Source organism: Eptesicus fuscus, chromosome 17 (genome assembly GCF_027574615.1).
Source record: "Eptesicus fuscus isolate TK198812 chromosome 17, DD_ASM_mEF_20220401, whole genome shotgun sequence".
Lineage (NCBI taxonomy): Eukaryota > Metazoa > Chordata > Mammalia > Chiroptera > Vespertilionidae > Eptesicus > Eptesicus fuscus.
The window spans coordinates 57,045,400-57,116,368 of record NC_072489.1 but is presented as its reverse complement, the minus strand read 5'-3'; the positions used below and the strand labels follow the sequence as shown (position 1 = coordinate 57,116,368).

The 70,969-nt window shown below is 52.3% G+C and overlaps 1 long non-coding RNA gene across 1 annotated transcript; it reads left to right on the top strand.

Moving 5' to 3' along the window:
* The first annotated feature begins 23,175 nt into the window (after positions 1-23,175).
* On the top strand, positions 23,176-57,584 carry LOC114232537 (uncharacterized). Its single transcript, XR_008558756.1, has 3 exons — positions 23,176-23,426; positions 24,151-24,204; positions 57,475-57,584. It is a non-coding gene; the product is annotated as an uncharacterized LOC114232537 (long non-coding RNA).
* Positions 57,585-70,969: the final 13,385 nt, after the last annotated feature.

Below are 70,969 nucleotides of genomic sequence, written 5' to 3'. Positions count from 1 at the left end.
GGGTGCCGCCAGGGTGCAGCGGCCATCGGCCTGGAAAGCAGGGCCAGGGTGGAGGAGCCACGGCTGAACTCTATCACCAGCAGAAGGTCTGGGCTCCTTTTAGGCCTCCAAACGCCCGCTCCTGGTCTCCCTGTCACCGGGAGGCAGGTGTGGATGGTGCAGAGCCCTGGTGCACCTTTGGAGGCCAAACCCCATGGAACAGCTGCTGGTGAAGCTCCTGGAGCCCTAACAACCGGCGTTTGGTAGGGTAAAGAGGCTGTGGTCATGGACTGATGTGCAGTTTCCAACCAGCCTGGTGTGACAGGTGGTGCCGGGAGGGGCCCAGGGTTTTCATTGCTATGCCTTGCACACCTGAGCGTGTGCAGTCTGATTTCCCGCTGGCTGGGTGCTCTTCACCCCCCCCCCCGCTTTTTTTTTTGTCTCCCTCTTTCAAACTAGTGTCTTGGCGGCATTGACAGTGATGGCTTCTGCCTATGGCAGTCTGGCTCTAGCCTATTCATGAGTCCTCGTGGGAGCTTACTTTCCCTGAGAACAGGGGTCAAGGGTCCCCAGGGTGGCCTCCCCAGGGCCATGTGGATGGGCCTGCAGGAAGATTCTCTTGCTCCCCCAGAATCCCTCCCCCGATGCTCCCATTCACGCCTCACCAGCTCAGTTCTGGGCAGTGGTTAATTTATCTTGTTCATGCCTCTCTTGGTGACAGTCTTTAATGAAGAGACATTCCAAGCATCTTCCCAACTTGTGAGTTTTGAGACAAGAATCACGGCTTTACAAAATCACTTGCAGAAACAAATGCTGAAGTGCAATTTACTTTGCTTAATGAAAAGAACCAAAACGCGTGGCCTCGCTGCTTGGCTGCCCACTTTCCGCAGACACGTGCCAGCCCGCACACGTCGCTAAGCCCAGAGCTTTCTAACCACGCCGGTCGGTGGATGACCGTGTCTGGAGAGGAGTCGACAGGCTGGTGTTGGAATTCCAGAGCCGGGAGTCCCAACTTCGCACCGAGTGGCTCACGGCCCCAGGTCAAATGCCTGTCAGTCCCTCGAGACCCACCACAGCGGTGCTCCTGGGCCTTCTGACCTGAATTAGAATTTCCCGCAGAGCCCACGGTGGTGTGGGACGTGAAACCCAGAGCCCAGGGAGTCGTCTGGCTTCTGGGTGACTCATCTAGATAGAGGACGCCTGGGCTGCACCTGTCTCTGTCTGGTGACTGTGACGCTGAGCCGGCCGGGCCATGTAACTGAGGGACACAGTGTCAGTTTAGCAGGGATCAGGGTCTAACCTCTGGGTGAGAAGGGGTGCCGAGCCCTGGATGTCCTACTGTCCATCTGCTTGGGGGCCTCCCTGAATCCAGTCCCTCTCGAGGATGAAGGCTTTGCCTGGTAACTTGATGGTTCAGTGGTTGCATTTGGTCTCCTGGCCGGCGGCTCTCTTCAGTATCGACTTCATTTTCTCAAGTTTCCATCCTGATTTTCCACAGACACGGTGTAGTGGGCTGCATCTGGGTGACGAGCTATTAGTTCTGGCTGCATCGGTCCCGTCCTCGTGGGCGGGAGGCCCAGTGCAGGGAAGGCCTCTGATTGGATTTCTATCTGTTGGGCATCCGCGTGAGGCCATTTTGGAAATGGAAACGCAGGACCCTCACGTCGGGCCCGTGGGATCCCGTCACGTTTCCCTTCCAGCTGCCTCGCAGGTACAAGCAGATGACGGCTCGGGTTCCATCTTTAGTTCACGTGGGTGCAGGCAGCATCTTGAGGTGGGCGAGCACGCGGGATTACCGGGGCGGCCCAAGGGTACCGCCATCCCCGGAAGACAGAACACAGCCCTCCGGCTTAAAAGGATGCTTTGCGGTCTGTGTTCCTGCGTTCTTTCCACTGCACGTCCCTTATCTGTGGGTGGCGTGTTGCCTTTGTTTCGATTAATTAGATGTGAACATGTTTTTCAGGATGTTTTCATAGAGAGCATGTGGGAGGGATGGCGAATCAGGGGCGGAGTGGCGTCCGGCCTGGCTACCGCGCAGCCGTGACCCGTGTCAGTCACTTCCCTGCCTGTGTCCTGCCTCCTCTTCTGTGAAGTGAGGGCCCCGATGAGATCGGCGCCGGGCACACTCCCCTCTGAGTCCTGACGCATCAGGTCTGTCAGGTCGAGAATTCCAACCCCAAAGCCTTTCAGAGCTTTGCTGACCTTCCAGGTTTTTTCTCTTGAGAAGAGAAAAAACACATAAAACACCTCCAACAAACCAAACCAAACACACACATTTCTAACGTGTTAATAAGCTCCCAAAGCCGGCCATTCGTCACTCTGATGGAAACCTTTTAAACGGCGTAACCGGGCTCCGCTTCTCTCGGCGCCTTAATGAAGTAGCGTGTGGGGCAGCCGTGATGAACGGCAGGCCCGCCGGGCCGGGACGCATCCGTCTTCAGGTGTCTGCCTGCGCTTTTGGCTGTAAATCTGCCTCCACTCTCCCTGCGGAGCGAGTTGGACAGGATGGTGGTGCTGCCCCAGGACCGGCAGTGACTGCCTCCTCATTTCATCCCAAATTAGCGGACGGTGAGAAGGCTCCCATCTTGCCTTACGTAAAGCTCACTGCAGGGTTCCCTTTGCTGAGCTGGCTTCCGGATGAAGTCTACAACCCTACAAATACATACTTAAACAACCTTAACGTATGGTTTCTCTAAAGACTCATGAGGTTCCGCACCTAGAGTCTGTATAAACAAAGCGCAGACTCGAAATGTGATGTTTTAATGAGATGAGAGGCACGGACTCATCGGCTTTTGGGGGCTTTATAGAAAGTCTATAAATACCGTCCCCCGAGTCCCACTTGGGAGACTTGGTGTTTGGGTCGTCCCTTTAAGCTGCGGTGTTAACTTCAGGGTAAGAGTTCCTGTTGAAATGATTCAGAAATGCATCCCTCCATCGCCTGGGCTGAGCGTCCTCGGACTACCTCCCCCTCTTGGATGTGAACAATACGTAACCCCTGTTTGAATTCCCAGCCCGAGAATATTGTTTCCAACACCACGGGTCAAAGAGTTGTTTTCAGTCCCTTAACAGGAAGCCGTAAAGGGAAAGATGTAGACATAATTGCGTGGCTTTGAGAAGAGTCCATGAAACGGCGCTGGTCCCCATGATACACGCAGGTTATGAGATGTAAGAATTATCCGCGCCAGTAAACACGAAGGGGCCGTCACTCACCACTGAGGTCGCATCCAGCCCCGAGTGCAGAATACAGTGAGCCAACGTGGGTGGCAATAAAAAGAGGGCTTTTTTTTTCTTCCATAAAAGTGACAAGGTGCCCAAGGGCATGACCTCCATGCCAGCCAGTCACCCCTGCTGGCTGCTTTTACCTCGCTCAGATGGATGTGTGTTTAGGAAAGGGGGAGGGTGCGGGGTGGGGCTGGAAACAGGGGACACAGAACATCTCTGCTGCTGGCACCACCGGGGCCTGGACGTAGGGTCCCGTACACAGTGCCCCGGGGTCCGCAGCAGCCTCCAGCTGCCTTGGAGATGCGGGTGTATGCCCACGGTGTCACACCCACTGAGGACCGGGGTGGCCCCTGAGCCCGGAGCCCCGATCGCCTCACAGTGTGGCCAGATGCAGGGTGAGGACTGGACAGACAGTGCCACTGGCGATCTTTTTAAATAAGCCTTCTTTTTAAACGTTTTTCTTTTTTTCACAAAAATCATAGAAGTAGTTCAAGTTCTCTGTGGAATTCAAGATAAGAATATACAGATAGTTGAAAAATGAATAAAGATCACCCTTATATCTAGCACCTCGGGCCAACATTAATGTTTTAATGTATATTCTTCCAGACTTTAAATATATGTGTATACTATACTTTTAAGATAACAGATTGCACTTTATATCATTTTCCCCCCTTTTAAATAGAACTATCATATACATAAAGTGCACTGATCTGAGCATACAGCTTGATACATTTTTGCACAGGAATGTACTCATGTACCTCCTCCCCGCCCCCCTCAAGGCTCACGTTACTCAGGGAGGCACCCCTAAAACCCTTCCTGGAGAGTGGCCAGACCTTTGTGCCGACTCATTCATCAGCTTTCCTAGGCCAGCGATCATACCTCTGGGCCCACCCGTTATACACCCATTTGTGAGATACCGGTATGTTTTTGTGTGTAAACATCACTCCTTCTTTACATATCCATTGTATGAATGAGCCACAACTTGTGACGGGTCCTTCTGCTTTTGGATGGTGGGTGCTTGCAGCTCTTGGTCACTGTGAACAGAGGTGCTATGTCCTTCCTGCACATGCATTTTGGACACACAACCTTGGCGTACCAGGCAGATGCTCTAACCCAGTGGTCGGCAAACCGCGGCTCGCGAGCCACATGCGGCTCTTTGGCCCCTTGAGGGTGGCTCTTCCACAAAATACCACGGCCTGGGCGAGTCTATTTTGAAGACGTGGCGTTAGAAGAAGTTTAAGTTTAAAAAATTTGGCTCTCAAAAGAAATTTCAATCGTTGTCCTGTTGATATTTGGCTCTGTTGACGAATGAGTTTGCCAACCACTGCTCTAACCAACTGAGCTACCCGGCCAGGGCTGCACATGTATTTTGGGAAATGTGTAAACTCATTTCTCTTGGCCTCACTCTGAGACTTTAAGAAAAACATGGCTTGGTCTTCAAGCGCACACATGGTTAGCTTTAACAGATGCCACTACATTTTTGGAGTGTCCTCACTCTTCCATATCCTCACAAATCCCTGTCTTTTACATTTTAGTCACCCTGGTGGGTGTGTAAAGGTTTTAAATTACGAATATAATGTGCATTTTTGCTGGTAAAGATCTCCTTTGGGCACCTTTTCATATGCTTATTAGCTACTTAAATATCCTCTTTTGTGATTTGCCTGTTCAAGTCTTTGACCATTTAAAAAAAAATCAGGTAGATTTTTTTATTACTGATTTGTGAAGACTTTTTCATATATTCCAGATGTGGGTTCATTTTTGGATGGTTGGTTTGCAAATTTTCACTCAGTGGTGATGTTTTTATGAACAGGAGTTCATAATGTTAATGTGTCCAATTTATCAAACTTTTTCTTTTCCGTTAATGCATTTTGTTACGTTAAGCAATATTTTCCAACTCAAGATGATGAGAATATGTCCCTGTGTTTTCTTTTTTAAATCTTATGGTTTACCTTTTGCATTTAGATTAATGATAAATCTTGAACTAATTTTTGGATATAGTTTGAGGTAGGATAAAAGCTTAGTTTGTGTTGTTTTTTTTCTCCATTTGGATATTTGGTTGCTTCATTTTCATGTCCTGAAGAGCTTGCCCGATCCCTGCTGAATCTAGGGGACTTTTTACATAAAGCAAGTGACTATGTATATGCACATCTGTTTCTGTATTTGCTGTTCTATATCATTGGCCTGTTTACCCATCATTTCAGAAATATCAAATTGCCCTGATTATTATGGCTTTAGAGCAAGCCTTTGTATCTGATCGTTTAAGTCGCCCAACTCTACTGTTCTTCCTAAAGACTGCCCCGCCTACTTTAGGTTCTTTGCATTTCCATGTAAAAATTTTAGACTTGACTCATCAATTTCCACAAAAACACCTGCTGGGCTTTTGATTGGGTTTGCATTCAACCAGGAGATCAATTTGAGAAGAACTGACATTTTCTAGATAATGATTTTTCTAATTCATTAACTAAGGGATATTTCTCCCTCTTCTTTATTTCAGTCATGTTTTATAGTTGTTCATGTAGAGGTCTTACACTTAAAAAATGCAATTTTTAAAAAATATATTTTTATTGTTTTTTTTTTACAGAGAGGAAGAGAGAGGGATAGAGAGTTAGAAACATCGATGAGAGAGAAACATCGATCAGCTGCCTCCTGCACACCCCCTACTGGGGATGTGCCCGCAACCAAGGTACATGCCCTTGACCGGAATCGAACCTGGGACCCTTCAGTCCGCAGGCCGACGCTCTATCCACTGAGCCAAACCGGTTTCGGCTAAAAAATGCAATTTTACTTAAAGATATTTGATATTTTTGATGCTATGTTAAACAGCATTTGACATTTTTTTTTTCTAATTTTTGTTGCTAGTATGTAGAAACAAACTGGACTCTTTCTATTGATAATGTTTCCAGTGACCTTCTAGATTCTCCCATTAATCCAAAGAGTGTACTTTGGATTTTCTATATATGCATTTATGTCATGGCGAGTCATGACATTTTTATTTATTTTGCATCTGTCTACCTACTTTCCTATCCCTTAATCCATCCACTCACCCACCCACCCATCCGTCTGGTCTCTTTACCTCAATGCTCTGACAGAAGCCCTTCAGCACAATATCTAATGATGATGTTGAAGTGATGATAATGGGCAGCCTGAACCCCGAGGGAAAATGTTCACTATTTCAATATCAACAACGCTACTAACAGTAGGGTTTTCTTTCCTGTCCTTCTTCTTCTTCCTTTTTTTTTTTTGTTAATCCTCTTGGAGGATATCTTTTCCCATTGATTTTTAGAGAGAGTGGAAAGGAGGGAGGGAGAGGGAGAGAGACCGAGAGAGAAACACCAAGGTAAGAGAGGCACATTGATTGGTTGCCTCCCACATGCACCCCGACGGGGACCAGGGATCGAACCTGCAACCCAGGTACGTGTCCTTAACTGAGAATCGAACCCACGACCCTTTTGTGCACGGGCCGGCACTCTAACCACTGAGCAACACTGTCCAGGGCTGTAGGGTGTTCCTTTTCCCCAATCAATACTCTTTATCATATGTAGGAGATCCTCTTTATTCCCAGTGTTTTGAGCATTTTAATCATGAATGGGTACTGGATGTTATCAAATGTTTTCCTTCATGTATGGAGCTGGTCCTATAGCTTTGTCCTTTCCTCTGTTAATGTAATGAATAACATTTATTGGTACTGAAGTATTAACTCACCCCTTGAATTCCTGGAGTAAACCCTCTCTGGTCATGATATCCTTTTACTCTGGATTTGAATCACTCATGTTTTGATTAGGATTTTTCATGTCTATGTTCAGGAAAGATGTTGGACTCTAATGTATCTTTTTCATTGTGTCTTTGTCATTTTTTGGTGTTAGGGTCATCTTGCACTCAGAAAATTAACTGGCAAGTATTCTCCTTTGTTCTCAGCTCTGAGCATGTTTTTTATCAGATGGATGTTATTATTATTACTATTTTAAATATGTTTTTATTGATTTTTAGAGAGAGGGGCAAGGAGAGGGATAGAGAGATAGACACATCAATGAGAGAGAAACATCATCGATTCACTGCCTCCTGCATACCCCTAGCTGGGGACCGAGCCCACAGCTTAGGGCTGTGCCCTGATTGGGAATTGAACCAGCAGCCTCCTGGTGCGTAGGCCGACACTCAGCCACTGAGACACATTGGCCGGGCAATTTTTAAAGATCTGGAAAAACTAAGCAGTGACTCTACCTGGGACCTAGTTTTCTTTATGAGAAGGTTTCTCACTGTTGATTCATTTTTTAAAACAGATACAGCACTATTTAACTTTTCCATATTTTTCATGCTAGTTTTTTAGGTTGTGTTCTTTAAAGAGTTTGTTCTTTTTATCTAAAGTTACAAATTCTGTGATGTCAAGTATTCCATGAGAGCCTTTATTCTCTTCTTCAAGTCTATAGGGACTTAGTAACACTTCCCTTTTCACTCATGATATTGGTAATTTTTCTTCCCCTTTTGCCTTACATGACTGGTATGGGATTTTAAATTTTATTAACATTTTTAAATAACCTGATTTGACTTTGATTCCCTATACGGTAAATCTGCTTTCTATTTCACTGCTTTCTGCTCTTGTCTTTGTTATTAATTTTCTTCAACTTCAATTGGCTAGTCTTCTAGATTCTTGAGATGAGAGTTTAGATAACGATGTCAATCATTTCTTTCTGTCTTCTTTCAATATATCATACATTTAGGGCTGTACATTCCCCTCTAAACACTATTTTAATGTCATCCCCTAATTCTTAATAGTCACATTTTCATCATCGTCCAGTTCAAAATATTTTCCTTTATAAATTAATCTTTACCCATGTGTTATTGTTGCTTAATTTCTAAACATTCATGTGCTTTCCTATTAATTTTCCGTTATTTATTTTTACTTTCGTTTCATCATTAGAGAAGAAGCTCTGTGTGCTTTCTATTATTGAAATTTGCTGAGACTTGTTTTATGGCCCCGAAGATTGATTTTTTTGGGGAAAAGTTCCATGTACACCTGTAGAGACTGTGTATTCTGTCACAGTGTGTCCATTGGTCTGTATGTGCCATTAGGCACAATTCATAAATAATCTTACTGAGTTTTGCTTGTTTAATTAGTATTCTTTCATTTCAGTCGGAAGACTGCCTTTCAGCACTTCTTGTAATGCAGGTGATAAGTTCCCTCAGCTTTTGTTAGTCTGGGAAAGTTTATCTTTCCTGTATAGTCAAACCTCGGTTCTCCAGTGTCTCCCATCCCGAACAATTCGGTTCTTGACCATGTTGTTCACAGAAAAAAACATCTTGGTTGCTGAACCAAACTTCGGTTTTTGACCTGACAACCCTCTGGTGCTGATACCTCAGCATGATAAAATCGGCAGTAAACAAGAGAGAATGCTTTTGTTGCTGGAGAAATCCATGATTAGCACAATTTTAAAACATAAAGAGGCCATCCAGGTGCTAATGTTGCTGAGGATGTGAAAGTGCTCACAAAACAACAATCACAGGAGACTGAATAGGTAGAAAAACTGTTGGAGATTGGATAAGCCAAAAGAAGTTAGCCAGTGATAACATTTTGGAGGCAATCGTATGTGAAAAAGTGAAGATACTGACCCCCCACAATGAGTGCTGAAAGTGATTCCTTAAGGCTAGTAGAGGGTGGTTCCATAAATTTAAGAAAAGAAGTGTTTGTTTATAGATTAAACAGTACATTAAACATGCACTGCAAATAAGAAAGGTTAAAACACAATCATTCGTGGGTCTGGAATGGATTAATTCAATTCACATACTTTCTAATGGGGATAAAATGATTTGGGTTTCAAACAAATCTCTTCTTGAACAGCCTCCTGGAACAATTTAGGTTTGAGAATCAAGGTGCTACTGTATCCCTGAATGATAACTTCGCTATGCAACATATTCTTGGCTGGCATTCCCTCCCCAGCAATTTGAATATACCATCCCACCCTGTCTTGGCCTGTAAGATTTCTTCTGAGAAATCTGCTAAGAGCCTTATTGGCATGGGGATGGGAGGTCCTTGCGTGTGATTTTTTTTTCTCTTGTAGCTTTAAAATTCTCTTTTTGTTTGCAGTTTTATTAGAATGTGGTTGGAGGAGGTATTTTTTGAGTTGAAATTTTTGAGGAGCCTATGAGATTTATGAACTTGGATGTTTAAATCTCTCTCCAGATTTAGGGAGGTTTTAGCCATTATTTTCGCTTAAATAAGCGTTCTGTCCCTTTCTCCCTCTTTCTCCTCCTGGGACTCCAAATGCACAGATGTTTCTTCTTAAGGGTATCCCAAAGTTCACATGGGCTTTCTTTACTCTTTTATTCTTTTTCTTTTCTTCTTCTCTGACTGGATAGTTTAAAATGATCTGTCTTAGAGGTCACAGATGCTTTCTTCTGTTTGATCCATTCTGAAGCCGATGCTCTCTCCTGAACTTTTCACTTCAGTCATTATATTTCTTCGCTCTGTAATTTGTTTGGTTATTTTTTAATGATTTTTATCTCTTAAATTTCTCATTTCAATCATTTGTTTTTCTGATTTTGTTGAATTGTCTTTCTGCGTTTTCTTGTAGCCTCCCAAGCTTCCTTAAAACAACCATTTTGAATTACTTATTGGGCAAATCACGGGTCTCCATTTCTTGGGGTTGGTGACTGGGAAGTTGTGCTCCTTGGGTGGTGACGTGTTTCCCGGATCTTCATTTCCTTGACATCTTTTGCGCCCGTCTTTTAATATGAAGCGGCAGCCGCCTCCTCTGTTCTTCAGTGACTGGCTGAGGGAGAGAAATGCCCTCTGCCAGCCCTGCGAGGGCTTCCGAGACCTTTCCCCTGGTGTGAATGATGCACACTCACGTTCCCTCTTGGCTGGTAATTCTTAAACGTGTATGACTTCTCTCGATCCTGCAAAGCCAGGCTGACGGCCTCCGGTTGGCTTTTCTGAGGTTGGCACTAAATGTTCACGTCCGTGCTGTGGCCTTGCTGTCACTGGCCTCAGCCTTGACGCCGCTCAGCCCTGAGCCTCCCCAGAACATCCTCTTTGGTCCCTTCCTCTGGCCGCCTGAGCGCCCTCCTCGGCTGGACAAGAGCCTTGGGGCTCCCCATGTACACGGTTGGCGGCCCCCAGATCCACGGCACATTGATCCCTGCGCACCTTCCCGGATGTACTGCAGCCGCATGCGCTTTCATCCGTGCACACCTTCCCGGATCGACGGCAGGTGGTCAGGGTGGTGGAGGCCACGTGTCCTGTGCCGAGGACCTGCCACACCCCCTGCAGAGAGCAGGTCCCTGGCTGTGTGTACCAGAGCGGTCTGCTCCTCAGAGGGCCACTGTGATGGGGTTCCCGAGCCCGTCTGCCCATCACAGGCCAGCCATAGCCTGTAACCCTCTGCTTCAGCAGCCTCTCCAGGCTCCGGGCTCCGTCTGCTTGGATTTTATTAGGTGTCTGTGTACTGCAAAGGGGACTCATTCGAATGAGTTATGTTTGCAAGGCTGACTCTAGAATCTGCAGTGCGGGCTGCCTCAGGGCCCGGCTTGGGGGAGAGGGGTGTCCTGTCATTTTGTAGGGGAGCCCCTCCCCTTCCTCTCATACTCGACTGGCCACTCACAGGCTTCCCCCCGCTTCCTGGAGCTCTGCATCCAGGGCCTTCATCATCAGAACCAGTCGACCGGAGGGAGCTCCAGGCCTGAGGGCTGGTCCCCGAACGGGGAGGGCCGCGCCTCCTCTTGGCAGGCAGTTTGCCTCCGCCCGAGGCTGTGGAAGGGTTCCCAGAGCCCAGGTCCCCAGGCAGCCAGTGTTGGCTCTCGCTCTGTGACGAGGCGGCAGCCAAACCTACTTGGACTTTTAAATTTAATTTAATTTTTCTCTTGCTTTGAAGCAGCTGCATTGGGTTCACCCCCAGCTGGAAGCTGTGTGTGCCGCGTGGGGCCTCGGGGTGTGCCGGGGAGCGGGGCTGGGACCCGGCAGGCTGCCAGGCCTTTGTTCTGAGTCGTGGGGAGCCAGGCTGCGCGGTCTCTAACCACCAGGGGCTGTCACTGGCCCTTGTGATGCCTCCACTTCAAAAGGCAGTGGGGTTTGTGGGAATCCACATGAAATGTGCTCCAAGTCAGGGCCTTGTTCTCTGAGAGCAACGCTCCCCTTTCCGGGGAGAGCAGGGCATCCCTGCCCCTGGGGCAGCCGTGAGAGCTGCTCAGGGATCCCCTGAGAGTGTCCTGACGCCATTACCGCTGCTCCGGTCCATTAGCGCCGGTGCTCGGCTGGCGCCCTGTCCTGACCTGACCCGCGGCCGCCAAGGCTGCTTCCCTCTGAGGGTCCGTCGGGCACCGTCGCGTCTTTGAAATCGCCTCCCTAGCCGGTTTGCCAGAGCTGAAGGGCTGGGTGGGGGCTCTGGGCTCTGGGCAGGGGGCGTGGAGGGGCCTCAGCTGCAGGGGGCGCTCCCGAGCTGACTCAGCCTGCAGGACGGATGACCTTGGACTGGACCTCCTCCGGGGGACGCAGAGCCAGGCTGTGCTGTTGACTGCTGCTCAGGCTCCGCACTCAAATGGACGGGCGTGGTCTTCCCAGCGCCGGGCCCTGTGCTGCTCTGTGGAATGTTCTCTGTGCCTTGTTTGCTGAGGGTCGGGAACTCAGGTCAATAAAGCCACAGTCAATGGATCAACAGACAGTTGCCGTGGGGACACCCCTGGTGCCTACAACCCCCACTCCCCTCTGATTTCAGCCCCAGCTGCTGCGGGCGGCCCTGGGACAGCTCGGCCCGCTGTGCTGGCCGCGTTTCACCTGGAGCAGGCGCTGCCCCTGGGGCCGCGCTGCAGCCTGGACTGTGGGGCAGGCGACTCCCAGCGCGGAGGGCACCTGCTGTCACCTGCCGCACACCGGCCCCCCAGGTGCGCAGCTTCGGGAAGGTGTGGGGACTCTCCCTGCTGGTGGGTCCCCTTCCCTGTCCTCCTCCCCAGCGGAGGATCCGTTTCCGAGTGCCCGTCTGCGTTTCCGCCTTCGGGGAGCCCAGCCTGAGACACTGGGTCAGGTAAACACCCAAGTGGGGGCTCCTGGGCGGCCTTGGAAACTCGGGCGCTGGAGGGAGCTTTCTGAGGCCACCGGGGGGAGCTCCAGGTTCAGCAGTGGTGGGGTGTCTGCACTGGAGGGGCAGGGCCCAGCTGACATGGTTGGCGTCGAGGTTTTGTTCCTGCAGCAGCACCCACCTCCCTGCTGCCCCACCCTGAGCCGAGACGCATGGCTCCTACCTCTTTCTGGAGAGAGGCCCTGGCAGGGGGCTGGGGGGAGAGCCCAAAAGGGGGGCCGGTCCCAGTGCCTGTGGTTTCCTGAGCCTCCCCCACCGCGGCCTCCTCTATGCCGTGGCCTGCAGCCCAGAGCACAGTTGCTGGGCTCCCCCTGCCATGTGGGTGGAAACAGAGGTCTGTTCCCAGGGTCTAAGTAATGAAAACTATCAAAGACGGCGACTCTTAAGAAGTCATCTTTGCACACCTCTGCCCGGGCCCATCCTGGGCACCTCGTTACGGCCGGGTTTCCAGCCAGGCCATGCGGCGTGACTGCAGCTGCGGTTCTCGCTGGGCCCTGGCTCCGGGCAGCTTTCTGTTTTCGCTGCTGCATGAAGCCCTGGTTTCCCCCTGAGCAGCTAATCCCGGAGCCCTGCGAGCTCCATACTCCCCTCTGCACGGGCCGCGCATGTGCCACGCGGCGTTTTTGTGCAGTGGCAGGAGACAAAGCCGTGGTAAATGCCAAAATGCGTGCAGAAATGCATTCGGATTTGTTACGTTGCTGTTGCCTTAAATTTTGCAGTTTGAGTGTGCCCGCGTACAGTACTGTGAGCTCACGTGGTGGGAAAAGACAAAAACAGTTCGTATCTCGTATCGAATGAAAGCAAAGCAAAGCAAAGCAAACGACGCCTCTCGGTCGAGGTCGCTGCTCTGTCCCCACCCCCTGGGCTGGGCGGCCCCGTTGTTTTCCCGGAGAGCATGTGTGATGGCTTCGCACACTCGACTGAAGACCGACTTTCTGGCTCTCGCCTCTGGGACCGCTCCTGGTGCCCGACGCTGAATCGGCCGGGAGTAATGCCTACGGGGAGCAGGGGAGCTCACGTGAGCACCGATGGTGTTCGAGACCCTCACCCCGGGAAATACACATACTCTGTACACAGCCTGTTGGGAACGATGGCAGGGGGTCGGGTGTCAACCGAAACCCACCGTGTTATCCCAGCTGAAAAGCAAATTCCCGGCCCGCGAGAAAGAAGCCTGCTGGGTGAGAGCCACGGATTGTCCTGGGAAAAGCAGGGCAGTGGACTCCAGGCCACGCGCCAACCTGCAGGGACACGAAGTCAAGGCTGTTCGCAGGGCTCTGTGTGAGACAACGGGAGAAAGAGCGACGTGTCCACCACGGCAGCGCCGAGAAATAAATGGGCGCACTACGGGGATAGTAGATGCTTTCCTGTCAAGTTGCTTTCCAGGACTTTCTATGCAAAGTCAGGGTGTTCTATACCGTTCAGAGCTGCAAGTTAAAAAAAAGAAAAGTAAGATGAGAGAAGAAGACCCAGCCACAACTCTAAAGGAGGGAGGCAGCCTTGCTGAGCCTTGAGAAGCACGATGGTATTTGACATCCGAAGAATTTCCCGTGACAGGGAAGCTGCTTTGCATAAGCGCCGCACGGTCCCTGACGCGAGCCCCCCGCAGGAGAGTGCCGCGTGCAGGAAGCGCGCTCCTCTGGGCTGTTGAGACCCTGGTTTGCGAGTGGGTGGAGCGTGTGTCACTCCAGCCGCCTCTCCCTCCAGCCCTGATCAGGGACGGCGGCGCTCTGGGAAGGGAACACATCCTCATGCTCTGTGCGGCCCTATTCTCTGTCGGGAACTTGATCTAACTTGGTGTGTGTGTGTGTGTGTGTGTGTGTGTGAGAGTGTGAGTGTGTGTGTGTGTGTGAGAATGTGAGCATGTGTGTGTGTGAGACCATGTATATGATCACATGTATGAGCATGTGTTTATTCATGTGAGAACATGTACAATTATGTGAACACATGTGGGTGTGAACACGTAGGTGTGAGCATGTGCATGGGTATGTGAGCACATGCATGAGTGTGAGCATGCATGTGAGAACATGTACAATTACGTGGACACGAACACATGCACATGCGTGATCATGTGTATGGGTATGTGAGCACATGCACGAGTGTGTGAGCATGCATGTGAGCACACATATAATTGTGTGAACACATGTGTGGGTGTGTGAGCACATGTATGAGTGTGGGAGTCCTGGTCCCGTAGGAATGACGGGTGGAGGATGAAGATGATGTGCAGGAGCGGGGAAGAAGTGGGTGATCTGTAGATAAGCTGGGTTTGCGGCACCTGCGGGACGTCCAGGCCGAGGTTGGAAGCAGGATCTGCACTGTGGAAAGCCCAGGAATAAACGTGACTCTAAGCTTCGGCCGAGGGGTGGGGAGATGAGGTCGTTTGGGCACAGCTGGTAGAGGGCGCAGGTCAGGGCTCCTGCAATGCCAGCGGCGTGGAGAGGAGCCTCAGAGGCTGAGCCACACACTCAGGTCCTCCCCTCCGTAGCGGGGGCGGGGGGGAGCTGGGAGTAGTGCCAGGGTCCCCCAACTCCCCTGGGGATGGCTCCATACTAGCGACTCTAGGTTTAGGAGGGACCTCGGACGTCACCTTCTCAGAGCTCTGGCTCCAATGGGTTCCTGTCTCAGCGTCCTCATCTATGAAGATGACAAAGGTGCCCTCCTCCCAGCGTGGCGAGGTGTCCACGAGATGACAGGTGGCAAGTGCCAAGCGTAGTGAGCGCTGTAGGCAGCACCGAGAGCCGTGTCGGCTCTGCTGCATCAGGATGGTCCTGATCAGCGGCGTCCGGAGCTTCGGGACAGATGGGCGTGGCTTAGGGAACCGCTCTGGCTCTGCCGGGCTCCTCGGCCCCGCAGTGGGCTCTCCACAGCGGCTGAGCCTCGGGAGTGGCTAAGACCTCCTTGCTGCCTGTCTGATCCCGGAGCCCCACTGTCCCCTGAGTCTGGGCTGCCCCGGAAAGCGATGCCACCCGCTCACCTTTCCTCTGCAGGATGGAAGAGCAGGGAGAGAGAAAAGGCTGAAGGATTTGCATTCCTGGGAGGGGAACGTTCCATCCGCTGTCCACCTGTGCGGGTCACCCACACCACGTGGTCCTGGGCACTGACACCCCGAGTTCACAGGGCCACCTGCCCAGCCATTAACGACCTTCTTTCTGGATGTGGAGTTCTCAGAAGAAAACAGGTGGAGGGTAGAGTTGAACTCTCAGGAAAACCTGGAGGCGTTACTCTTAGGTACTGACGTATGAAGGACACTGACACACTCCCGTGCAGGGAACCGCTCATCTCGGACGCGCATCGGCACCAGGACAAGACCGTTCGGGGGACACGTCCGGGACACCTGCTGCTACCCAGTACTCTCCAGTGTGTGTCCAGGTCATCAGGACCCTCTGGAACCTCAGACCCACGCGTCTCTGTTTGGTTTTGCTGTTAATCCTCCCCTGAGGGTATTTTTTCCATTGATTTTTTAGAGAGAGCAGAAGGGAGGGGGAGGGTGGGGGAGAGGTGGCATCACGTAGGAGGCTGTGACAATGTCAGGAGATAGACCACGAGGGCTTGGCCCAGAGCAGGACTCGAGGATAGAGAGTGGGGGACAGATTTGGGGCAGTTTGGGGGCATCTTTAGCTGAATGTGGGGGGTCAAGGAGAAGGAACGGGCCACTGGGGATTTGCATTTGGGCGCGTGGACGGATGGATGGATGGATGGATGGATGGTGGGGAGCGGGGGGCACATAGGACGAGCCAGTGAGGAGGGGGTGCTGAGTGCACGCCACAGCTTGGGTTTGGGGCCTGGGTGGGCTCAGTGCAGGGAGCTGGCGGGGCTGCAGGCATGGCTTTGGGTCTCGAAGGCTTTGGGTCTGGAGGTGCAGGGAGCGTGGAGGGATGGAGCGGCCATCTCCCCCCACCCCCGGCGCCTCCCTGTTTGCAGCGCCTGTAATTTTCATTCTTCTCTTGCGTTCAGCTCTCCGTCTCCTGGTGGTGGGAGTTTTGTCTCGTGTATTTTGAAGCTGGGATGTTTGGATTGTGACTTGTTTCGCATTCCTGGTGAATTATGCATCGCTCCCTTTGTCCCTGAGAGCACTCCTTGTTCTGCCGTCTACTTTGTCTGATATGAATGCAGCCAACCAGCTGGCTTTCTTCCCATTAGTGTTTACACATTGTATCTTTTCCATCCTTTTGCTTTTCTTTCAAATCTAACCCATATTAGACATGTACAAGTATAGATATGTCTTTATACTTACAATGTGTTTCTTGTGGGCATGCTTCTTTATTCAATCTGGTCATCACTGTCTTTTCATTGTGTGTGTGTGTATGTGTGTGTGTGTGTGTGTGTGTGTGTGTGTGTTTTCCAAAGACCACTGGCATTGAATGTAATTATCCGTAATGTTCCATTTAAAACCATATTGTTACTTGTTTCTTTTTTCTCCTCCAATTACCTCAGTGTCCTATTTTCTTAACGGCTCTCCCTCCCTTCCCGCTCACGTTCCTTCGGTTCTGCCCTGCTGCGTGCTTTTCTCTCGGAATAACTGATTCCGAGCGTGCCCCCGAATATGCGCCATGCTCTGGGTATGAGTGTGCTTCCTGCGAGCGAGTCTCATCTCCAGTTCGGTGGTGGGTCCTCCAGCCGGGGACCAGGCTTCCGTATCCTCTGTGTTCCCCACAGCACCTGGCACCCCGAAGACCAGGGCTGTCTTGCCTGTTTAATGCTCACTTTCCAGGGTGCTGACTCCTCCTCGGAGCCAAGTGCCTTGCATTTGCCTAGCAGCTGATTTGAGGGCGGGAAAAGAGCCCGGTCGTGTGGCATTAGCAGGCAGGGACATTTCATCCGGGCCGCTCCGCGCTGCTGCGGTGCTGACCCTCGGCCCGAAGCTGACCCTCGGGCCGAGTGCTCTGGTGTCCCCGTTCTGCCGCTCCTCGGGCTTCCGTCATCGGTGCCCTGACTGACGTCTGTCTCTGGGGATGAGCAGCCCTGGAAGGCACAGACTGTGGGTCCGTGGCTGCACTGCCCCGGGTGGTGCTGGAGGCAGCATTTGCCATCCTAGCTGCTGACAATCCCCAGGGGCCAAGCTGTATCAGAAAATCCATTAAGTACTTAACAGATTAATTTTCCTTATGGCTGCTAGTTAGTAACTATTATCTTTTCTATCAGCCTGAACCATGATATGACTAATGGGAACTATTTAACTTATTTTGGCTTAACTTAACAACTTTAATTGTGGCAATCCTTTGCATTGTTATTAGCATTATAAGAGGACTGAGGCAAAATATTTTTGGTGGTTGATTTGTGCAAACAGTTTTAAGTGGATCAGGGGAAGCACACCTCCGCTCCTGGGCACAGGCGTGGAGATGGGGACATTGAGTCTCACGGGAGAGAGTTGCCTGGGATCCTGACCTGGTTCAGGCAGCATCTCCCAGGGTTAGAACTGTCCCGAAGGACTCAGTGTTCCGTCTGTCCGTTCGTTCAATGAGGCTGATGTGCTCTCTTCTTTTGGTGATATTAATTTAAAAAAAAATTTATTTCTGTAAGCACCGTGTGTATGTATCTAAGGTGTACAATGAGTTGATATACGCATACATACGTATACATAGTGAACTGATTACTACAGTCAAGCTGACTAAAAGATCTTCTCACAGTCACCATTTTTGTTGTGTGATGAAATTACCCGCTTAGCACATTTCCAGGACTGAGTAGAGCATTGCTAACAGTCCTCATCCTGTGCATTAGATCTCTAGACTATGTGTCCTACATAACTGCAGCTCTGTACCCTGTGGCCAACATCTCCCCAGGCCCCCGCCTCCCTTGGTAACCACCCATCTGCTCTCGGGTCTAAGGAAATCGACGCGTTTAGAATCCACATGTGAGTGAGATCATGCAGTATTTTTCTTTCTGTGTCTGGCTTATCTCACTTGGCATAAGCTCCAGGTCCATCCATGTTATCGTAACCGGCAGGGTTTCCGCCTGCAAGGCTGTATAATAGCCCCACTGTGTGCGCGTGCTTGTGCGCGTGCATACACGTGTGTGCACCACAACTGTATCCACGCATCTGTCCGTGGACACTCGGTGTTGCCACACCCTGGCTATTGTGAGTGACGCTGCGGTGAAGAGGGGGTGTGGCTGTCCCTCTGGGGAGCTGATGCCATTCCTTTGGGTAAATACCCAGGAGACAGATGGCGGGGTCCTGTGGGAATTCTTTCAGTCTTTGGAGGAACCTCCGTGCTGTTTTCCAAGTGATGCTCCTTTAAGCACTGGCCGTGTCGGACAGGGAGTGGTCTCGGTCCCCTGGACCCACCTGCAGGCTCTCGTTGCCCGAGGACACTTCCAGCCCCAGAGCCTGGACATCAAGAGAACGCGTGCTGGTCTGGTTCAAACAAACTGAGTCCTCCATCCTGTAGGGAGCAAATGTGAGGGTGCTCTGGGCGAGGGGCACTGGGAACTTCCAACAGCCCCCCACACTCTCAGGCTTGGTGGGCGGTTAATTAAGACACTTGCACCCTGATCCCCTCCAAGTCTCGTTCGGAAGCCTCTACCGGATGGAAGCACGCCCCGTGGGGAGATCCAGGAGGAACAGCAGGCGGTGGTAGCGCTGTCCACAGTGTTTCTCTCTTCCTGACGCCAAATTTTGGTGAAACTTTGTGTTGGCCGATTTCCTGTAACTCTGTGCACGCTCACTGTCTGTCCATTGCACGTCCTCTGAGCAGGATCCCAGCCTTACTTGTAGTCAATCAAAGTGATAATCGTAAGAGTAACTCCACATGCACTTAACGTGATGAGAAGTGTGAGGGCTTGGCCTGGACTTCAGTCCTGATGCTGGTGCTTCCTGGCTGGGTACTCTGAGCCACTCAGACCCTCGGAATCCTCATCTACACAGCGGCAGGGAGCAGGAGGTCCCCCTCGGGGGAAGGCGTTGAGGAGGGGATGATGGGGGCTGCCCGTGGGTAGTCAGTGCTGGCCCCAGCCAGTGCTCCGTGAGGGGTTGGCCGTCGAGAGCTCAGGTTCTAGGGAGATAGTCCTCTCTGGGTGGCAGCTGTGAGGCAGCATCCGGGACCGCCGGCTGCACATCTCCGCCGATGGCGAGGTTGACACCTGACCGTTTTCCTAGTTCCATGGCCTGAATTCCCCTCGGGCTGAGCGCTCAGAACCACCCAGTCCTTGGGCCTCACACTGCCTTTGTGCTGTTGGAGGCTGGGCAGGACGAGTGACTCGCCCAGTGTGACCTTGGCCTCCTCCCGCCTGGCTCCCCAGCCTGGCACCGGAAATGCTTTCTGGCCTTTGCCCCGGGTCACCACAGAGCTTTGCTGCCCTGTCCCACTGCGTCCTTGTGGGTGTGACCCCGACAGTGAGGAAGGCAGACACGTCACCGGTGACATTATTTCTGCTTCAAGAACAACTGCACATGCCCGCCAGAATGCGGCGTTGGTCTTTTAGAAATAGGACTGAAGTGGGAAACATACACTGTCTCGGGAGAAGAGAGAATAGGCCCCTAGGCCTGGAAGCACCCTGCCAGCCCAGGCCCCGTGGTGACGGCAGAGGTGTCCCCGGGAAGGGGGTTTATTGGCACCATGGGCCGCACTCCGGGCGGGTGCCAGGCTGGCGGCCAAGGCTCCTCCTGTGCCGGGTTCCGGGAGAATCGCCTCTCCGCTGCGCCAGATGTGCCGCCTCCAGACTCACTCCGTCTGCTCCTCCCCGTCAGGGCTGCTGGAGGGAGCACGGCTGTTTGAAATGCTGCCCCGATCACACGGGGCCCCTCTGGTTTCCGAGGGCTGCCGAGTCAGCGGGCCGAACCACCTCACAGCCTCTCCCCAGGCCCTGGGGCTGTGCCAAGCTCGGAGAACCTGCCAGCTGGCGCAGGGAGAGGCTGTGAGGTGATGCACGGTGTCTTGGACAAAATGAACGTCACTTTCCATTTCTGGTCAGGCCGGGACAGGTGACTGCTGGCCCCCCTCCGCTGGAAGACAGGGTCCCGTCCGCTGGAGGCTGCTCGCGCCCCCGAGCGTGTGTGCGCTCAGAACAGGCTGCTTTGCTCGGGGCGTCCTGTCTGCGGGTGAGCCATCCGTAGTGGCTGTGGGAGTTCACCCTGAAAACAGCACACGGGGGTCCAGCCCCGGATGGAGCTCGGTCCGCATGGAGGCCCCAGCACCTGCCGGTGGAGGCCGTCCCCGCCTGGGTCCTGCTCCTCTGCGTGCCTGCACACCCCCCGCCTCTGGTCGCGTGTGCGGCCTGTAAAGGCAGAGAGCATGGTGCGCTGCCGCCCGCCGCCTGCCCCTCAGCAGGGAACGGAGCTCAGCTCATGTGCAGGGAGGTAGGATGGCTCCTCCAGGAGGAAAGATGAGGAGGCGTGCACGGCCGGACCCCCCGCTTCCCGCACCTGCAGCTCTTCTCAGTGCGATTCTACCATCATCCGAGCTGCCGGCACACACGTGCTCTCTGGAGCTCTGGGTCCCACACGTGTTTAGTCCCAGGTCTGTGTTTAGTGGGCTTGCCACTCACCCCCAGCCTGGTTAATGGGGCCTGGCCTGCCTCCTCCCTGGATCTCGCTGAGGCACCCCCTGCCCCCCAGGCCTGGCACCTGGCGCAGGAGGCCCTTGCTCTGCGCCACGTCTCCTGAGCCTCCAAGCAGCGATTCCTCTGGAGAAAGGCGTCTTCTCCACGTGAGCGCGCTGCATTTCCTGGCGTTTCCAAAGCCACCGGAGCCCTTGCTGTGAGACCACGCTGCGAGTTGCTCATTCCTCACTAATTCCCACATGGAAATGGCGTTTCTTGTTTACTTTCCTAAAAATTTCACGTTTGGCCCGAGGCTCTGCTGAAGGAATTTTAAACAGCCTCTGAAAGCTGGAAAGATGGGTTGGGAATAAAATGACCACGCGGCGTTAGCTTGCGCCGTCGCTTTATAAAGCGTGTCATTGAGTGGAGGGGCAGGGTCCCGACCCAGAGGTGATCCCGGGCCCGGGGAGAAGGCCGATTTCATCGAACACGCTGCTCCAGATGAGCTTGTGCTGAAGGGGCAGCTGAGGGCCAGGCAGGGCCCCATTATGAGGTCAGCATGTGATTCCGAGCCCCCAGTGTTGGCTGGGAGTTTCAGTTGCCGGGGATCGGGCCACCTGCCGGGCGCTGTTTCACCCGGAAGGCATGGTGGTGGCAGATAGCTGGAGAGGCAGTGCGGGGCGGACCCCGTGGGAAGCCACCTTCTAAGGGTAACAAATCCAGGACAACAGTGTTCTCTCACCCAGAGAACACGCCACGTGGTGACAGGTGTGAGCTTGGAGGAGGAGGGCAGGAGAGGCGTGGAGCGAACCACTGCCTGCTGAGTTTAGACATCACCCGTGAGAGAGAGCCCGTGTCTCCTATTATCTGGGCACCACTGGGGCGTGGGACATGAGGGCGTGGGACAGGGGAGGGATGGGACATTAGGGTGTGGGAGTCGGGAGGGAGGGGACATGAGGGTGTGGGACACTGGAAGGGTGGGACATGGGAGGGGTGGGACACGGGAGGACTTGGACATGGGAGGGGTGGTGGAACATGAGGGTGTGGGACTCAGGAGGGGTGGGACACGGGAGGGGTAGGACATGAGGGTGTTGGACACGGGAGGGATGGGACATCAGGGTTCTGACTTGTCTGCTGTTGATGGTGGTCAGTGCGCTCTCCAGAGCACAAGTTCTGATGGTCAAAGGGGAAGCCACTGTCCGCTCCACCACCAGCCTCCTGGGGGCTGGGGGCGTGTGTCTGGTCCCCACAGGAGGGCCCCAGGGTGCGGTACCCTGTGCAGTGCCCGTGAGGGTCTCTGAGGACCTCCCTCCTCCATTGCAGACTCGGCTGGTCTGCGAGGGCAGCTCCGAGGGCCTGAGCGCAGGTAGGACGTCTCAGATCTGTTAGAACGGGACGGGAGCTGGACAGAGCGGACCCCAGGTGACACTTAGGAGCGTCCTAGCGTGTGGCCTTTTGTGACTCCCGTGTTTGAAGCCCGGCCGCCTTTGCTCTGCGCTGCGTCCAGAGGCCCTGAGTCAGGTGCAGGAATGCACGGGAGGCGAGCGCACACGCCCGCAAGCCAGGCGAGGGGCCGCCCGGGCCGCAGGGGCGTGCTCCGGGGCCCTGAGACCCAGAGCGCTTCCCTGGGAGTTAAAAGCAGAATTAAAAACAGTCCGACGACCGGGACTTCCTGTGTTCAGGGAAGGGCTTCTCAGACATGTGCTTGCTAAACCCAAGACATGGGGCCTCAGGAACGTGTCTCTTGGAGTTTAAACACAGACAGCTGTGTTTCTCAGCTTCCACTGAAGCCCAGGGCCGTGAGTCCCCAGGGCAGGAGACGGCGGCATCGCCCGGTGTGCAGGGCTGCGGCCACGGGGCGAGGGGCAGAGGCTGGGCCACCACCTTGAGCCACTTCCTTCCCCTGGAATGTGCAGATAAAATACAGTTATGAATTATAATGACCGGTAACTGTTTATGAGGTGCCAGGGTCAGGAACTCTGCATGTCCCTCCCTCCACCCCTGGCCTGATCCTGGAGGAGAGAAGAGGGTGTGGCGGTGGGTGGGGAGGCCTGGGCGTGGCCAGATGCTGAGGGCTGAGTCCTGGGGGATCAATAGATGATTTCCTCTCCTTTCGTGCCTGTTTGGCCATTTCTGCAAGAAGCAGAGTTGAGGCCTATTCCTTTACCTGTAGCTGAAGGAGTAAAAACTAGCCCAGAGATAAACAAGAAACGTTTTCCAGTTTGATTCCAACCTGGGGAGCCAGTCCTCTCTGGGGAGTGGAGGGAGGGGCACAGGGTGGGCACACGCATTCACACTGGTCCTCATTAGAGATTTATATTCTTAGACTTGGGGTACCGGACCCCACCTGGCCCTGTGCAGCTGTGTGACACCCACAGTCCTGGGTGGGGGTGAGGGGTCTGTTTTTCAGAGACTTCCCTCCCCTCCCCCACAGGTCAGACGAGAGGCCCGTGGAGGGAGTTCTGGGTGTGGCCAGCCCTCTGACCAGAAAATGCTGGAACGTTGTCAACGAAACCGTGGTCCCTTCCCTTAGCACGCTGTGGGCGGCAGCCGGAGGGTGTGCTGCGGCCTGAAGCAATCAGTGGGCATTCCGAACCTGACAGCTTTGTGGTGAATGTGGCACTGTCACTGAGTGCTTGTCTCCTCCAATATCAACCATTTCCGAGACACTCGGCGGTGGCCGCGCGGGTCAGACGCGCCGGGAGCGGCTCCCCTGTGTGCGGCCCGCCAGGTGTGGGGCAGTGGGCCCCTTCTCCCGCACTTGGAGGGGGCCTCGGGCTTTGGCTCACGATGGGCCTTGCTAATGACCTTGTTGCTGGCAGGGCACACGCTCGCCACCTGCACACACTCGGGCCTGGACCCCCCCCCCAAGTGGCTCAATAGTCCCCGGCCAGCCTGTGGACAGCCCCCCTCCACAATCAATCTGTGGTCGAAGGAGGGAAAGATGGAGGGAAGTGTCTCCTGCAGATTCATTTAGAAAATGACTTTTTGAATTAGGGCTTCGTTAGTACCCAGAGGAGAGAAGGGTTTTCAAAATCGATTGGCAACGTTTTAGCCCCTGAGCCCTTTCCGCGGGAATCTAGACTCCATCGGAGTTTCCGTGGCCGCGGGTGTCGGGATGAAGGCAGACCCGCCGTGTTACACAATCCCTTTCATGTATTATGGATGTGTCGGGTAAAAGTAAATTGCACGGCTCACAGTCACGCCAGGCAAGGGTGTCAGTCCATTAACATCCCATTGCTGGCGGGGACAGCTGGCTGGCTGTTGGAACCACGTGCCGGATCCCCAAGGCCAGAGGACTGTGCTGAAAATGCAGAAAATGCAGCTTCCAATAAACATATTACATCGTTACAGTTTGTTTATGATCGCGGCTCACTCGAACTATAAAGTTATTTTGTTTTTCATTTTGCAGAGCACTCCCACGTCTCCCAAGGATTTCGCAGCAGCTGCGCAGACACCCGCCACAGTGAGTGGAGAAACCCATTTAAAGCGCCTGCTTTCCTGGGTCAGCAGTATGGAATGTTCTCTCGGAGTGTGTGTGTGACTCTGGGGAGGCAAGTGCCTCCTCCTCCTCCTACCCCCCCACAGCTGGGGTGGGGCCGTGGGTGTGCAGCCGGAGCTCTGCTCCCCCGCGTGGCCGGCCCGGAGCGGCCTGAACCTGCCTGGGGCTTCCCTGGCCGTCCTGAGCTGGGGTGGGTGTGGGCAGGGGCTCAGGGTGCGTGGAAGGGAGCTGGGCTCACGGGTGCACCCGCGGCTGGTGAGAACTCTCGTGGATGTAGTCCTGGGGTGATTTCCTGGTATCTGGGTTTTCTCAGTAGAAACAATCAGAACATCCAGGGGTTATAGCAGAGGGGTGACCTCTGATTGGTCAGTGGATGACATGTGACAGACATACCTGGAAGACGTGGGAGTCTTTGTCTTCAGGACCTTGGTCAGGGTAGAGCTATAGAGATTCGGGGAGGGTCACTGATGTCCCGGCATTGGCCGTGTGCCCTAGCCACGTGGGGTCTTTTGGCCCAATGTGTCTCACGAACAGTGAGGCCGGTTCAAAGCTCTGGAGACTCCTAACCGAGAGGGATGAGTCGCTCTCTTGAGAAGGACCAGTGTCATAAGGCGTTGAAGCGACAGGTAGTTAGAACACGGCGAGATGGTCCAGGGACGGGCTGTGTGTCCAGCTCTCAGGGGAGTGCGTGTCTTGGAGGAGTTACCAATGTGTGCGTGAGCCATGATGGGGTACTTCCCACGGGGGGCGTTCCAGGGAAGGACCCAGAACGAGGTGCCAGCCTTGGGCTGGCTCCAGGAAGATGCTGCGATGTCTCCGGTCATGACACAGATCCAGGAGGGGAGACACTGCGCCCGCTTGGTGTTGTGGTTTCAGGGGCATGGGTGCCCGGCTGGCTCTGGGTGCAACCGCCCTCCAGTCGCTGTGGGCTCTCGGAGGCCAAGGACCCCAGGCGTGGCAGGAGGTCAGGCTGGAATATTTTAGGGTGTCAGCAACCCGGGCCTGCGAGTGATCAGGACACATGGCCCCAGTCTCAGCCGTGGCTCTGCCGCCTCGAGCAGCTGCTCCACCTGGCCCTGCCTTGGTTTCCCCTACTGTAAAGCGGGAATGCCAGTGCCTATGGGCTTTTCATGAGGATGAATTGAGGTGGGTTTTGCAAAGCACGGTGAGCACGCGCCTGCCGCAGGGTGAGCGCTGGGTGAATGGCTGCTATTGCTCTGATGCTCTCTCTAAACTCTTTTACCGAGAAAATCATCATCTTTGCTACAGACATACTCTCTGGGGACGTAATCTTCATATTTATAAGCAGCGTGTCTCTCTCCTGCTATTCTTTTCCCTAAGTAGGTCAGGATCAGAAGCTGCAGCGAGTTTAACCACCCAACTTAACCAAACGGGGCAGCGCTCACCTCGCTCCGGATAATGAGGCTCCGGGACCCCCTCACCCGGCTCAGCCGTGGGCATTGATCGTCGCTGAAACTCCGGTATTAGTGAGAGTTTGTTGTCAAATACCAGCAACACCTAGAACTCGACACGAGGTCCGTGCCGATTCAATGACAGGCCCCCGAGGGGCCGGCGGGTCTTGTTTACTCCGGAAAGAGGAGGAGCGGGTACGACTGCCCCTGCTTTCTGGGAAGCGTTTCCTTTCATGGAATGAAGTCGTGGCCACAGGAGCTCTTTCCTCTGAGATCGGACGTACCGTCCGCCCTCTGTGACCCGGCAGTGACTCCGGAGCCAAGAAATGTGCCTCCAACCTCGGCAGAAAAGGTCGATTCCGGGCCTGGCCGTGTTCCCAATGGGAACCCGTTCATGCCAGTTTCAGGGAGAAGTCTGCTCTGTGGGGGCAGGTGGACGCCCGGCGGGGCAGCGGTGAGACCTGGGATTGGCCTCTGGTTTTTCCTAAGACAGTGGACAAGGAGGCTGCTGGTGTGTGTGTGTGTGTGTGTGTGTGTGTGGTCCATGTCAATGACACAAGGCAGAAAGAAAATCCTTTACTGTCATTCCCTCCCCAAACACCCAGACCCCAAAGCCGAAAGTCCTCATTTTCAGTGTCTGCTGGGCCACCTGCGTGGGGGCCAAGGTGATCCCCACGGACCCTGCACCCGCTTTGTGAGGCAGAGGGTAGAGGGCGGAGCCCGCGGGAGCTGGAGGGCCTGGGACAGAAGCCCTCTGTGCTGACCCAGGGGCAGTGCTGTCCGCGGCGCCCTGAACTGGCTGCAGATTCTTTGGCCACGGGGCACACAGCCTGTGGGCAGCAGGTTGGAAGTGTGTCCGTCTCCCCGCTAGTCCTGGCACCTGTGCGTGGGCTGCCCAAGTGGCAGGCACAGGTGTGAGCAGATGGGACATTCCCCGCGGGGACCCGGAGGCCGGCACAGGAGCCTGCAGGGTGGCGTTAGGACCGCTGGGGAGGGGGGGCGGGGGGCACCTGTGATTCACGGTGCATTTACCCTGGGCCTCATACACCCTGGGGACCGGCCATGAAAATAGCAGGCTTGCTCTTAGAAGGTTCCAGAAGCTCTGTAAGGGCCACTAGTTGGCAAGATTTGTGAGCAAGCAGCTGCCAGACAAGGTGGAGACCTGGCTCAGCGGCCGTGGTTGCCCAGGCAGCATCTGGTTAGGACAGGGCAGCCAGGCTGTGAGGCCACGCGAGCCGGGATGACAGCCAAGCCCAGGCAGGTGTCGGGATGGGGACCGCCATGGCTGGCGGGTGAACCCGGCATCCTGGGGGAGGAGCCAGACGCAGGAGCAGGCGGGCAAGCACGTCGCAGGCTGAGCGCGCGCGTTGGCAACTGAAGGCAGTCTGGCGGGCCGGGCAGCCCAGTGGCCCGGCTGCCTTTGAGGCAGTGTTGCCCTCGTGGGGTTTTTCATTCATTCATTCATTCATTCACCCCAGAGATTGGGGGTTTATGGATATTGGGGTGGGGTGGGGTGGGTGTCGCCTGGTGCTCAGTAAAGCTTCCCCTGAGGCTGGTGATGAGAACTGCACATCTGGGCGTCGGGTGTTGAGGGCTCATCCCTGGGCCGAGACGGGGCATTGCAGTGCTCACAACATCACAAGACGCGCTGCCGGGGGCCAGGAGGACCGTGTTTCCTGTCCCTCCAAGTAGGCTGGGCCATGTGACCAGGTCTGACCAATGGGGTGGCAGAAGTGCCACCACCTCCCAGTGGGGTCAGGGAGGTGTGGGCGACCCTGCTGCTCGGCGACCCCACTGGCCGGCAGCGTCAGCGAGAGTGGCGTCTGGCCCGCGGTTGCCAAGGAGCTGAGCTGGTCTGTGTCCGGGTCAGACCCTGGCCCGTCCTGACAGACGCACCTGCTCGTATGAAGCAGCCCCGACACTAACCGCCGCTCTGCATCTGGGGGCTCCCCGTTACCTTCATGGAGCCCGTCAGCTGTGCTTTCTCTCCGGAGCCTCTGCCCCTGTTTGGTTTCTAACATGACAGATGAAGCAGCCTTTTGATGCCCACACGTCTCCCGTTGCCTCGCCAAGGCCGGGCGCTGGGAAGTGTGGGCGGGCCAGGGCCCAGTTCTTTCGTTTGTCCCTGGGAAATGAGCGTTACGTCGGGCAAAACGTCCAGAAAGGTTCGAGCAAAACGGGATCTTTTCTCACGGAGAGAAATGCCTCTCAGAAACGGGTTGATCCTCACGTGGTTTCTCGCTGCAGCTCTCTCCTCTGGACGTGCACCAGGGTTGATCCTCTCTCCTCTTTCTCGCGTTCGGGGGAAGGAGGGAAACACCTCTTCCTATCAAAGGCGTGTTTTTGCCCAGGGAAGATTTAGCAGCGGTGACAGGCACGCTGCTTTTTGTCAGAGTTCCTTTCAGTGTATAGCACATTAGGCTTCCCGTGAGCTCCCTGCCGGGGCGAGAGCGCCCATTAAGCAGGTGATGGTTCTGACTTTAGTTAATTCTCGACGAGACTGCGGCCTAAGCTCAGGGAAGGCAGCGGGGACGGTTAGGATAATAGAAAGGAATTTATTGAGTTCAGGTGTCCTGACATTTGCATTTTGTGAAATTTCTGTTCATGCTTCAGGGAGAAATCATTTAAAAAATCTAGTCGGAGGAAGCGGCCCTCACAGATACCCGATACATATTTCATATGTACTTTTCCTGGCTCCGAACGGCTAGGCAGAGGTGAATTACTGTATGGCTCTTTTCCGGAAGCCACAATTCACCTGATAAGGGGCATTAGCTGTTCTCTGAATGCTCTGTGTGAAGGCAAGAAGCTTGTAGTCGCCCAAACCTCTGCGAGTGCGGGAGGGAGAATGCCGAGAGCGCCTCGCTCCTTAGCGGCAGTGCGGGGAGTGCCCGGGGTAGGCCGCCACACATCCTGGAGGTGCCGTCCCCCCCACAGCAGCAATCCTTGGAGACAGAGGGACACGAGGGCGTGGAGTGCCTGCCCCTTGGCCTTGCCTGTTACCTGCCCCGCCCAGCAGGGGCCTCACCCCCGGGGAAGCTCAGAAAGCAAGGAGCCCAGTTCTGGTCAGATCCTGGGGTGATGTTCACAAGGGCACCCCATGGGCAGGGGAGGGGGTATGATTTGTGGGGTCAGCGCTGTTGTGAGGACGCGCTCCCACGTTCATGGGACTGTCCTCCCTGGCGCAGGCTAGAGCGGTGCAGACTAGGCCCACCAGGGCCCCTGGGAGCTCCTGCCCGGCTGCTCCCCTCTCCTCCTCCCGGGTTCTGGGTCTTTCCTGAAGGTGGCTCGTTTGTATGGTCAGCAGTTGGCCCCGTGCGAGGGGGCAGGGGAGGCCAGGACTTGGCGGGGCTCCTTTCCGAGTTCTCCAGACCCAGAGACTCCACGCACACCGCTGTCCCGGGAGCTGGGGTAGCCCAGGGCGGTCAAGGCGATCGGCTGCCTGGGCTTTGTGTACGTGAAAACTTCATACAACTCATCGCCCTATTGTTCATTTTGGCAAAAATGTTGGACTTGACTTAATCTCAGTGGGTACCATTTTGAGGGGATGTGAAAGGGTATTTTCGAGGTGACGGGGATGGTTTTCTAGCTGATGTCCTGTTCTCCAGTCTCTGCTCTTCCTTCTTCTCGGCACCTGCGTGGTTTCCGTCGTGTCCTGGACGGGAGGCTGGGGAGCAGGCGTCGAGGGCGCTGTCACGGTTCCTGCTGGCACGGCTCACGCTCCTCGGCGCTGAGGTTTGTGTTCCGGGCGGGAGGAGGGGACGGTCCAGACCTGCCACCAGGAGGCCAGCTGCTGCAGGGGAGTTGGAGGAAGGAGGTGGCAGACACCTGTCAGGTGGCAGAGGTGACCCCTCGCTGGCCGAGGAGGGGCAGCCGCGCCAGCTGTCCTGCGGGCTGTGTCCGCCCCCTCCTCCTGCGGGTTCTCCTCTCTCCTTGGTTAATGGATGAAAGGAGCAGTCTGCTCACCCTGGCCCCCAAAGGCACGCTGCTTTGCAACCAGAAGGGCTTGTGTCACCCCCGGGGAGAATATTGGATTTAAACCAGACAAATGCGGTTTTATTACTCCTAGCAGGATAGCTATTGAACTCTTCAGTGGCGTTTCTGTAATTCAGAGTTTCAGTATGTTTAGCAAAGGATCCTTCTTCTTAATGTGAGTTTTTACTGTTCTGGTTAGAGGCTGCTCAGCAAACACTTTCTCTCCCCGGTTCTGGTTCTTTTTCTCTGTCAAGTTCATAGTTCAAGTTCGTTAACCACGTGCTACCATCTACCTTATTGCTCTAGAGTCCATGGTTTTCCAAAAACGTGTGCGTTTCCCAGTCAACCAATACAGCGTCCCTGTGGGGTCCTTGTGGGATCGGGCCTAAACCGTCAGTCGGACATCCCCTGAGGGGTCCCAGATTGGAGAGGGTGCAGGCCGGGCTGAGAACCCCCCCTCCGTGCACAAATTTCGTGCACCGGGCCTCTAGTATAATAAAAGGGTAATATGCAAATTGTCCCCTCGACTGGGAGTTCTACCAGGAGCAGGCCGGCCCATGAACTGCCTGGGGCCCCTGCCCCTGGTCGGCCCCACCCCCAATTGGCCTCCCCCACCCTGATCAGGGGCAAGGCCGGCTGGCTGGACCCCACCTGTGCACGAATTTGTGCACCAGGCCTCTAGTCCTAAATAAAATACTAGCAAACAGAGTCTAGGAATGCATAAAAGTAGGTGTATGTTTTGAAATACAAGATTGAGTTAACATGTGAAAGTTAAGCAATGTACTTCAGCATATTATCAGAGCAAAAGAGAAAACTTGTGATATTTTAATAGATGGGTCAAAACCATTTGATTAAAAGTCTTAGAAAAAAGGAAGTAACAGTACACAATTTAATCTATAAAAGGGGTTTTAAAAAAAACCTCACATACACCATCATATCAAAGGTGAAATATTTAAATGTTCCCATACGACTGGACAAGTTTTAGAAATTAGGTTGTTAAAATGAAAAACCTCTGCTCATTGGAGAAGACGGTCAAGAGAGTAAAAGGCAAGCTGGCTGGGAGAAGATTTTTGTAACACAATAATGCAGAGCTGGCTTCTCTACTGAGTATCTTTCATCTGTCGGAGGGGAGGGGGGACTGGCTGAAAGAAGGTGAAGGGATTAGCCAAAGGCCATATGTGCATAACCCATGGACACAGAGAGCAGTGAGGTGACGGCCAGAGGGAGGGGGGTGGGGCCTGGGTGGAGCAGGGCAAAGGGTGGAGGAAATGGGGGACATCTGTAATAGTGTCAGCATTGAAAGTAAAGTTAAAAACAATCAAGAGCATAAATGGACACCCCCCCCCCCGCCAAAAAAAAAGAGAAGATAAATTAGAATTGAACTCAGGGAAGGAAAGAGACAAAATCATATCAGCAATGAAGATCAAATGACAAGACATCCAAGAGGAATAGATTAGAATGAACATATAATAAGATGCATTGAAAACATAGGAAAACAAAGCACTGACAAGGAAAAAGAAGTAAAAGACATCAAAGAGAAAGCAGTTGAAATGGAACACAGGCAAAGACAATTCAATTTACATATAATTTACATATAAACAAAATAATGAGACAGAGCCAATAGTTAAAACCATAATCTAAGAAAACACTTCCAGTAATTAAAGAATACTTGACTGTACATATTGAAAAGGCCCCTGGGTACCAGAGGAGTCTGACTTATAAGAATTAACTCCAATCCATGCCCTAGTAGAACTGCTAGATAAACAGCTTACAAGGACAAACAATTACTCAACTTCTCAAAATCGTGGAAAGCAGAGGAACAATGGAGCAGAGTTTTCAAAGGGCTCAGAAAGAAAATGTGAGCCAGAGGTTTCACACCTGGTCAGGCTGTTTTTCAGGTGTCATAGTTCTTTTATAAACAGCTTTAAATATTCAGGAGCCTTTGTTGAGGAATGTACTAGAACATAGACTTTATCCCCCTGAGAGAGATGACTGGAAGGGTTCAGAACAGACTGTTGGTAAATATTTAATATGCTTAATACCTGTATTTAATAGTTGTGGATCTAAAAGTAAAACAATGTCCCCCTCTCTCCCTCTCTGTGCACGTGTGTGTGTGTGTGTGTGTGTGTGTGTGTGTGTGTGTAAAGTAAATAAGTTGGAAGGATAAAGGAGAAAAAAAAGTAAAATAAGCTCATTGATTGTTGTATGGGCAATAAGTGGAAAGTAAGATACCTTAAAAACAAACAAATTGTGAAAATGTGTATGTACAAATATTAGAATAAGATCACTTAAACAGGTATAAGTAGAAACGTAATCTTTGGCACAAGAATATAAACTGTCATAAATACCAAAATAAATAAAAAAAATAAAAAGCAATGAAAACACATCAGTTAAACAACAAAACAACAAATATAATATACACAATAATTATGATTTCAAATAATGAGCTAATTCAACAGGTGGTGCTGGGACAATTAATTGGATCTTCACAGGCACGAAGACACATTTGACCCCTTCGTCACCCCCTTCACCAAAATCAGCTCAGAATGGATCACAGATATGAATGTCAGATCTGAACCTACAGAATTCTAAAAGAAAACTTTAAGCAAAAGGTCTTTACGAGCTTGGATTAAGCAAAGATTTCTTAGATAAAACACCACACGCATCACCCATGGAAGAAACAAAAAGATACATTGGACTTTATTAAAATTAGAACCTTTAGTACTTCAAAACATACCATTAAGAAAATTAAAAGATAATCCACAAAGTAGAAGAAATGATTGGCAAGTTATACGTTTGAGAAAAGTTTTGCCTCTGGAGGAGACAAAGAATTCTTACAACTCAAAAATAACAAAAATCTCGTCAATTAAAAATGGGCAAAAGGCTTGAATAATTTCTCCGAAGTAGATATACGAATGGCCAACAAGCACATACAAAGGTGATGAATGCCATTGGCTATCAGTGAAAGGCAAACTCGAACCACACACACACCGCCAAGGGTGCAGGGGCCCGGGAAACCCCACGCGGGGGATGCCGGAGCTTTGGAAAATGGTTTGGCGGTTGTTTAAAAGACAAGCAAAGCCCTAACCAGTTTGGCTCGGTGGAAAGAGCGTCAGCCTGTGGACTGAAGGGTCCCAGGTTCGATTCCGGTCAAGGGCATGTACCTTGGTTGCGGGCACATCCCCAGTAGGGAGTGTGCAGGAGGCAGCTGATCGATGTTTCTCTCTCATCGATGTTTCTAACTCTCTATCCCTCTCCCTTCCTCTCTATAAAAAATTAATAAAATATATTAAAAAAAAAAATAAATAAAAAATAAAAGACAAGCAAAGACATGCCCACACAAAGTCCTGCACACGAATGTTTACGGCAGCTTTACACATAATAGCCTGAAAGTAGAAATGACGCCTATTTCCATCACCCGGCGAACAGATCAGAGACATGAGTTCCAGCCACTCAATGGCACGTTATTCGTAGATGAAGAGGAGGGAGCACGGGTGTTGCTGCAACATGGAAGAACCTCAAAATCAGTATTCCAGGTGAAAGAAGCCGGAAGAACCCCACGGATTGCAGAGCCCCGCTTACTTGCAATATGAAGTCTACGGACACAGCAAACAGATTAGTAGCTGCCTGTCCTGAGGATGGGACTAGGGAGCGACTTGTGGGGGACATGAGGTTGTTTTGGGGGCCAGGGGTGATGAAAATGTTCTAGAATTGGAGGGTGGTGTTGACTGCACTGCTGCGTAAATTTGCTTAAAAATGATTGAATTTTACACTTGCAGTGGGTGGATTTTATGACGTGTCAATCAGGCCTCAATGAGGCTGTTAAGAAATAATATTAGAGGCTTTGAATCGAACATATCAGCCTTCCTGGTGCAGGTGAGCGGCTCTAAGTCACAGTGAAAGGGAATGTGATTTTCAGTTCGCTGCAGGAAGAAACCTCGACTGTGTGCGACATGCAGGAGCCACACCCCTAGCCCGGGTTCCGGGGGAAGACGAAGAAGCACTAACAGATCCAAAGGACGTCGGGGTAGCGATGCTCCCGGCAGCCCTCGGCGGGTTCCAAACACAACCATTGAACCTAACAAGGAAGGACACATCTGATTGCTAAAAGCCACAGTTCACAACACAGTTATAATAATTACAATGTTCATATACCAGATAGCCAAGGGACTCACTCTAAGAGGCAAAAACTATTAAGAGTTTCAAGGAGGCATACATAGAGAAGAAGGGCTTTGAGACATCACTCAGTCCGAGGTAAAAGGCTCAGCATGGCTTAGAACGGAGAGGACCTAAAAGACATCATTCATAAGGTGGGCGTCTGGATATGTTGTCATTTACACCCTGGTAATTGTCGACACACATTCTTATGCAATGCATTTGAAATAGTAACAAAAATGGACCGCTTATGAGGTCACGAAGATAACAATATTAAGTTCCACAGAGTCTGAATGTTATAAAGAACACTCTTTGATCACAATGTAATAAAAGTTGAAAGTATTAATAAAATAAAAAGGGCCTGCCCTGGCCGGGTGGCTCAGTTGGCTGGAGCATCATCCTGGACACCAAAAGGCCACAGGTTCATTTCCTGGTCAGGGCACATGTCCACGTTGTGGGTTTGATCCCCAGTTGGGGTGAGTACAGGAGGCAAATGATTGATGTTTCTCTCACATTGATAGTTCGCCCTCTCCCCTTTCCTCTCTCTCTAAAATCAATAAAAAGCATAATCTCGGTTGAGGACTTTAAAAAAAGGCTCTAAAAATAAATAAATAAATAAAGGCCCTCCCATTAAAACTTTACAACCCTCCTAACTCTTGAAGGAGGGGAGACTACAAGCCAGAATTACGGAATTCATGAAAAGTACTGACAATGAAAACACAGCATATCAGAACCGGTGGTGTGTACTTAAAACCACCATCACAGGAAAACCTAAACCTTAAATATCTCTATAAGTAAAAATCTATAATAATAAAAGCACACTGTGCTAATTAGACCAGGCGTCCTTCCAGACGACCTTCCGGATGAAGCCCGGGTCCCGGGTGCCAGAGGGAAGCCGGTGCCGGTAGCCGGGGGAAGGAAGGCCTACTCTTGCACGAATTGAGTGCATTGGGCCTGTAGTAAAATAATGGGAAGAAATGAATTAATTTTCTTTCTCAAAAAGAAACGGAACCACAAACCCACCCCAAAGAAGCCACAAGTGAGGAGAAAACAAAGGCAGAAATAAGCGGAGTCTCAGGCCATCTTCAGGAAATGATACTCCACATTAAGTGGGAGTTTTCTCTGTGCTCGTAAATGCTTTTTTTGCTTTACTCTTAGAGAAGCCACGAACACAGTACAACGTATGTTAATAGGTCCGAGGGGAGCACACGGCGTTCTCCTTAGGTAATGAAGAAGTCTCTTACAAAACGTAACCACCCGTCCTGTTACAAACGCTGAAGAAAACAGCTCTTGGCAGTCACTCCATTAACATGACAAAGGACATATGTTTTAGTGCTACCAGCTGTGACCTGCCTGAGCGGGAGAGATTTTGCAGTCCAAGACCCCATCGCCACAACTAGTCAACGCTCAGCCACAGGTGGAGGACTCATTGTCGCCTCAGAACATGAAAAGATTTCGCCCTTTCAATAAAACAAATTAAAATTAAAACGACACCGAGACTGAAACATTAAGCTACACTTAACTGATCGACAACCATGGTAACAGAAATGAACTCTCCACTCTGTTGTCCAGGTGGTGGGGGCACAGGCACCCCAGTCCGTTGCTGGTGGGAAGGCGACGATGCAGACGTTCCGCATTGCCCCAGCCCCTCCGGGCCTCTGGGCAGCGTGGGAAGGTGGGAAGGTAGCTCCGGAGGGGAGCACCGGAGCAGAAGTGGTGCCGGCAGCCAGGGGAAGGAAGGCCCATTCTGCACGAATCTTCGTGCATCGGGCCTCTAGTTTATATAGAAAAGATTGTGTTAACCTTTTTTTTTTTTTTTTTTAAATCAGTGCTTTACTTATTCAAGCCTGTGAGTTACTGGGTGGAAAGCCAGCTTTGGGACGGTGGAAATGGTTTGGTTTCCTTTATAAACGGGTACCCGTGGGAACCTAACGGGGCCCTTCCCAGGACTCTCGGGAAACTCAGCCGAGATGTGTGCAGAAGTCTGAAACCATGCCTCACCGGGATGGTGTGTTTGGGCATCGATCTCTCAAAATGCTCAGTGAGAAGGCAACCGAGACCACAGGCCTGGGGACAGCCCAGCCCCAGACGTGTCCTTCATGCAGCCGGCAGGATCCCACATCCTGCAGGGCAGGCCTGGGGCTCTCTGTGTGGCTGCTGTGTTTTGGGGTTCACTCCCATCCCATTCCCCTGCCTGGTGGGCACGCCGAGGGCATGGCTCCTAACACGGGGCTTTCTTCTGCTGCTGGAGACCTGATGGGTGGTCTCGGGGACAGAGGGACACCCTTTCAGGTGTGAGCCACCCACTTCTCAGGCACACTGTCCGCCCCTGTCTTCGGGGGAGAGGTGGCCACTAAGGTCGTTTGTCTTTCTAATGTTTGAACGCGGAAGGTGGCATGTCTGGTCGACACTCATGTCACTTCTTAATGTGCCATTGACATTCTCCTTTTGAGAAATGCTTGCCTCGTAAGTAACATGAATGATAAAAATGATGCCCACGTGTTGGCAGCCTCCCGTGAACTGGGCTTGGCAGCCGGAGTCTCTCACTTGTTCTCTCCGCCGCCCTCTGGGGTGGGACCCAGGGCTCCTGCCGGATGCTCCGGGGCCCCCGAAGCCTGCGGTCTTTTCACTAAATGCCTCCTTGGTTCTATGGTAGAAGTAGGTGTGGGCTGTTCTTTTTCCCCATTTTTGGGTTCCCATGGTTACTTAAAGGGAATTAAGAAATTTTGTTTTCATATTGGCTCAGATAATCTTCCCATGGATTTTTATTTTATTTTTTAAATATATTTTTATTGATTTCAGGGAGGAAGAGAGAAGGAGAGAGAGATAGAAACATCAATGATGAGAAAGAATCATGGATCGGCTGCCTCCTGCACGCCCCACACTGGGGATGGAGCCCGTAACCCAGGCATGTGCCCTGACCAGGAATCAAACCATGACCTCCTGGTTCATAGGTCGACACTCAGCCACTGAGCCACGCCGGCCGGGCTTCACATGGGTTTTTAAAACATCAGAATGAGCTTAATGCTGTTCAAGGGTGTTTTCTTAACATCTCGAGATGGAGACCCTCTTGCATGTGTCTGTGTCGGGCGGGGGGGGTGGGAGCAGCTGCTGTCAAAGTCAATGGGCTTTCGCTGAAATTAATGACAGCCGCAGGATGGAGGCTGGCGGTGATAACGTTGTCATTCTCTCACCTTTACGGCTCTGAATGGGTGTGGAGAGATGCCAGTTAGCGCTTCGGGAGCGGAGGGGCATGTGTCTGTTAAAATCAAGGCTGCCTGGGACCGGACAAGCATCTGTTAACTTGTGATTAGCCAAATTCCCCCAATTTCATGTGACTGGTGCTAAATTGGCACATTTGCCAAATAATGAGCAAGACAGATGCTCCAATTACAGGATCGTATTTGCAAAAACAGTTTACTGAAGTCAGCATGTCATTAGGTAACATGACGGCTAAGTGACACGTGGCCCATTAGTCACCTCAGCAGGCCGTGGAGAACACACGGTACTTCCTGCGGAATGCAGTGCTCTCTCATTTCTAATCACATTTTTTTTCACCAGAAACTCCCAATAACCGCGGAGCTGATCTGTAATGTGAAATAAATGCACGACAGCAGCTTGTCTCCACAGCATTTAAACTAGGAGGGGGCGCCTAGGTCCCCCGAAATGGGCACAGGGGCCGGCAGCTGGTGTCGCCAGCATTTCCGTTCAAAACTGTAAGCGTGGTGTGGTCGGCGTGCGGACCAACACTGGGACTTCCTCCATAGCGACACTCGCCGTGGGATCGGAAAGGAACCGTTACACGGGGGTGGGTGGACTTGAAGAATTTTTTTCTCATCCCACTCTCTGGGGGTCCTCAGTGAGGTCACGAGTAGGTTCCTGGCCTGGCTCTGGCACCTGGGCCACTGGGGGGCCGGGGGCCTGGGGGTCTCAGGAGCCTTCTGTCCCTGAAGGCAGTGAGCCCCGAGCTGGGGCTTTATTTGGGGGGGAGGGTGTGAGAGTGGGGACGGCCTACCTGCAGGCCTTTGCTGTCATCGCTCGCCTCGCCCACTCGCTGGAACCTTCCTCCAACAGGAAGCGGAGGTAGCCTGTGGGGACGCACGGATGCTGCTGAGTCAGAGGCTGATGCAGAAATAGAAGCTGGTGGGCTTTCCTTGCCACGAATCCCAGCTGCCCACTGCCCCTCCTTGGGCACCAGTGCCCTCCGGATTCACTGCGGACTCCAGCCACGGGTGGAGCGTGGCACCCAAGGAGTGGGGGAGAGGGGAGATGGGGGGCCGCCGTGGGAGTCTGAAAAGCTTCTTTACGGCGGCGGCTGCGCGCCTTCCGTGTGCACACAGAGCAGCTACCGCATATTCATGTAGTTTTGTTGGTAAATTGTGGCTAATAGAGCTACTAATTAAGTTTAAGAGAAGTCACTAGTCTTGTGCCTAATGAATGAATTTTAAAAATTATGTTGTTTCATGATTATAAAAGTAATGTATGCTTTCTGCGGGAAAGAGCATAAAATTTAATTTTAAAAATAGCATGAAGAGCAGTAAATATTCATAAGCACCCCCTTGCACCTGGCACTGTGCCCCGGCGTACGGCACCAGGGGCGTCTGTCTTATTCTTCACTGTAAGTGGAGCCCATGTGATGGTGACAGATGCCTCCCGTGGGCACTGCTCACAGCCATGGCTGCCCAGAGCAGGAAGGACCCCAGGGGTGGTCTCCCCCGGACACACACACACATGGGGTGGGGACAGTGACTTGCCCAGGGTGACTTGCTGGTGCAGGTGGGGACCAGTGTCCAGGCCTCCCCACTGCCACGCTGGCTTCTCTCCTCCGTCCTGACCCACGAGGCTCCTTTGAAGGCAGCAGGGCCCCATCCCAGGCCCCGTTCTCTGTCTTTAAGCCGAAGAGGTGAGTCTGTGCTTCCAGAAGAGATGGCTTAGGGAAGGGCATGTGGCTCGCTTTCTGGCCTCGGGCAGGACCCTAAAGACAGGGCCCGGCCTGACCTCACGGTGGCGCTCTCTCCCCACCCGCTGCTGCCTCCTGCCTCGCCAGCCTTGCCCCGACTGTGGGACAGTCCCTGCAGAGGAGGGACCAGCCCTCTTCCCACCGTGCCAGCCAGCCATTACTGAGCACTACGCTTCTACTTGGCAGGTTTCTTCTTCTTGACCAATGCCTCTCATTCCCCCGCCACATGGCCAGGCGCTAACAGGCTGAGAAGACGGAGGGTCGTGGGTCACAGCACGGATCTCCAGGGAGCGTGGCGGTGACTGGGGAGGCACTGGAAGGGTTCCTGGAAGCAGGGCCCTCTGACATTGGTCTGAACGGCGTGTCCGGCCTTCTCCAGGGGGCTCGGGGGGCATGCTTTTTGCGTCTCTCTGAGATATCAGATTTAGATTCTCACCCGTTTTTTGTGTTTTTTTAAAATATCAGTTATTTTTTGCAAACAATTCCAGGGGATGTGTTTAATTAGACACTTGACAAGTTTTCAGAAAATGAGAATTCGTTTCCATTCTGAGCTCACTTGGCTGAGCTAACCAATTCTGCTTTCATGCACTATTTGCACAAATGCTTCAATTACGCGTCCGCTCCACTCTGCGGGCCCAGAGCTCCTGTTAATGGGAATGGAGTCCCCGGCCGTGCGGGAGGTAATTGAGAGAGAAACTACCCAGGTAGTGTGGTGTTGGCCAGATATGTTGAACGTGTTAACGTGATAATCGACTTTATCATCGGCCTCCGCAGTAAGTTAGCGGGCGATTCGCATAAATGTTGCTGCGTGGAGGACTGTGGCGGGGAGGAGTCACGGCGGGGTTGGAGGCCCATGGTGGTCACTGTTACCACGCGGTTCTCTGCCCTGAGCTGCGTCTCCTGGGAGTCCTGCCCTTCCCTCACCCCCACCCCAGCCGAAGCTGGTACCTCGTCTCCCCCCGCCCCGACCCCCGGCTTTGCAGCCATGTTCCTGGAATCCCCCAAAAGCCATTCCTTTGGGGGCTCCTAGAAAAATGCAGCCTATTCTCTGCACAGTCAGGCGGATCCCCTGGCCCACCTGCCCAGAAAACCTGTCCATTTCACGGTCGGCAGGGCAACCTGGGCCGCCCGAGCCCGTTCAGGGTGAGGACCCAGTGCAGTTAGGGAGGTGCACGCTCACATAACCACGCCACCCACACGGGCTTCTGGAACCTACTACTCCTGATGGAGAAAGCTTAGGGCACATCTCTGCCCCCAGCGGGCCCTCTTTCCCTTAGGCCCCCATCCGGGGCCTCCCCTGTCCTCGGAGGATGGAGCTCCTTCAACAGGAAGTCACAGGAGGGACCCAGGATGTCCGTCTTCCCTGTCTACGGTGCTCGCGGGTGTGTGGAGTCCGTGGCTGCGGCTGGACCGACCCCGCCAGGCTGGACTTTCTCCTGTGCAAACCCTCCTGGCCGATCCCCGTCGTGCCCAGAACCTCAGAGTCACAACCTGGCCACCAGCACGTTCACAGGGTGTGTCGGCCTCCCTCGCTACACGTGACCTTGTGACCCAGGGTTTGGTCTGCTTGGCTCACTTGCAGCGCTGGGGAATCCAGGCCCTTTCTGGACACACAGAGATGAGCCGGTGGAAATGGTAAGACATTATTTTATAAGATGGAGCCCATGGTTTCCTTTCTGCCACCGGTGGTCCGTGGACTGTCCGGCCTCATGCGAGCACAACCAGCTCAGGCGGCTGGGAGGGCGGTTTTTCACTGGCCGGGGGGTGGGGGGCGGGGGGTGGGGGACGGTTGGGGGGAGTCCTTTCTCCCTGTGGACTGCCCCGCAAGGCCTTACTTCGTGCGGATCCCGGGCCTCCTCAGCCCCAGCTGGCCCAGGGACCTGCCCCGTGAACTGCTGGGCGCCTGTGAGCGCGTACCTGCCCGGCTGTCCTCGCCCTCCTCTCCCCGGGGCCCCGCACGTCCAGAGGCTGCTGCTCAGGAACTCATTCCCGCGCCACACGCCACGAGGGCCGTGCAGAGGACGGTGAAAGCTGGAACAAGGACACTGAGGCCTCCAGGATCTCCTGCCGTCTGCACAGGAGCCCGCTGCAGTCCCCTGCGCCCCACTTAGTGATGAGATAAAAATCCTCCTGCATCCGGTGACCAGGCTCCTGTGCTCCCACTTGCATGAAAACGAGGACACGTTTGTAACATCCCAGCCTTTCTCTCCCCAGCGCCTGCCTGACCTGCCCGCTTTCTCCGCCCCCGCCCCCTCCCTTCCGGGTGGGACCCTTCCCGCGGACCCTTTGTGAATGGTGCCCCCTGGGGTTGTGCGAGGAAGTGGTGTTGGCTCCAGTCTGCACTCGAGAGGAAAGGAGGGTGGGCACGAGGTTCATTTGTCACTGGCCTCTTGACCCGAACGGACCCCTGCTGGAGGCCACCGCTGTGTCCTGCAGCTGCAGGGACAGGGCGAGCATCTCCAGGTGACCAGGAGCAGCTGCCCCGCGTGGGGGGCCCCAGGAGAGGGAAGAGTGGGTTAGAGGAAGCATGTCCCTCAGGGTCCTCGAGACACACACGCAGGCGCTCCCCTACTTTAAGTGCCTTCAGTCTCCTGGGCTGTGCTCCCATGAGCCCGTCCCTCTCTGAAGGGCGCCTGAGCCCGTCCCTCTCTGAGGGCGCCTGAGCCCGTCCCTCTCTGAGGGGCGCCTGAGCCCGTCCCTCTCTGAGGGGCGCCTGAGCCCGTCCCTCTCTGAAGGGCGCCTGAGCCCGTCCCTCTCTGAAGGGCGTCTGAGCCCGTCCCTCTCTGAGGGGCGCCTGAGCCCGTCCCTCTCTGAAGGGCGCCTGAGCCCGTCCCTCTCTGAAGGGCGCCTGAGCCCGTCCCTCTCTGAGGGGCGCCTGAGCCCGTCCCTCTCTGAGGGGCGCCTGAGCCCGTCCCTCTCTGAAGGGCGCCTGAGCCCGTCCCTCTCTGGAGGGCGCCTGAGCCCGTCCCTCTCTGAAGGGCGCCTGAGCCCGTCCCTCTCTGGAGGGCGCCTGAGCCCATCCCTCTCTGGAGGGCGCCTGAGTCTGTCCCTCTCTGAGGGGCGCCTGAGCCCGTCCCTCTCTGGAGGGCGCCTGAGCCCGTCCCTCTCTGGAGGGCGCCTGAGCCCGTCCCTCTCTGAGGGCGCCTGAGCCCGTCCCTCTCTGAGAGGCGTCTGAGCCCGTCCCTCTCTGAGGGGCGCCTGAGCCCGTCCCTCTCTGAGGGGCGCCTGAGCCCGTCCCTCTCTGAGGGGCGCCTGAGCCCGTCCCTCTCTGGAGGGCGCCTGAGCCCGTCCCTCTCTGAAGGGCGCCTGAGCCCGTCCCTCTCTGGGGGGCGCCTGAGCCCGTCCCTCTCTGAGGGGCGCCTGAGCCCGTCCCTCTCTGGAGGGCGCCTGAGTCTGTCCCTCTCTGAAGGGCGCCTGAGCCCGTCCCTCTCTGGAGGGCGCCTGAGCCCGTCCCTCTCTGGAGGGCGCCTGAGCCCGTCCCTCTCTGGGGGGCGCCTGAGCCCGTCCCTCTCTGAGGGGCGCCTGAGCCCGTCCCTCTCTGGAGGGCGCCTGAGCCCGTCCCTCTCTGAGGGGCGCCTGAGCCCGTCCCTCTCCGCGTGCTCCAAGCTCTTCCAGGTGTGACCAGGGTGACCGTGGACATCCCCCGGACACAGCAAAGCTGACCCACGTCATGTGTCCTCCTCCTGTTGTCATGGAGACACAGTGGACCGCCTGGCCGCTTCCCCCGCCTTCCGCCCGCCTGGGGCTCTCTGGCGGGGTGGGGGGCTCACAATTAGGGGCCATTCTGGGTAGAAAGTCTTGATGGGCCAATGCCTGCCCCCTCCTCCCTCACCCCCAATTATGGACTGACTCAGAGCAGAGTGTGCTGCCGATTAATTCGTAATGGGATATATTTGGTATGCAAATCCAATTTCTTAACTGTCAGCTTTTATTTGCCAACATGGCAAGCCTTTATTTATTTCTATTATAAAACCAAATCCCTAAAACTCTAGGTTCTTCATATTTTGAAATTTCAATTATGCGCCGTGATTGTATCTGCGTTCGCAGACACATTTGCATGCCGTGGGCGCTGGCCGTGAGCGGGAGCCTTCGCAGGGAGGAGCTGTTTGCACCGCCAGCGAGGGCTGGGGACGGGCTTTGCTGGAGAAAAATTGTGCACGCAGAGGCGTGCTGGGAGCCTGAGGGTGGTTGTGGGGCCTGTGACGGGGCCCTGTGGGCAGGCCACCTCGGTGAGCCTTGCCGTGTGTTGGCACAGTGCCTCAGCCGGGGCCAATCAGTGTCTCCCTGGACCCTCAGAACCGTGCAGTTTGCTGTGGTCCAGATGCACACAGGTGTCTTGAAATGCTAGGAAGTGTCCAAGGAGGTGGACGCTGCTGTGAGGACAGTGTGAGGCCCCTTGGTTACGGCCAGTGGAACAGACGTCACACCTGCCTGTTCTGTGGGCAGCGGGCTGCGGGTGGAGGACAGGGCAGCGGGGGCTTAAATGCTCTGTTCCCTTCACTCAACCAACATTTACTGAGCACTGTCTGGGGGCCCATGAGGAGCCCACAGAGCCTGGCGGACGTGGACACATGCCCCAGCCGTCAGCATGTCCTTGCAGAGGGTGCTGAGGGTCTGAGGTAGAAGGGCAGGCCTGGAGGTGCCGGGGTCTTTTCCCATTTACAAGGGTTCAAGGAATCTGGAGAAGGGGCTGTGCATAAATGAATGAGAGACTGGAGAAGAAATATGAATTTGGAAGGCCTATTGGGGTGCCAGATGGAAACTTAGTTCTAGTGACTAAGCTCCTCGAATCTCCAAATCTCCGCACCCAGGGCTTTTTATTCACACATTTTTCCCTCTAGCAAAGCAGATATACATATCAAAGGTAAGGTTTGGTAAGCAGCAGAGGCCCATCAGGTTGGGGGAATTGCCTTCGGCTGTTCCAGCAGCAGGTAATAACATGCAGACTTGCAGCCCTGCTGAAAGAGTCCACTCAACCTTTCGAGGACTTCTCGCATCTGTTATGACCCGCTGGACTTCGCCTCCAGCACGGAGGCCTCCTGGTCCGTGACCCTGGAGCACACATTTGAACTGATGTTGACAAATTTTAATGGCTGCGTGTTGGCCACATAAATGCACTGTCCACCCGCCGTGGCTCAAGCTGCGAGCACAACCAGCTCTTGTTTCCAGGAGGACTGAGCGCCTCCTTGCAGTCGTGGCTTTCCTTCCTCCAGCTCCGTCCAGGGAGGGGCACAGGGTCAGACCCCCCTCGTTGGGGAGAGGCTGGTGCGGGCTCCATGTGGGCACTGCCCCTGAGGGTGGTTTTGTGTGGAAAAGGGGAGCCCCAGCCCGGGTCAGCACCCTCTGTGGACCCAAAGCTGTGCAGCCACCTGTGCCCTCCCACCTCCATGCCACAGACACTGGTGCTGCCCAAACAGGTCCAGCAGGTGTGACAGCCAGGCTGACGGGTCCCAGAACAAGGTGCCCTGCGGTGGGAGCCTGGGAGCCCAGGACCGTCCGTCTCCCAGTGGATGCAGGGCTGGGACCACTGCAGGCCGGTGACCTGGAGAGTCAGGCGGTGACCGGCTGCTGCCAGAGGCGGGGAGAACGGGAGACGCCAGGTCTCCCTCTTTTCTTCCAGGGTCTAGACTGATGGTTGGCAAGGGCGGGACTCTCCTCTGCTGGGCCCTTTCCCGCCAGCCCGAGCGGAGGGGCGGGGGCCAGCATCCTCCCCGGAGACGGTCTTTTTGTTCTATTGATGGAGCGAGCCAGTACCACGGTCCCTTTTCCGTGTTTGTTTGCTTCATTGTTTGAAATTCTCTTAAACCATTTTCCAGGCCTGGTATAATTCTTTGTTTTGCTGGTTTTCCTCAGTGCATAGATTACATGTTTTTAGCAGCAGCTGCTGTGAATTTTAATTACGATGCTCGACTCTGGGGGGAACCTCGGGAAGCAGCCAGCGTCGTTAGCAGTCAGACCCACGTTTAGGGCACAGGCAGAGGCTGCAAAGTGTCAGGAGACGCGGGCGCAGGACATCGGAAGTATCGCCCAACAACCCCCCTTGGTTGTCCCTCCAGCCTGATGTTGTTAAGGGACCCCCATAGCAAGGGACCATCTGCATACATTGCTTTTTGTTTTTGGTCAGTAATTGTCCTTCGGCTCTTGAAGGCAATATTACAAAGCCGCAGTAGCTTTCAATGTAGCCGTTACGGCATTTGTAGCTCAACTAAAACGGGAAATGCAATTCTGTGCTCGGTTTCCTCAAACGGCAGAAACAGTCTCCTCGGATGGAAGGAAAATGGGCGCGTGCCTCTGGTCGGCCTGGAGAGACCTCCCAGGGTCCTGGGGATGAAGGAGCTCTAGGCCCAGAGGCTGGATCTGTCCTGACTCGTGCTGGTCTTCGGCCTGCAATCCGTGGCCCCGAGGTTCCTGCTCCCTGGAGCAGGGCCAGCTGCGTGGGTGCCCCGGGCCTGTGACGGGCGGCCTCTGGCTGGATGTGGGCTGGGCGCTCCACCCTCAGGGGACCCGCTCCTGGAAGTGAGATTGTGTCCTTCCTCCTGCATAGGAACCAGCCCACGGCTACATTTTATTTCAGAAACAAAGCTACTCATGGTAACCGATAATTACGTGGTCATTATCCTTATCCCGCTGTCGTCCTAAGTACAGGGGAGCTGAGGGCTCGGGGGTGGAGCACCTCCCCGCAGCCCTCCGTCCCGGGCCAGCTGGATTTCTGGGCGTCCACGCAGGCAGCCTCGGCTCTGCCAACAAGTCTCCTTTGCTGTGCCCTGGAGGAGCAGAAACAGGCGGTGGCACCTCGGGGGCCTGGACACCACGTCCTCTCAGGGTGCGGCCACCTGCTGCCCTGCCTCCAGGGTCTGCAGAAGGTGTTGGGGTCTTCCCTGGGGACAGGGCTGTGGCTGAGTCCTTGATGTGACCTGGCCCAGAGCGGGCGTCAGGCTGTCGGTCAGATACGTTTGACGTTCTGCGGCGCCCTTGGCCAGGTCAGCTGGACGACTCACTGCCCCTCTCATTGAGACAGGGATCTGTGGTGGGGCTGTGTCCACGTCTCGTGGTGGGGCTGTGTCCACGTCCACGGGATTTCATACTTAAGGAGAGTCCCAGGGCCCTACCGTGATCCTCGCTCTCGGACCGGGACACTGAGCTTGGAGAGGTTAAATTATTTGCCTCCAGCGAGTGTCATCGGCCCCAGAGCCCAGGTTGGTCACAACTCTGCTGCTCTGCCCAGGACCCCGGGAGCCAGCCTCACCCCGTCCACGAGGCCCCTCGCCTGTGCATTTGGTGAGATGCTGTGCCCTTCTCCCTCCCCGCACGGCAAAGGCGGGCCTTGGCAGGACGCCTGCCCTCCTGGGTCGTACCCGGCCGCACACCTGGGGATGAAGACCAGCAGCCAGTCGGGAGCCAGAGAGGTGGCGGATGTGTTGGGAAAAGAAATGTGCTAAGGGGTGAGCTGCATTTTTTTGCAAGTGAAATGGTTCCAATGACTGGGTTTCCAGGCAAAACGGAATGAAGACCTAGTCTAGTTGTTCATCTGAGATTTTAACTCATTTAAATGAGAGCTTGCTATGTGTATGTGCTTTTTCTTCTCTTTAACAAGCAAAAGCTTATTTAGCTTTCACTGAGGGAGAAGAAGTGAGCCATAGAAGAAAACAAGTTACAGATGCACAGGAAGGGCCCTGAGAGCTTAGGAGCAAGAGAGAGGGAAGGAAAATGCACTTGGGAGAAGGGGATGGGGAAATGCATGGGGGTGCGCCAGAGAGAGAGAGAGAGAGAGAGAGAGAGGGGAAAAGAGAGAGAGAGAGTGCTTGCTATGTAATTTTTATTCTGTATCTTGGAAGAAGTCCAAAGCTTTGAGTAATACAGCTATACCAAAACTCCATTCTCATCTACACATTTTAGGTGAGCGAGTTTTCTCAGTTCATACATCTATAAAAATAAATGGAAATAGAATCAGTCTTTGACCCCAAACCCAATCTAGCAATCAGTACTAGAGTCATCCGAAAACTCATGGACTATTTGGAAAAATCAGCCCCATTTCATTCAATAGTGCACTTTAATAAAATATCATTTTTTGTTTGATATGTATCTATCAAAACATAGATTACATTTATGCTGTTTTGATTGTGCACTTGTAATAATGTGGAAAAATTCAATCCAGTCAAAAATTATTTTTATCACTTAGCATCCTATGGTCACTAGAAGTAAAAGTACACACACACACACACACACACACACACACACACACATCCAATATTCCTGAGCAGAGAAGGATGATAGGATGATGAATGGCACCATTTTCTGCATAAACATTGATTCCATTGGGATGAAGTTCGTGGGAGGAGAATGGAAATACAAGTTTAAGAGGAAAAAAACAGAAATCGGTAAGGTTTCCAGCTGGCCTGTCCTCGAATTTTTAAATGGGTGATGGTGGGTCCAGAATGCCTTGCTCTTTAGAGTGTACATGCTGCATTGGGTCAAGATGCGACAATTTCACTTTAAATGATCCTATTTATAACAGGCATGCATGTCCTTCCTCTTCCGCTGTTGGAACCTGCAATGACCCCTTTAGGGGTCAGCTTGCAAATTCCAAGGGAACAAACGGAGAATGGGCCCCCGTGCTCCGGCCAGACTGAGGAGGGGGAGGACGTGGGTCCAAACACACCCACAGCAAACGAATATCTTCAGTTTTTATTAACTTTTAATTTTAAAGTAGTTTTAGATTTCCTGGAAAGTTGCAGCAGTAGGCAGATTGCCCCGGCCTATTCCACACCCCGTTTCCCGTTATTAACACCTCACTCTTCTACGGTGCCTGCGCTGTAACTAACGCACGGTACAGACACGTGGTTATAGATGCCCATGCTTTATTCTTTCCTTCTTGGCTTTTACCTGACGCCCTGTTTCTGTCCCTGGACGCGACCTCGGGCATCACATTTCATTTCGTCTCCTGTCTCCGTAGGCTCTTTGTGGCTGTGGCAGTCTCTCAGTCGTCTTTCTTTTTGGTGACCTTGACAGCTGGAGGCGTATGGAGCAGCTATTTGTGGATGCACCCCATTGGGAATTGCCTGATGTTTTCTCAGGACTAGATTGGGGTTATGTGGTTTTAGAAGGAAAACCACAGAGGAAGTGCCATTTTTATCACATCATATCAAGGGTATGGGCCGTCAACATGACTTCCTGCTGTGGATGCTGACCTTGACCACCTGGCCAAGGTCATGTTTGTCAGGTGTGTCCACTGTCAAGTTACGCTTACTCCCCCCGTCCACCTTGTCCTCCCCGGGGAGGAAGTCACCATGCACTGCACACGCGTACACTCCTGGGGTGGGAGCTTGATGCAACTTCAACATTGTGCTTTTAGATTTGAGTTTGCTCAGGCTCCCCAAACAGGGTCCAGTGTGTGTGTGTAGGAGTTGTGAGTCTTTATATGTTGTATGCATGTGTACTGTATGCAAGTCATGCACACATATGTGTTTATATGTGTGTGTCGTGTGTCTATGCTGTGTTGTGTATATTGTGTTGTACGTGTATAGGTGTATGTTATGTCATGTGTGTTGTGCATGCTGTGTTGTGTTTGGGTGTTGTGTGCATGCTGTGTTGTGTGTACATTGTGTTGTATATGCTGTGTTGTGTGTTTGTGGTGTTTTTTGTGTTGTGTGTATATGTGTGTGTTGTGGGTATATCTTGTGTTGCATGTGTGTTGGGTTGTGTATTTGTGTGTTGTGCATGTTGTGTGTGTGGTGGGTGGTGCGTGTGTGTAAGCTGTGTGTGGTGTGCATGTGCAAAGAAAGCACACAGCTGACCATTTCCTCTGGACCCTGTACACACAGGACTGTTCCCTCAAATGCACCGCACCCTGGCGGCTGAGAGCATTTTGAATTTGGAACGAGGCCCTTCTTCCGCGAATGTCTTTCTGGACCCCTGTGGAGGGATTTGCGTGCCGCATGCCCCCTGGGGAGGGGCGGCCCGGGCTCCAGTGCAGTTAGGAGACTGCCGTTGGGTGCGGGCCCAGATGGGTCATCATGTCCCTCCCACCCCCCGCGAGGATGACTGAGGACGGGGTCTGTCCAGGCTGTGGACTCTGCTCTGGGATGAGTCTGGCGCTCACCGTCACGGGGTCTGTTGGGGTCCATTAGCTCTGGGATCCAAACACATCGAGGTTGTAAGAGGAATCCATGTAACCTTATTCCAACACGGATTTCTACATCAGAGAGAAAGTGTCCCGCCTCTGTTCTCTCTGATGATGCCACCGACTGCCCCAAAGAGAAAATAGAACATTGATTGATTGATTGATTGATTGATTCATTCATTCATTCATCAGCTGATTGATCGATTCCTTCACCACTGCTCACTGCATGTCCTCCATGTCTGGCATGGCATTCCTGCTGGGATAATGGGATTAAGGAGACAGGTTCCTGCCATAACAACCTTCACCTGGCGGGGAAGATGGGCACTCAACACGAATAGAAACAAACAAGAGAAAATGGGCATTCCTCAGGTAATCACGTGTCACACTTTAGTTACAATTGGGAGAAGTGTGATGAAGGAAATACCACAGAGGTGTGATGGGAACCGGGCGTCACTCTGACTTACCTGCAAATGGAGAGCCTGTACTTGCTTCCCACGTCCAGCAGGAGGCGCTGGCCCAGGCACCGGCCCCCTGACAGCAGGCCCGCCCAGGGTGCTGGGTGCTGGGTGCTGGGTGCTGCTTCTACCTGGTCACTGTGCACCGCAGCGAAGACGCGGGGGCTGCCTTGGGGCGGGGCGGGGCGGGGCGGGGCGGCGGCTCCCTGGATGTTGGCACCTGCAATGTGTGGTTTGCACGCTTGCAGACATTGCGCTTGGGGACTCCCTCTTGAGTGGCACGTTGAGTTCAGTTGAATTTCCAATCAGACTGATTAGGAGAGGGGGCTCTTAGTTACCTCACGTCATCACCACATCGGAGTGGAGTGTGTCTCCTCAGAGGGTACGGAGTTCCTCAGAAATAACATCGGGTCCAAGCTGAGCTCCCAGAATAAATACAAACTGATTGCCACCTGCTTCCAAATCAAGGTTGATAACATTCCAGCAGAGAGAGCATCTATTTCCATACTGATTCCTGTCGGAAAGGAATCCAGGAAGGTCCCGATCCTGCGAATCCTTATAAAAACGGAGACCCTGAATTTGTCAGACAGACAGACAAACGGGACCCCGCTGCTCGTCCCCAGAGCCCCGGGGCCGGGGACCTGCTGGTTTGCCCCCACAGGGAGGTGAACATCAGCCGGGCGCTCGGGGCGGAGGCCGCTCACCCCTCGCCTGATGGGGGAGCAAAGCTTTGTGTGAAGAGAGGGTGGGTGGCCCTTGAGTTCCACACCCCTCCCCCCAAGACACCAAGAGTTACTTTTTCTGGATAGAAACGCAGTGCCTTTCAAACCGCACTTCCAGCCACAAATGAATCGTGTTTTCATTTTCGAGAGTAACATGGTTCACTGGGAATCTTTAAAAGCTGGAGGGTCCCGGACACCTCCCCTCTCACTCGTCTCGGCTGAGCGACGGGGAGGAAAAGCTGTGAGTGGCCGAGGCGGCAATTCAGGCCCCGCCGCTTTCCTCTCCTCCCCGCTGTGCTCCCGTGTCCTTGGCCGCGTCCTTCTAAAACGCTTTTCTGGTTTTTTTTAGGTAGAGTTTAATCTGAAATTCCCACAGGGCCAAGCAGAGCGTTTCCTGTATGGACCTGGTGGCTCTATAAGGAAACCCTGCACCCCTCTCCCCCGCCATCCGTCCCCCCTCCCCCCCCCCCCCCGTGTGGCACTCACCTGCTACCCCCTGGCTCTGCACCGGGACGCAGGCCCCTGACCCTTGGTGGCCACCGTGTCGGCTGACCAGAGAGAGGTTTCTCCACTGAGCTGTGCGGGCGGATAGCAAGATTTCCGTGTGTCAGTGTCACCCGGGTGCGGTGCCTCGGGCCCATGGTAAGGACCCCAGGCTGCTCCCTGCTTCTGTGAGGGGCGCATCCCGGGCAGGAGGAGTCCTTGTCCCGAGTCCCCACTTCCGCCGCTGGGCCTGTTGGAGTGGGTTTGGATGGGCTGGGTCGCCACGTGGATGCAGCAGGACCATCCCGTGAAACTCTGTATGTGAAAAAAGCTTTGGAAAGAGCGACTCTTCTGAGTCCCCATCCTCCGACTCCACTGGTGACCCTGACCTCAGAATCTCGGTAGGGGTCCCCCCCTTCTCTAAGACCGTCCACAGCGAACAGACAGGGGCCGCCTGTGGACACCATTTGTAGCCAGGCTCTGCCAAGTGCCTCCTCCTCAGGGCTCCATGCCCGTGGGCGCTGGGGCCGGGTGTCCGCCGTAGCTCACCCGTGGGATCCACGAGCACTAAGCTGCCTGCAGAATCAGATGGTCACATCTGAGTCGTCTGCTCTTTTTCGTTAAACACGTGTTAGCAAATGAGGTGGGTGGGAAACCTGGGCATGTGCGCGGGCCTTTCCAGTTCAGGGGTGTCTTGTGAGCGCGTTGCCCGGGACCCACGTGGGACCTGTGAGCAGAGGGAGTCCCGCCAAGGGCCAGAGGGTCGGAAGCGGTCCTCGGCCAGGAGAGGGCTCTGAAGTCGCTGGCCAGTGGGCTCTCATCAGGAGTCAGGTACCGGATGACCTGGTGGCTGGGCCTTCTCATAAGAGCCTGTGAGCTGTGGGACGGCGGGCATTGAGGTGACGCATCCATCCGTCCATCCAACAGAGTGTAACAATCTACTCATCTATTTATCCATCCAACTTGCATCAAGTGTTTCTATGCCACACCCCTTCCTCTCGTGTGAATGGCGGAGCCCTGTGCGCGGGGGCTCTGGGTTCACCACGGCCCTTGGCGTCTGGGGTGGGGGGTGGGGTTGCAGCTAAAGTGTCACTGTCTAAGGCTGTGTCGGTGTCCCTGGCGTCGTTTACACAGACTTGGCTTGGTGTCGAAGCGGCTTTCTAGCACCATGAGAGGGAGCAGTCTGGTGTGTGTGTATGTGTCCCCGCCCTGCCTCACCCGCTGGTTGGAAACTTGCATGACGTCGTGGGAGCTCGTGTTGTCATGTGTCCGACCCCAAGTCCCGGGCTGTGCTGGACGTGGAGCCAGGCAACGGGAGGTGGGACGAGCCGCAGGACATCAGCCCCCCGCACCGCCTCCCCCACCCCTCACCCCCCACCCCGCAGCACCCTGCCCACGCCGTCGCATACCAGCTGTGCGGGGACCAGGACCGTGTCCTGCTTCCGGGGGGCTGTCCACCCCTCACCGCTCCCCTGCTGGCCAGGATACCCGTGTCCATGGGAGAGTCACGGCGAGCTGTGTGGCGCCTCCGATGTGCCCACGACCTCCACGCAGCCTCCAGGGTTCGGGGGGCCCGCGCCCTGCGATCACACGTCATCACATTCGCACAGACGCCCCTTTCCTCCCGTGAGCGTCAGAGGGCGGTTGCTCTTTCTATAAAGCGCGCGGCCCCCGCGCCTCCCGCACGGTGCCTGGGCCCAGCAGCTGTCCCTCCCCGCGGCGGTGGATCGGAAATGAAGCTGAGCCCGGGCTTAATGAAAATTGTCCCTTGAAAGGTTTGAATTTGGAACATTTATTCCCCATTAATTTCAAGTAGACTCTCAATTGAGCAAAACGTGCTGTCTTTCCTCTCGGCTGCAGGTTCTCGCTGACGAATGGGCGCCAGGGCTGCCTGGCTGGGGCGCGGGCGTTGTCACAGGCGGTTTCCTGGCCGCCGCGTCACTCCGGGGGCTCTGGACCCTGCTGCGCTCGGTCAGTGCGGGGCTGTGGAACGTGTTAGGGTGCCCTGTCCAGATGAGGGCACGGCACACTTTCATGGCTTCCGCAGAGACGGACGTGGGGGAGAGGGCAAAGGATTCTGCCCTGACTGGGGAGGGAGGTGGCCGAGCCCCACTCCCCTACCTCACCCCTTTCCACACAGGGGGAGCTCCTGTCTGCCAGCTGACTTTGGGGCCGGGGGACCCCGGGATTTCTCCACCGCACCATCTGGGTGGTAGGGCTCCAGGTAGCACGCAGTCGGGGCTGAGGCTGTGTGGGCGTGACGCTTCATAGGAGGCCGAGAACACGCCAGCGCGTGGTTCCGGGGTCGGTGTGCTCAGTGTGCAGAGGATGCGGCGTTCGTTTCCCGCTGCGGTCCTTCCTTCCGCCCTCTGGCCCGCCCTCCTTCCTGGGTGCTGTTGGGTGCCCCGTCTGGACTGGGACCTTGTCCTCCGGGCACCCTTGTTGCCCACGAGCTGCCCGACTACTCATCCCTCCGTCTTTCCTCTCGGCTGCTTTTACGATCCCTGACTTCAGCGCCCCACCGTTTCTCCTCTGATAGGATTCTAGCGGATACTTGTTGTTGTTCATTCTTTGGGACTCATTGTTTTCGTGATTTGGATGACACATCTCTCCTGTGTATGGAAGCATCGTGGACAGTATATCTTCAAATAGTGCCTCTCCCCATCTCTTCATTCCCTCCTGAAACTCCCGTTAGACGTATGCTAGCCTCCCTCACCTCACTCGTCATTTCTCTCGTATTTTCCATTCCTCTCTCTCTCCACTCTGTACTCTCGGTCTTCCTCCAGGCCTATGCCCCGTCCACCAGGTCTCTCCGCATCTGCTGTAACCCCATGCGTTTTAATGTCACTGTATCTTTTTTATTTTGTTAAGGGTTTTTCTGTGTTGTTGTTTTTTTTAAAAAATCTGTGTAATCATTCCTCTCTCGTGCTTTGTCAATATTTTGTGTCTCTCTTTTGTTTGCTCATAACACAATGAAATACGATTATTTTACATTTTGAATCTACTATTTTTATTGAGTCGGATGCTGTTTATTATTTCTAGTTGTTGCTCATGCGCCTTGTTAATGTTTTGGTTTGTTCCTTTCCTTATGTTGGGGACTCTTTTGGGGAGTATTTGGATTTGCCTCTGGCTGGAAGCCAAGGGACTTACCCCCCGAGGCCACTTTAATCTTCCCGCTCAGCTTGGGTGGTTGAGGTTCTGCAGACAGTGAGGTGTGGTTCCCCAACCTGGTGAGGCAGGGCCCCCCTGTCGGCACCTGAGTCGGGGCCACGAAGCCAAGTTCTTCGTTTGCAGGTTAGAACTTACGTCCACTTTCCGTGCAGGTCCCTTGGGGCTCCTGCCTGTCTGTGCTGTCACTCTGCAGGGACAGACGGTGGGAGCCCTGGGTCAGATGTGCGCCCCCTGATGTCCTTCACTGGCGTTGTTTGTGGCCTCCGAGTACTTTTGTAATTTCTTCTAGCTTCATTCATGTCCTTGATAGTGTTTTGTCTTTTGTGTTTTCCCAGCACTTTTAGACTCGGGGCAGTAGAACTATGGCGTGGGAGGTTTGCTGGGTGTTAAATTGGCCACGTGGAGTCGGGAGTATTCCCAGAATCCCCTTCTTTGTATGGCTCCTGAGTAGAATCGGCTGAAGGACGTCAGAAGGTGGAGGCAGAGTGTCAGCCCTGCTCCTTGGAGGCCGCCGTGGTCAGGGGCAGTGACAGATGTGGGGTTCTGGGGGCTGTGAGCGTTCTCGGCCCCCGACCCTAACTCCGTGTCTGACTCACTCCTCATTGCAGGCCCTGCAGCCTCCCCATCCCACCCCCCCACCCCCCCTCCCCCTGGCAGAGGCACAGCCTTCCCGGCACTTTGCCATCTGCTCCTCGTGTCCTACTTGGGCAGAGGCTGTGTGTGGGCTCCGATTTCCCTGCGAGCCTCAGTGGTGTCGCGGGGCAGGCATTGCGGCTGCGTGAGGCACACACTGTGGGGCCGGCTCCTGGAGGGCACCCGTGGTCCCCAGCGCTCACAGGTGAGCAGGCTTCTGAGCCCTCTGCTGTGCTGTCGCCCCACCGGCCGTCCCATTGCAGGGGTGGGCACAGCTGCACACCTGGGGAGTCCCGGGCTTCTTTGCAAATTGGGTGAAACTTAGGGGTCTCCACCTTAGAAAAGGAAGCAAAAATATATAAAAACATTTTTTCTCAAATATTAGGGAGTTTCCAATCTTAGGTAAAGAATCTATGATCTGTTAATAGAGGGAAATACTTTTTGGACTATTGTTGTATAAAATCATAGGAAACAAGTTAATTGTTGGGCATGAAACATCCTATATAATAAAAGGGTAATATGCAAATTGACCCTAATTGCCGAACTACCAGGGAATGACTGGTCGCTATGACGTGCACTGACCACCAGAGGGCAGACGCTCAATGCAGGAGCTGCCCCCTGGTGGTCAATGAGCTTCCACAGGGGGAGCACGGCTCAGGCCAGAAGCCAGCTCATGGCTGGTCAGTGCAGCGACGGGCAGTAGCGCTAAGGATGTTCGACTAACGGCTTAGGCCTGCTCCCCCGGGGGCTCCCGGGCTGCCAGAGGGATGTCTGACTGCCAACTTGGGCCCAATCCCCTGGGGAGCAGGCCTAAGCCTGCAGGTGGACATCCCCAGAGGGCTCCCGGGCTGCCAGAGGGATGTCTGACTGCCAGCTTAGGCCTGATCCCTCGGGGAGTGGGCCTAAGCCAGCAGGTGGACATCCCGAGGGGTCCTGGACTGCGAGAGGGCACAGGCAGGGCTGAGGGACCCCCTGAGTTCATGAATTTTCATGCACCAGGCCTCTAGTTAAATATATTTGAGTTTTTCTAATAACAGGTTTGCCTCTTTGAAAATGTAAACTCTCACATGAATGATTTTATACATCTTCCTAATGTAGATTCGATATTTTTAAATTCCTCCGTTGACCCATACTCGGCATAATCTTTACTTAATGTTCCGGGATTTTGATAAGCATGAAATGACAGGACGTACGTGGGAGAAGAAACAGCGGCCACGCTTGATCGCAGTCTCAGCGCTGGTCACCTGACACCACTCTTTCCAGCTGCCTGATCTCCGGTTCCTTCGGTGACTTCATGTCTGACCGGGCGTCTGTCTGTGGAGCTCACGCTGTTCGGACGTTAGAAAGCGTGTCCCTGTGACTTCCTCGGTCAGCCTGAGCACTTACACTGTGGAATGGAGCTTCTCTTTCAGAGGAGGGAGCCCTGGGTCCCGAGTGAGTTCCAGCACACTCTGGTCCTTCCCGTCAGGGTCCCTCCCGGCCTGCCCGCCCCGCACAGCTCCATCGTCCAGGCCGGCTTCCCACCGTGCGAGCCGCCCTGCAGTGTGCGGTCTGCATCCAAGCTCCCCTACCTCCTACTTAACCTTCACCAAAACCTGAGAGGGTGCCATGGACGGTGGTTGGATTTCCGACACATCTGAAAGGGTTGGTCCCTCCCGGGTGACGGAATGAGAGGCGATGTCAGCGTGAGTGACAACCGAGCAGACGTGTCCGCTGCCTGGTCCAGCACATCGTGTAGAACTGGCCGTGGTTCAAAGGCAGCCAAGACCAAAGTCCAAATAGTGATGGTTTCAGGAAGGTTTTGGAGGAAGGATCACATTAGGGCGTGATTAAGGGAAGATTTTTAGAGGAAGCAGCGATTCTCCTAGAATTCTAAGCAAGGAATTGTTGGGGAGGCAGTCCCCGTCGTCCAAGCTCGGGCAACCCTTGATGTTGCAAAACATCCTGTCTTTGACCCATGCACTTTGTCCCAACCAGAATGGCATGGACATCACCTGCTCTTAAACTCCGTGTTGGAGGTCTCAGGTGTCACTCACCTCCCGCTGGCAGATGGCTCTAGTTTTCAGGCAGCGAACGGACCTCAGTCACCCGCTGAACGCAGTTTGGCACAGAACATCAGCCCTGTCATATTTCCGACTTGTCACAGCGACAGGATGTGCTGGGACAGGAGACAGACTTCTGCTGCATCAGGGAAGTGTGACTCAGACGCTGCGCCAACATTGTCAAGTGTCAGAGCCGAGAAGGCGGCTGCGCGTCGGAGGCACTGCCCTCACTGGGCTCTGATTCTGCCTGCCCCGGGGGTTGGTTATTTGGGGCGAGATGTTGAGGAAGCGAGGAGAGTCTTTTGTCTACTCTGGGGCCTGAGCTTTTGAAATGGGCCTCGATTAAGCTCAGATTTTTACACCCGGCACGTGTTCCACCGAAAGGTATCATATTTAGTAGCTCTGTTACTTCAGGCCTGTCGTGCTCACATATCTGATCCGTCCTTCAAACAACTATAGGAGTTACCTCCCTAAAATACAGTTTTGATCAGAAATCCTCGAAAAACTTTGGGGACACACTTAGTACATTTTTGAACCACTCCTTTGGCCTGTTTTAACCTATCTTGATCGTCATATTTTGCATGGCAGATATGTCACCCTTGTAAGTATGCTTCTTAAATGTAAATTTGTTTTTTAAATTTAAAGCGATTGACCAAGTTGTGCAACCATCACCATTAATCAGCTTTAGGACCTCTTCTTCACCTCAGGATGATGGCTGGGCAACCACACATCTGCTTTTCTGTGTAGCTTTGCCTTTTCTGGGTATTTCTCGTAAATCAAACCATACACTGTGTGGGTTCTTGGGTCCGGTTTCTTCCACTCACATCATGTTTGTGAGGTTCATCCACGTTGTAGAGCGTACCTCCACTTTTTCCCTTTTACTACAGAATGGTTTTCCATTGTCTATCTAGCAATTGATGGGTACTTAAGCTGTTGCCAATTTGGAGATATTATCAGTAAATGTTCATAATATACATCAAAGAAATAACCAAATGCGTTTGTGTGAATGCGTATTTTCACTCTGTTGGGTATATACCTAAGAGTGGAATCACTAGATCATATGGCCAATTTATGTTTAACTTTCTGAGACACACTTTTTTCTCAAGCAGATGCACCATTGTACATTCCGACCAGCGATGCGTGAGGGTGCCAGTTTTTCTACATTCTCCCCAGCATTTGTCACGGTCTTTTAAAAATTACTAAAGCCAAACCTAATAAATGTGAAATGGTACCTCATTGCTGCTTTAACTGCTAGTTTCTTAATGTGTTAAGCATCTTTTCATGTGTTTATTAGCTAGTTGCATATCTTCTATGGGGAAATGTTTATTTAAATTTTGTGATAATGTTTTGATTGGGTTGCTTGTTTTTTATTACTGAGTTGTAAGAGTGCTTTTGTATACTCTGGACTCAAGTCCTTTATTAGGTGTATGATTTGCAAATGTTTTCTCCAGTATTTTTTCATTCTCTTAAAGTGCCCTTCAATGAAGAGAAATCTGTAGTTTTTTATGAGCACCAATTTATAAATTTTTTCTTTTGTGGATCCAAGAACTTTTTACCTAAATTAAAGTCACAGATATGTTCCTCCGTCTCTATTTTCTTCTAGAAGTTTTATAGCTTAGGTTTCCCTTTAAGGTCTATGAAACACTTTGTGTTAAATTCTGCATGTGGAATGGATATATACCATGGGTATGGTATATAGGGTGTCCCAAAAATGTGTACACACACTTTGAGTAATTATAAAGACAGTGTTTATTAAGATACATTTCATTTTCAAAATTGAGCTATCAGCTGTTACAGCGTGTATACATTTTTGGGGGGACTCCCTGTATTTGTATGAGGCAACTTGCAAAGTTGTTTTTTTCCCCTCCATGTAGAAAGTTGGTTTTCCCAGCACCATTTGCTCTAAACCCTATCCCTTCCCACTAACCTGCCTTCTTACCTCAGTGCTTGTGTTTGTGCGTCTATTGGCTGGAATCTCTATGTTGTTCTTCAACCTAGGTGTCTGTTTTGAAGACGATAAAGCACTGTTTTGACTGCTAACTTACTAACAAGCCTTCCAGGGAGGTGTTGTTATCCTCCCAATGTTCTTTTTCCCCACCCTTTTTCGCCATTGTAGGTCCTTGTGCAATTCCATGTGAATTTTAGAGTCGGTTTGTAAAGTTTAACAAAAACTTTGATGGGATTCTGTTTGGGATAGCTGTGCATTTCTAAATAAATTTTGGGAAGATTGATATCGTAACACTATTGTGTCTTCTGACCTCTGAACAAAGTGTATTTCTCCATTTACTTGTCTTTAATTTCTCCTAGCAATATTGTGTACATTTTATTTCACACACATATTTTGTTGGACTTATTTATTTTCCATATTTTAAATGTAAATGAGATAGTTTAAATATTTACATTTCTGATTGATTTCTGGAATAGCAGTAAAATTGATTTGGGGGCGCTGGTGCTATCTCTACCCTGCAGTCTTGTTAAGCTCACTTATTTGTCCGAGTAGCATTGATAGATTTCATTGAATTATTGTCATCGACGACTCATCTCAGAATGGACACTGCGTCACTTCTCCCTGGTGGATCGGCATGCTTTTCATTTCTCTTTCTGGCCTGAGTGCACTGGACAGAACCTTCAATACAATATTGATGGAGGGGTGAGGGTAGACACCCCTGTCTTGTTCCTGATCTTACAGGAAAACATTCACCACAAGGTACCACGGCAGCTTCGCACAGGTGGTCCTTATCAGCTTGAGGAAGTTCACTTTCATTTCTCATTTCCCAAGAGCTTTTAAGGGGGATCAGAAGTTGGATTTTGCAAAATGCCTTTTCTATTCATTTGAGATGATCATGTAGCTTTTATTTTTGTAGTTTGGTAATATGGTGAATTACAATGATTAATTTTCAAATGTTAGACAACCTTTGCATTTCTGGAATAAAGCTTGCTTTGCCGTGATATATTATTATTCATTTAATATATTGGTGCATAATTTGCTGAAATGACATTCTATTTAGATTTTTTTTAAATCTGTGTTTATGAGGGATATTGGTCTCTAGTCTTCCTTTCTGACAACGTCTTGTTCTGATTGTGGAGTCTGAATCAGGAAGCATTCCTTTCTCTTCAATTAAAAAACAACATTTTTATTGGTACCAGAGAGGAAGGGAGAGGACGAGAGAAATAGAAACATCAATGATGAGAAGGAATCATTGATCAACTGCCTCCTTCACGCCCCCTACTGGGGATTGAGCCTCAAACTGGGCATGTGCCCTGACCGGGAATCGAACCAGTGACCTCTTGGTTCATAGGTCAATGCTCAAACACTGAGCCACACTGGCCGGGATATGCTTTCCTTTGTTCATGGTTTGAGGTGGGCCAGCAACTCCCACCCGGGGTGGTGGTGGTGGAAGTTTTATCTCCCGCTTCAGCCTGACCTTCAAGGCCTCGACCTGCCTTCCCGAGGGGATTTCTCGTTCTCTGCCTCTCTTTTGAAAGGGCCGAGGGAGGACCTGTGCTTTCTGCTTCCCAGCCTTCGAGCTTTGCTGTGGTCTGAATGTTGGCAACCCCTCCCAAATTCATATGTTGAAATCTAGGTCTCATGTGATGGTTTTAGTAGGCGGGGCTTTTAGGAGATGCTTAAGTCATGAGTGTGAGGCCCTCAAGAATGGGTTAGTCCCTTATCAGGAGGCTCCCGAGAGCTCCCCGCCCCTTCCAGCATGCGAGGACACAGCGAGAAGGGGTGGCTGCAACCCAGGAGGCAGAACGCTGCCACCAGAGGTGACCGTGCTGGCCCCTCGATCCTGGATTTGCCAGCCTCCAGAGCTGTGCGCCATATAGTTCTGCTGTTATGGCAGCCTGAATGGACTGAGGCACGTGCTGCTGGGTGCCCATTCCAGTGCCTTCCGGTTGTCAGTTATCAATGCTTCACAACTCGGGTAAATATAAAGACTTTCCCTTCCTCCTTTATCTCCTCTCTCTCCCCGCCTTCTGTCATCTATCAAATCTACCTATCATCTATCTATCTATCTATCTATCTATCTATCTATCTATCTATCTATCTATCTATCTATCTATATCTACCATCTACTAAGCACCTACTAGGGGTCAGGCACTCTGCCAGGTGGCTGGTGATGGGACAGGAAGCCACACAACCAGATCTGAGGTCACAGAGGAAGTGATCTCCATGGTGACACATGGAATGCATGCTGTGGGATGGAATGGAATCGGGTCGGGTAAGGCAGAGGCTCCTAGCATAGAGTCTAGCAGGACACATGCAGGGAGCTGACATAGTAAAGATTTGGACGTGAGCAGGGAGAGAAGGCACCTTAAGAGCCTCTTAAGCATGGCTTTGGACTTCATCTTGAGGGCAGCGTGGAGCCCCTGAAAGGCTTTAGTCCAGATACTGACATTTCCTCCCAGGTCGGTGTGGTCAGGGGAGGAAGGCTGGAGGCGGGGCCAGTCCAGGTGGGAGACGTGGAAGCCAGAGTTCATGAGTGGCGATTGGACAGGCAGGCGGGACCCGGTGACCTGCACACGGGGCTGGGAGAGGGTGTCCAGGAAGCTGACTGGGCTCTGGCCGGGCCGTGGTGGACACCACACCTGTGTTCAGGCAGTATTAGAAGAAGAGCCTTCGAAGATGCTCTCCCTCTGCCCAGGTCTTCCTTTCTGGTTCCTAGTTAATGGCTGCGTCTCCTTGGCGTCCGTAATGTTGACTTACTCCTTCAGTTAGTTACTTGCACTGGGTTTCAGTGGAGCGGAATGGTCCAGCTTCTCCTGCAGGCCTGTGGTTGCCATGGGAGACGGAGCATGCCTTCCCTCCCTTTGTATTCCAGCTGCAATTATGGTCCCCAGAACAATGCCTCGCGCACAATGAGTGATTAATAAATTTTGATGACTCAAATTAACAAAGCAGCTCACTTTTATGTGGCATAATGTATGCATGATTGAGTGTTTTTCTGCCACGGAATGCGGCACTGTGGCGTCCTTCGCTGTGTTCTGGAGGACTTTGTAAGCCGTAATTTTAATTTCGAGATCTAAACAGATGTGTCAACAACGTGGGGTCACACAGGAAGTTCTCAGTCTATTTCTTTTTTTACTGTCAAAACATTTACAGTCCGTTGGAACCACAGTAGTGTCCTCGGTAGAGAAGGAAAGAGGTGGGCAGTAGCACAGGGTGCGGCGATGCGTTGCCCGAGGCCCGGGGGCCAGGAGGTCCTCGTCGGTTCCCATGCTCGTAGGCAGCAGGCGGCCCTGCAACCTGCCGTGTATACGTCTTCCACAGACGTGCCGCCGAAAGGATTCTGGGGTCGTGATCTGGGCAGACCCACGCGGCTGCTGGACCAGTGCCGGTGCCCTCCTGCTCTGGCTGTGCCTCGGGACCCGGCCACGGGGGGCGAGCCGCCCCTCTCCCTCCCACCAGATGGCCCGGCCTGCAGTCTCTAGGGGGCTGGTCCCCGAGGGAGCCTTGCTCTTCCTTAGGGAGCAGGTTCCCTGCGTGCCAGACGATGGCAGGGGTGTGGCGGGGCAGCCATTCTGGTGGGGATTACCAATGCCCCCTCCCTCCCGCGACTTGGTCACACTTCCTGATAGCGCTCGACACGCGTCCCTGGGAGGTAGCTGGGACCTTCCTTCGGCAGCCGGCATCCTGTGGTTAACAGGAGCTTGGAGACAGCTCAGTGGGAGCTGATGATCTCCAGGAAGGGAAATGGTCACGTCGGACCTGCCCGGGGGCTGTCACCCAGCACAGGATAAGACAAGAGCACTTTATTGCCAGAGACACTGACCTGAGAGGCAGATCGGATGGCGTTTCCCGGGCTCTGCCCCACAGACAGACCCGAGTCACATCTCCTTTCGCTCCTGGAGGGACGCGGCCAGCTGCTTGTCTCCATGCTCTCCAGAGAGGGAGCCAGTTGTTGTCGTTGTTGCTTTGGGGGGCACAGCTTTGCCAGGGCCTTAGCAGTAGGGGTGGCAGTGTGGCCTGGCAAGGATGAGGGACCCCACCACAAGCCCCTCTCCCCACCATGAGGTCAGAAGGGCTGTGTGGCTCTTGCCTTGAGGCTGGAATGAAATCGTGTCGTGGCTGTTCTCTGAGGGACCCTCTGAGGGTCAGGGAGCCCCAGCACGAAGCCATGCTCTGCAGTGGCGGGGAGCGGGGGATTGGCTGGGGGCAGGCTCTTTCGGGGAGTGATGGTTCCTCAGAAGCTGCTCTGTCCCTTGGGGGCCTGTGCCTGGCTCTGGGAACAGAGAATGGGCTCAAGTGCCTAGGCATTCATTCATTCATTCATTCATTCATTCAGCACCGGCCAAGTGCCAGTGCTGCAGTTCCAAAGAGGAGCGAGCCTTCAGCCCCACTCCCAGGAGCCACCGCGATCTCTGGAGGAAGTGCTTGGTCACAGCCGCAGGTGGGGGCCACGCTGAGCGGCGGCTCCTTAAAGTGCTGCCCCTCTGTTTCATTCCTGCGCACCACGCTCGGAGATCCCAGCTGAGTACAGGCAATTACCTAGTCCTCTCACCACCTGTGTCCTTCCGTTGTGAGGCAGTCCTGCTCGCTGTCACCGGGCACCAGTTTCCACCCATCACCCAGGTGTCAGCCGACGGTGGGCTGCGGCTCGGGGCGCGCTCCGACCTGGCTCGTTTGCCGTGATTGCTGTCACCCAGGCTGGCTCGGGCCTCATTGGTAACTTCCGTTTTCCGCCTGGGCTCGACTTTCTGACGGCAGTGCGGAAACTGGAGATGCCTAAATGAGATCTCTCTCTTTCCAGGTTTCAACTTACACATTTATTCACAATGCATTTGGGGGGCTGACCTGTGGCTCTGAACCCACGTCAACCCTGCCTTTTGGCCCATGTCGTCATGGATGTTCGTATTATTTTAGGGAAAAATCATTGTTTAGGGCAGCGGTTGCCAACCTTTCGGACCTCACAGACTGCCAGTTGGTGACCGCTGATTTAGGGGGTATGTTCTTCCTAATTTCTTTCCTGGTGAAATCATGAAGCTATAAAAGCATGTTGCCCACCTCCGCTCATCCTCATGCATGCATGCACGTACACACACACACACACACACACACACAGTGTTGAGTAGAGTGTAGAGTCTACACTGTAGACAGACCATCGGGATCTGTTGGCAAACTCAATGCAGCATGATGATAAACCAAATCCTTCAATTACAAGTTTTGCTCTTACTCCCTCTGACTGAGACTCAGCACACTTGCTGGAGTGGCAGAGGTGACATCTCTGCATCCATCGGCAAATGGGGACCTATGTGGGAACCACCCTTTGTCCAGCGGGTCCCCAGGCTCTGTAGTCCTCTTCCTGACCCCCTCCCCAGCTCCTGCAGCCTGGGCCCCACTGGGCATCTTTGGTAATGTTTGCATCCACACAGCTAGCATGGAGTTCCACGCGTGTCACCTGGATGTGATCTTGTGCAGGAGCTCAGCCTCTCTGCATCTCCAGTTCTTCTCATTTACACAGGGATATAAAGTACCTACAGGTGTGTCATGACATGACGTATGGTGACCTTGCTAAGAAATCTTGGACCACAGCTGATGCAAAGATTTCTCCTGTTTCTTTCAGAAATTGTGTAATGTTCGCTTTCGGTCTGAGAACTGTCCCGCTAGCTCAGGTGTCCCGTGTGGGTTCCTCCACATTGATGTCGTTGTTCCAGTGCTGTTTGTTACAAATGCGGTCCCTTCTCCACTGGGTCACCTTGGCTCTTTGTCAGAAGTCACTGGAAGCTGCAGCACGGGTCATCACTGAGCTCCCTGTGCTGTTCCTGGGTCCATGTACCTGTCCTTCCGCCAACACTGCTGTCCTGATCACCGTAGCCTTACAGGAATCGAGTAAGTGTTTCGGTCACAGGGATGGCTCAGAGGCCTCCAGCTGCAGGGAGAGGGATGGACCGAAGCCCAGCTGTGTTTACGGGAGGCCACTCCCCACCAACGCTGACTGCAGCAGGCCCTGTCTCAGGATTTTGAGATTTGGCTCAAGGATGCCTCTGGTCTGGTACAGTTTCCTTAGACTTCCTGGAAGCCAGGGTATTTCTCCTCCCGCCGGCTCACTCCTGCTTCCCTGTCCACCTGCCACAGGCCTCTCCAGCTTTCCCGCTCCCTCCCTATCTCCTGTCGCTCAGGCATTTCCTTCATCACATCCTTGCATTTGCTTCTCAGGGGACTTGGACAAACACAATAAACTGTCCAATTATTTTTCCTTTTTATAAAAGGTATTTGGCTCTTTGCATTTTTATGCACATTTTAAAAATTCATCTTAAAGTTTTTTATAGTAAAAACTTGCTGGAATTTTTATTGGGCTTGTGTTGAAGGAAAAAAACCCCACAACCAATTGAGGAGAATTGGCATCTTGCCTAGAGGTTGCTTTCTAGTCATCTAATATGTGCTATACCTTGGCTTCTTCAGGTCTTCATTTCTTTATGCGATGTTTCTCAGTTTTCTGTGCGTAGGTCTTGTATTATATTTTGTTTAATTCATCCCTAAGTATTTCATAATTGTGCATGCTATTATAAATTAAATTTTTTACTTCGTTTCCAATTGTTGCCAGTGTGTAGACATGCAATTGATTTTCTATATTGACCTTGCTTTTAGGGACATTGTTTAATTCAATTATTAGTTCCAGTAGCTTTTAGGGACATTCCTTAGTATTTTCCACTTATATAGCCAAATATCTGCAGAAAAAAAGACAGCTTTTATTCTTCGTTTCCAATCTGTACGCCTTTTGCTTTGTTTCCTGGACTCATTGCATCAGCTCTGACCTTCAGTCAAGTCGAGGAGAAGGGGTGAGAGCAGCCTTCTTGCCTTACTTCATAGCATCCGGCCTTCCAAGTGTGACGTCGGCTCTGGGTTTGGCATCCATGTCCTTGTTGTGTTTAGCTTGCTGAGTTCGTGGCCATTCTTGGGTCTGCAAGTTAGTGTTTTCCACCACCTTTGGAACGTGTTTGTGAATTTCCTCAAGAGGTGTGTTTTTCCCGTCCTGTTTTCTCTCTCTCTACCATGTAGGACTCTAATGGTGTGTAATGAGGATGGCTTAAGATCGTAATGAGGATGGCTTAAGATCGAGGCCCTCGGTCTTGAGGCCCTCAGTATTGGTTCTCGCTATTCTTTAGGCTCGTTCATTTCTATTTATCTATATACAACGGAACTGTTGTTGTTTTTTTCTGTGTCGTTGGACCTGTCTGCCCTTAGAGTGAATTTAAAACGTTTCGGTTACTGCGCTTTTCAGCCGTAGAATTTCCACGTTTGTCATTTCCATTTCTCAGTGGAGAGTTCCCGTCTCTCCAGTTATTAGGACCATCTTTCCTTTCATCTTTGAATTCCATTTGTGGGAGCTGCTGGGAACGCTCTGCTTGCTGAACCCCGCGTCTAGGTCACCACTTTCTACCGACTGCCTTCTCCCCGGGGACCGGTTACCCTTTTCTGTCGATCAGACGTCTGGTGACTGGGGTTTCAATCTAGAAGATGGTGTGGTGTGCGGTTCTGGAGTCCGTGGCGTTCTGAGTGTCTTTTTTTCTGTCCAAACCACAGTCGCCTTGCCAGGCTCCCAGTTACAAACTGCTTGTTGTTTTGTTTGTGTAGCTGCAGGAATCTCTACTCTGTATCTGTGTGCTTTGGCTGCTACTAGGCAGCCTGCTTTTGTCAATTTCATTGTAATCTTTTAAAATCAACTTTCACAGCTCCTTATGTGTTTGGACAATTAACCTGTGCACGCACGATTTAGCCGTCCATCAGAGATTTCGGTTGATCATCTTACGTTTGGGGGCCCAGCCTCCCTGTGGCATCCTTGTTCTGAGACACGCCCCCCCCCCCCCCACCCCCCCACCCCCCACCCCCCGCCGCCCCCGGTTTCCAGCAGCCCTGCTAGTCTGCGGCTCTGTCCCCTGAAATGCCGAGCCCAGGGGGTGTTTGCTTTCTGCCTCCTGAGCCTCGTGTTTGGGGACCGTGCTCAGTGAGCAAAGCAGCAAAGGGACAGGTCTCCCTCTGCAGCTCTCATTTCAGGAAGTGTGCCCCCCCGCGACCCCCCCCCCCCCCAGCTCTGCGGCTTTATCATTAATCTACTCTGGTGCCGCCACCTGTGCATGGTTTGCCGTCGGCCAGTGATGTGGGTGGGTTTACGTTTAATTCTTAAAAATCTCACTCTTGCAGCACTCTTACTCCCAGCGCCCCCCCCCCCCCCCGCGCCCCCTCCACCCTCACACCACCACCGCCCGGACATTTCCAGCTTCTATTCCAGTCCTGCCCGGCAACTTCTGCCCCTCGAGGTGGCCAGGCTGCTGCCATCTCTGCTGCCGTCGCTGGGCTGGAGCAAAGCTCCCACGGGCCCCAAATGCCACCCGTTCAGATTCTTACTCCTCTCCGTTTTTTGTTTCTAAAAAACATGAACGCTTCCTCTGGCTTTTGTTCATTGCTTCCTGTTTTCTAAGTGTCTCTACGTAGCTGTTTTTATTTTATTTTTTTTTATTGATTTCAGAAAGAGGAAGGGAGAGGGAGAAGAGAGATAGAAACATCAATGATGAGAATCATTGATCAGTTGCCTCCTGCACGCCCCCTACTGGGGATTGAGTCAAAAACCGGAGCATGTGCCCTGACTGGGAATGGAACCGTGACCCCCTGGTTCATGGGTCAATGCTCAAGCACGGAGCCACGCCAGCCAGGCTCTCAGAAGCCGTTTTTAATATTTCGCCTAGGCTTTGTAATTCTCTCTGCGGAAGAGTTTGCACTGCAATTTGCTGCGACATTTGCCTTCCTCTGTGATTTTAGGGCACCTCCCTTTAAAGTTAATGTACGCCCCCTGCACCCCAAGAGTTAGCACGTTGGCCACACCACTGTCAGACTGTGAGCGATTATGGTGAGAGTGAGGTGCTGGTGGTTTTTATTTTTCTAGAATTTTTATAGTCTTTCATCAAATGATGATTCCACCCGTGGTAGAAGTGTGTGAGCATGCCTACTTTTCAAAAGGTTTTCTTTTTGTAAGTCAGGAACGGGTCTGCTGGTATCAAATGCAGTATAAGCATTGATTTTTATTTCCATCTGGTTTCCCATGGTCCTAACATCATTTATTGAATAAGTCATCTTTCTGCCATTCTTGGAAATTCCATTTATAGCTGCGATTTCATTAAAATTGCATTAAATCTGCGGAGTGAGCTGGGGAAACGTGACATCCTTCAAGGATTGAAATGTCTGCTCTGCCTACAGGGCACAGACGCATTTGCTCAGGTCATTGCCAGCGGGCCTTTGTGTTGCCACAGCATGCCTGGTTGGTACTGGCTACACTGCAGTCACTACTGGAGTTAGGAGCATTAAAACAGTTTGTTCCAATACATTTCAATCTGATTCTCCTAGATAAAAAGTCATAGCACATAAAAATTATAATTTCTTTATATTATGCTCTATCATGTTTTCAAAATTTGCATTGACTTCAGAAATAGTAGTACTAATGAGGATTTTTGCTTTAATAGGAAGGGCTAATAGTTTGACATAAATCTTTTTTTAAGTATCATTTAAACATATTCTGAGTAATATTTTTCTATGCTTATTTTACAAATAATTTATAAAAATCAGGAATGAATGTTGAATTTGGCCAAATGCTTTTTGACATTTATGAAAAAAACCATATAGGATTTATTTATTTATTTATTTTTACTTAGAACTACTATGGAAAATTATGTTAATAAATTACCGATTTTTTCTAGAATTAAACATTTTTGATCATTTTAGATATATTGATAGATCATATTTGCAAACACTCATTTGGAATTTTCAAGTATTTATTCATAACTAAGATTATTGTATAGTTTTATTTTTATACTTTAAAAATTATTTTAGTGTCAGGGTTATATACAATGAACTGGGAAGTTTTCCAAAGTTCTCTGTGCTGAAATAATTTAAATAGCATAAGAAATGATCTCTTTTTGAGTTTTGAAATAACTTGCTCATAAAAATGCTTGGACCTGGCATATTTTATGAGGTTATTTCTTGGGCAACTTTAAACATTTCAATTTTTTAAATTAATTTTTAACTATCAGCCAAGTAGGAATAAACTTGTGCTATGTAAATGTAGATAATATAAAAAAGCAGATAAGCAGAAGTCTCGCTTGCCAATCTCCACGCTCTCTCTCCCGTTCCCTCAGCAGGAGCAAACACATTGTCTGGGCACAGACTCTTCCAGACTTCCTTCTATGTATCTCAAAGACTGATAAGTATGTATAGAAATATAACGTTTTCCTCTCCGCTTGGTTTTTACAGGAATTCAAGAACTCTGAATGCATATTCAGAGACAAGGTGAAACTCACCTTTTTCTTTTAATAACAAATCTTAGAAATCTTGCCATGCGAATATGTGTGGCTCTATCTTAATTTTATATTTTACTATTGAATAAGGTGTTATATGATGGAAGTAACTTTATTAATTAGCTTAATTAGCCATTGGTATTATTTCTTTTATGGTTATTGGTTTGTTTATAGTTTGTAGTACTTCCTTAAACACACTTGGAAACATTTGTATTCCTAAAATATCTTCAATTTCATCTAGATTTTGTTCCTTCTTTTCTCCATTCACTCAACTCATTCATTCATTCAACAAGTATTTTTTGAACACTCGCTGCATACCAGGCACTGTTATCTAGAACTTAACACGCATCTTGAAAAACATACACCAAAATCCCTGTCCTCCATCTGCTAACAGTACGATATATTTTAAAGTAATAGGTTTGGATTTACTAAAATTGTGAACATTAGGAGAATTCGTCTGCATTTTATAGGGCGTTTTCTTGTGATTGCCCACCTTTGTGAAATCTACTCCCTGTCTGCGATTATCTGTTTCCATTGCTACTGTGCTGTATTTTTATTTCCCGTTTCCCAGCTTGATTAGGATGCATGTGTTTTCCTAACTCATTTATTTACTTTTATCCCCACTTTTTGCCATAATGAAAAACCCTCAAAGAAAATGTACGGGTTCTGCTTTAAAGGGATTTATTTCTTCACTTCTCCTTTTTGACTGTATTGCTTTCTCTTTCTCTTTAACTTCGTTTTACGGTTCTTTCCCTAAATTCTTAGAGGAGAGCCTTGGCTAGTTAACCTGGTTCCTTTATCGTTGCTTTGGCTTCTGCCATTTGTTCGCTTGCTCGGTGAGCATGGTGAGCAGAAATTCTCTCCTTCCCTCCAGGAAGCTCAGACGAGGCATTTGACAAAACGCAACACCTGTTTATGGTCCGAGTTCCCAGCAAACTCAGGTTAGGAAGAAACGTCCTCAGCCTGATGCCAGGCATCGACAGAGGCCACTGCAGCCAGCATCACACTTAACTGACGACGGCTAAGTAAGCGCTTCCCCTGCGGTCAGGGGCAGGGCAGGCGTCTGTGCCCCACGTGCCAGGCCTGCCCAGGCCATGTGGCAGGAAAAGCAGGTAAAGAGTAATACGGTTACAGAGGTGAAGGTGAACTCCCTTCCTCTGCAGGAGACATGATGTCTACACAGGAAATCCTGAGGAATCCTCACAATTAACTAGAAGTATCAGACACAGAGTAAAAAATTTCTGTATGTGTTTGTTCAGGGAGACAAAAGGCAAAAAATGGAGCAGAGAGCTGGAAAGGATAAAAAGTAAGTCCATTTACCCTCGCTGGTTTGGCTCAGAGGATAGAGCATCGGCCAGTGGACTAAAGGGTCCTGGGTTAGATTCTGGTCAAGAGCACATAACTGGGTTTGGGGCTTGATCCCCAGTGGGGGGCAGGGATGTGTGTGTGGGCAGGAGGCAGCCGATCACTCCTTCTCCCTTCCTCTCTGAAATCAATGAAAATCGTAAGTCAATTTGAAAAAGAAATGATGAGAAATTCTAGAAATGAAAACATTTAACAACTCAACTTACAAATGCAATGGCCTCGCTTGGCAACGGACTGAAGACAGGATGTGTAACCTATGTCACTAAGAACTCGCGACGGCGAGTCACGGTGAGCCCCAGGAATCCAACACACAGGAGAGAAGGTGAGAGAAACAGAGGACGGAGCAAGTTGACCGAATACATAGTCCGTTACAGACCGGAAGGAGAGACAGTGGCTGAGAAAACCAGTGAATGATGTCCGTCTACACACCTCAGCCCGCCAGGCGAAAGGGGGCTGCACCATGGAGCTGGGAACTGAGACAGAGACTCCTCGGGGCAGCAGGAGGAAGCGCCCATGAGTGACAGCCGGCATCTCTGGCAGCTGACAAACCAACAGAGAAGAGTGGGAGGCAATAGAGTGAAAGTAATCACTAACCTAGCAAAGCCGTCCTTCCGGGATGAAGATTAAATGGATTCAGGCAAACACGAACAGACAGCTTGTCCCAGGCATCTGCCCGCGGAGAAATACTGAAGGTGTTTTCCAGGCAGAAGGCGAAAGTGGGCCCCGTGTAAGGTACTCAGGAAAGATGGGAGAACAGGAAGTGGTAAGGATGTGGGAGGATGGACTGAAGACTGTCTGCAGAGGAACCTGCGATGTATGTGGAGCTGGGTAGCCCAAGAGAATAGCTTACCGGTCAGACTAAGGGGGGAGAGCGGGCTCATCTGGAACTGTCTGCTCTCAGATCGTCCCCTGCCGCCTCCTCTGCTCCGTCTCTAACTCAAGGAAGCCACA